We start from the raw sequence: 72,089 nt of genomic DNA, 5'->3' as shown, positions 1-72,089 counted from the left end.
CTGTAGATAACCATATTGGCATGTGAAAAGCTGTAATTTTTTTTTGTTAATTTTTTCATTTCTGAAGAATAAAAGCCATATTGGAAAAAAAAAATAGTACTAAAGTATTGAAATGTGTCACACAGAGTGCAACTTACCTACTGAGGCTTCCAAAATTGTTCGTAGGCTTTAAATGTGTATGGTTAAAAATGAAGTGCCTAGGAATCGAAATAGTAGTTCAATACTTTTTCATACTGTCTCTACATGATTACATCAATTCAACATTTTTTTTTACAAAATATTGACTTTGAAATGGGCCAAAAATGAGGTGACAGAGAAATATTTTCAGAAAAATTCGAAATTAAAGTTATCGTCTGTCGTTTTCTTTCTTTCTTTTTTCTTTTTTTTTTTTTTGTTGTTATTTTTTCAATGCGGTGATAGTTAAAAAATCTTTTAGCATTAGTTTTTGCTTGTTCACTTTGCAAATCTACGTATTATTTTAAAAATGACTCGTATTCGCAAAGTAACAACAAACACAATTCGAAAACGCATTAATTCTTTATTATATTCGAAGTAAAACAGTTCAAAATATTGCAAAAGTAGTTCATTGATCCCTAAGCACTGTGTAATATTTAATAAACGCTTTAAAGAAGAAAATCGGATCGAAAATAAGGTGAGAAATGGTTGACCAGCAAAGTTAACAATATGCGATTAGAGATTTATAATTAGAATACCTATGAAAAACCCACGTTTGAGAGCTGTGAAAGTTTCCGCAGAATAGAAGGAAAAATTTTCCTTCCAATTTCACATGCAACTGTTCACCGTGTTTTCAGAAAATGTTTACTTAGCGTGAAAGACAGAAAGTTTAGGATTTCCTTCGCAAAACCAATGATAAATTAACCCAAAACGTATAGAAATACACTGCAAATCTTAAAATACTTTTAAGTCGAACAATTGTCTTAGTAGCACACCTTTTTTTCGGGAAAGAAGGTGGGAGGTAATTTCTTAGAAAATTATAGAACACTTGTCGTCTTACAGCGCGATAACGATGGCCAATTGCAACCTTTCTCAGTGTTGGTCTGAAGCCTCATCCCCAAAAGACGCATATAGAATCTTCCGATACCACGTGTTGGGGGCGTGGCCAAGTCTCAACTAGTGAAAAACGGACAATAAAAATTGTCCACTACCCTGCAGAAAAAAAAATTATTTTAATGAAGGTCAAATTGATTCATGGAATGGATCACTTCTCCCGTTGATCAGATCCCATGCCTTAGTCATTCTCGGAGTTTTATTATTTTGTTTCTAGAAATACGTAGTTGATTTTTTCTTCTTTCTTTCTAGATCAAATTTTAAGTGACATGTGTTAAATTTATCGTATACTTGTATAGGGTCAATTAAAATAAGAAAACAAGCATCTCATGTAGATTAAGGCTGAAAAGTACTACAAACTGTTATATCTCGTTCCTTTTTTTAAATAAATATTTGATATAAAGTTTATTGAAATTACTTATAGGTTTTTTGTTACACACCGATAATTAAGTAGGCACATAAATTTTTAAAATTCTTCATTATTTTTGCTACAAAATTGACTTTGAAAACAGTAAGCTGTGAAACGTCATGTCACTTATAGTACTAAATTTTTTCACGTTCGCAGTTAAAGATTAAGTGTGTTTACAATGTTCAAATTTCAACAAATAGTTCTCACTTTTTAAAACAAACAAAAGAAAACATGCGACTGAAGGGCTTTGTCGATTCAATCAAACCTAAGTTTTGCTCAGGTAGTACTATTTCTCTTAAAAGCTATTTTTTTGGGGAAAATTAAATCTGACATAAAACGCCTAGATGAAAAACGATATAAGAGCCAATGTTAAGAATTTGGAGAAAACTAATACAAATGAAGAAGAAAACTCTCATCTGATTTGGAACAAGAGATGATATTAGCAGGGTCAAGGACACACATCTTTTTATCAGAGCCAGACTGAATGTTATTTTTCAGACGAAAAAAGAAACTTATGAAAAAAAAAATCACACCAAGGAATCATAGTGAAATTTAACTTCCACTGTACTGTCTTGTATTATATATTGAATCAACTTACAGTTATACTGATTTCTTGACCAGGCGTAGTTTCTCCAGATTGATCACCATATTTGATTTCAGAAGCGTCAAACTCATTCAGTTTCGTTGAAGAGAACTGTAAGGACGGTAATAAAAATATTTGTAAAACAACACACACACATACACTAGGGTTTCCGCTATGGTCGCATTTTTTCGCAAAATGCGAAAACACTATCTCAATAGCGAAAATGAAGTAAGGCATTTTCGCTTTTTTACGAAAAAGTGAAACACATAGTCAGTTAGAAAGATATGTAAATAATCCAATATTTTCTATATAAGTCAAAACAGAAGTAAATGTTTAGTATGCTTTTCATTAATTAAAAACATAACTAGTTCAAATAGTAATCTGAGTTGAAGAGTGAGCAATGCGTTGTACTAATTATAAAATAAGTTAATATATAATTTATTTTCATGGCTAAAACAATTGAAATGATGTACGATTGAATTTCAATTGTATTTATTCTATTTTATACTGTAATATGAATCAACTTACTGTTCGACCTGTCGATTGTTCTGACATAGCCTCGGCCGATTGATCGTCATCTTCTATTTCAGAAGCAAAATTATCATTCAGTCTCGAGGGAGTGGAAATTGAAGTAGAAAGAGACACCTGTAAAGCCAATATAATTATTATTAAAATAAATAAATAAATAATCACATAGAGGGGGTTAAAAAGGAGTATCCGGCCCATAAATGAATATAACGTCTAACATAGTCGAAGTTTAAACTGCAATTACAATTTATGTATAAGTCAAAACAGAAGTAAATGCTAAAGTATGCTTTTCATTAATTGAAAACATAACTAGTCCAAATGGTAATCTGAATCTGAGTTGAAGCGTGAGTTATGCGTACTAATTATAAAATAAGTTAATGCATAATCTATTTTCATAGATAAAACAATTGAAATGACGGACGATTTAAATACAATTTATTTATACTATTTTATAATGTAATGTAAATCAACTTACTGTTTGACCTGTCGATTGTCCTGACATAGCTTCGACCGATTGATCGTCATCTTCTATTTCAGAAGCAAAATTTTCATTCAGTCTCATGGGAGTGGAAATTGAAGTAGAAAGAGACATCTGTAAAGCCAATATTATAATTATTTTAAAAACTTCAAAAAAAAAAAAAAAAAAAAAAGAAAAAGAAAAGAAAGAAAGGAAGAAAGAAAGAAATCACATAGAGGGAAAAAAATAGAAATATTCAGCTGTGCAAAAATGAATATAGCGTTTAACATAGTTGAAATTTAAACTACAATTACAATTTTATATATAAGTCAAAACAGAAGTGTAAATGCTAAGTATGCTTTTCATTAATTAAAAACATAACTAGTCCAAATGGTGATCTGATTTAAAGCATGAGACACTATAAAATGTGGGAAATTTATAAATTGCAGTATTTGGAAATAATATTTTGGACATAAATATGTTTTGTTTTTTTATCCTTTCATTGAACAAGCATTTTTTTTCTTCAACAGCGATTTATCACAAAAATGCAATTTAAAGCAAAAAGTTCGGCTTAAGCACCAAATGAGAGAAGTGTACAATGCTATTTCAGAAACAATCAATTTGTATTAATTATAGAATAAGTCAATAGTCAATGCACAATTAATTTTCATAGCTAAAACAATTGAAATGATGGACGCTTTAATTTCAATTTACTGATACTATTTTATAATGTAATATGAATCAAATTAAACTTACAGTTTGACTTGTCGACGGTCCTGACATTCCCTTGGAAGATTGATCCACATTTCTGTCATCCAGTTTCTTGGAGTCCGATGCGGAAGCTGAAAAAAACTTCTGCAAAGCTTTTGATTGTTTTTCATCTTCTTTTAATTGTCGTAATTTCCTTTTACGATTAAATGCGCCTGATGTTTTTTTACTGGTAGACATCAATCAAATTTTAAATGCACAAAACTAATTTTGACAGGAAACTTATCCAAGCCCACTAAACACGAGTGATTCGGACAAAGACCAGGATTGCCAGTTCCTAAAAATATGTCCCCCTTAACTCACGACGGAAAAATCAAACTATCAGTGGGAAATAACCCTATTAAAATATTCTTCACATCTGGCCGCAACCTGTTACAATTCTGGCAGCTCATCTCTACCTTTTAAAAGTGTTAAAAGGTTTCTAATTCTTTGGTATACTTCAAAGGATGTGTGGTCTTTGTCACTCTAATAAGAGGCTCTTACCTCTTTCCCTCATGGGAGAAGCTTACAATGAGCAAATACTGCTAAAGGTAGCTATGTCCAGTTTTAAAATCCATATGACCCTGTTTACTTTGCGTTCCTTCCTATTGTCCCTCACTTCAAAGGATAGACTACACTGTCACTAACACAGGACTGTTATCGCTTCTCAGAAATTCCCACGTTAAGCTTTTCCAGATGTTTTCATTATTTTACTGGAAGCATTTCAACTGTGAGAAAAAGTGCTTTTTCTGAGCAGCGCAAAAGTCCTGGTAACCGGAGTTTGACCATAAAAAATTGTTGCAAAATCTGGAGTCCATTAACACTTACATTATATACACAACGTTATATGACATTTTAAGTTATTTTTTCTTGAAAATAAGGCGTCGCAATCGCAGTACGAAAATAAAACAATTGAACATATAATTACATTCCCTCTGAAATTAAAGGGAAAACTTTGCGGATATTGCGCCCCTTAGAGTTTCTCGGATGCGCCCCTCTTCACACAGGTTGAAAACCAGTGAAGGAGAAAATTATTTTTTCTAAATATTTCCACTTTTTTTTGTACCAAATTTCAAAGCATTCCTTATGAATATAGAGGGAAAACTTATAAATTGCAGATATTGCGCCCATTTGTAGGTTGGGGATGCGCCCCTACTACATACAGGTTGAGAACCGGCGAAGGAGACAAATAATCCCCCCCCTTTCCCCCTTTTTTTTTTTTTTTTTTTGTAAAAAATTGCAAACCATTCCCATTGAATTTAGGGGCAAACTCATAAGTTGCGGTTATTGCACCCATGTTGCGCCGCTTCATACAGGTTGGGAACCGGCGACGGAGAGAAACAAAACATTTTTCCAAATATTTTCTCATTCGTTTTGTAAAAAGTTTCAAAACATTTCCTTTGAATTTAGAGGAAAAACTTTGCAGATATTGCGCCTCTTTGAAGTCCTCGAATGCGCCCCATCACATCCATATTGAGAACCGGTGAAGGAGACAATTAATTTTTCCAGCATCTTTTTTTTTTTTTTTTTTTTGCTGCAAATTTTAAAACATTCCCTCTGAATTTAGAAGGAAAACTTTTAAGTTGTGAACATTGCGCCTCTTCGAAGGCCGCGGATGCGTCCCACTTCATACAGGTTGAGAATCGGTGAAGGAGACAAATAATTTTTTCAAATTTTCTTTTTTTTTTTGTAACAAATTTCGAAACATTCCCCCTGAATGCAGAGGAAGAACTTATAAATTGCAGATATTGCGCCCATTTGAAGGTTGGGGATGCACCCCTACAACATACAGGTTGAGAATCGGTGAACGAGACAAATAATTTTTTCAAATTTTCTTTTTTTTTTTTTTTGTAACAAATTTCGAAACATTCCCTCTGAATGTAGAGGGAGAACTTATAAATTGTGGACATTGCGCTCCTTAGAAGACCGTGGATGTGCCCCACTATATGCATGTTGAGAACCGTTAAAGGAGACATATTTTTTCAAAATATTTTTTTTTTTTTTTTTTGCTTCAAATTTGAAAACATTTCTCCTGAGTTCATAAAGAAAACCTATAGGTTGCAAATATTGCGTCCCTTAGAAGGCCTTGGATGCGCCCCTCTCCACACAGGTTGAAAACCAGTGAAGGAGAAAATTCTTTTTTCTAAATATTTCCATTTTTTTTTTTGTTCCAAATTTCAAAGCATTCCCTCTGAATTTAGAGGGGAAACTTATAAATTGCAGATATTGCGCCCCTTAGAATGTCGGGGATGAGCCTCCCCCCCCCCCCTCCATACAGGTTGAGAACCAGTGAAGGAGAAAATTGGTTTTCCTTTCTATTTTCTCTTTTATTTTATTTTTTGTAACAAATTTTAAAGCATTTCTTCTTAATTTAGAGGGAAAAAACTTATAAAATGCAGATGTTGCGCCCCTTTGAAGGTTTGGGATGCGCCCCCCACTACACACAGGTTGAGAGCCGGTGAAGGAGACAAATAATCCCCCCCTCCTTTTTTTTAAACAAATTACAAACTATTCCCACTGAATTTAGGGGGTAAACTCATTTGTTGCGGTTATTGCACCCAATAGAAGGCCGTGGATGAGCGCTGTTTCATACAGGTTGGGAACCGGCGACAGAGACAAAACATTTTTCCAAACATTTTCTCATTATTTTTGTAAAAATTTTCAAAACATTCCCTATGTATTTAGAGGGAAACTTTGCAGATATTGCGCCCCTTTGAAGTCCGCGAAGGCGCCCCACTACGTGCATGTTGAGAACCGGTGAAGGAGACAAATATCCCCCCCCCCTTTTTTTGCAGCTAATTTGAAAACATTCCCTCTGAATTTATAGGGAAAACTTATAGGTTGCAAAAATTGCGCCCCTAAGAAGGCTGCGGATGCGCCCCACTACATACTGTTTAAGAACCGGTGAAGGAGACAAATATTTTTTTTTTGTATCAAGATTCAAAACATTCCCTCTGAATTCAGAGAGAAAACTTATAAATAGCGGAAATTGCGCCCCTTAGAAGGCCGTGTATTCGCCCCACTGCATGCATGATGAGAACCGGTGTTAGTAGCGTAAAATCGAAAATAGAAAAACGATGTTAAACTAATCGAAAGCCAGGAGTTAGCAACCATTGATGTGATTGATGATTGAGGGCGCGTGTAATATTTTATTGCATACTTGGAGAGCAGAGCAGGTTAAAGCAAGCCAGAGCTTTTGTTTTGGTGGCGGTGGGGGGGGGGGAGTCCTCAGAAACTTGCCTTTTTGGTGACTGTGCGTAACCTCTTTTTTTTTTTTTTCTTTTTTTTTTTTTTTTTTTTTAGGCAGCGGCTCCCGGCGCCCGTCCCCACGGGCGCCCCTTCATTTGTCCAGGGGGGGGGGCAATTGCCCCGTTGCCCCCCCCTTGGATCCGCCCCTGACTCTGTTTAATACCCGGATATCTGACGCATCAAGCAGGGCATCCAGTAGGCTAGGTTTGGGGTCAAAATGTCGCCTGTCCTAAATGTCGCCGGTCCAAAATGTCGCTCGCCTGGCCAAAATGTTACTCGTTCAAAATGTCGCCAGTCCAGGAGCTCGCCGGTTCAAAATTCGCTCATTCAGTTGGTAAGAAAATTGTAAATGTGCAAAAATGCTGTTAAACATCAAATTTGCAAATAAATGGTGGCTGCCTTTAATAAATGTCTCCGTTAAAAATTGAACTGGATTAAATGAGTTTCTTGATAAATTCTAAAAAATTGCTTCCATTTTGATTCGAAACTCTCGGCTGTTTTTCAGTAAACAAATAGAATACGAGCAAACCAGGGCCGTAACCAGACTTTTGTTTCGGAGGGGGTTTTACGAAACACATTTTTTTGAAACACTTATATGATCTATCAAATTTGGTTTCATGTGTATTCTATTGATTTTTGTTGCAATAGATTATCTAATTGGAGGGTTGGGATGTTCTCCTACAAAACGCCATGTTGTTACATAATAAATGAATTTCTCAATAACTACCATAAACTACCATAAATACACAATGAGTTTGTACAATTTTCAGTCATACTTATTAAATTTCCCAAATAAAATTGAAATAATAATAATAACAACAATATTATTTTTGTCTCCAAAATACAAATAAATAAATAAATAAAATAAATAATGGAAAGCATTTCTTTGGATGAAAAATTTCGGAGGGGGTTTAAACCCTATAAACCACCCCCTTGCATACGGCCCTAGAAGAAACGCACTTTTCCTTTTTTAAGTTATCTTATTTCTTGTGACTCGCTATCTACCAACTGTAAAACGTTCTGACGGCGTTCAGTTCTGACGTTCGCTGAACTGTTTTGAACTTTTCTTCAAGAATATTGTGTGTACGTTTGTATGTGACCAATTTTCTTGTGGCCATTCTACCTCAAAATCTGTAGTAAGAATTCGAACGATACCCGCAAGTACCCATACATTATTTAGGGCTGAGTGGTTTTTTGCGTCAATTCGTTCATGATAGAGGAGCAACTGAATGTTTTCATCAACATGCGTGACTGACATTTCTGAAGAAATGATGAACGGAATCAAATAAAATATTAAGAAGCAGCAGCGGGAGAGATGTCTGGGCCAATAACTTTTCCAAGAAAGCTCCTGTAGTATTATTGGAAACATGACCAAAGCTAAGACAGAATTGCTGGCAATTACCATGAATCTAACGTTCTTGTAAAGCTACGGAATCCAGAGACTTATTCTCTCTTATTAGGAGCTTTATCAATCTCGACGGGCCGTAATCGAGCGATACATTTATTAAATACGCTCAGTTAGCCTTTATACTGGTAGCTTTAAGTATTTTTCACAACAGTGAGTAGCCTGCACTTGTGCAACTTGTAGCAATTCAGGAAACTTTTTGACAAAGATACTTGATTTTTCTCAAGACATGGGATAGAAACCTGTGAAATCCGAAATGTTCTGCGGAAATAAACAGTAACGCTTCGGAATATTTTACAGTGAGCTCCGCTAGCAATGGCAGAGTTGCGAACTTTGAGGGAAAATGACCAACTCTGACCCTTGGAATTTCAAACCTTTGACACTCCCAACTCTGACTCGGATGCTTTTACTCCAAACTCAGTCCGACTCTGACTTCGAGCCCTAAGCCTTTTTCTTGCTCTGCTAGGCGTTTTAAAGGGTTGTTGTCAGATTTCCAAATTTTGGAAAAAAAAAAAGCTCACTGCTAAAATTTTATTTAAGATTTCAAACAGAAATGATCCTAATCTCATATTTCTGTATTTTCATTTCACTCACATTATTATTGTTTTTTCTTCATCACGTTTGTTGTAATTGACAAAAACAAAGGGCACCCAACATTCAGTGCTTTTACCCTCCAATTGAAAATTCCTTATGCGCTGAAATCAATTACAAACACTTTATTTATTTAAAAACTCGAAAATCGCCCGTCATGGTATGACGGGTGAAAATTGTTTCTACGTTTGGACGAAGTCATTGCCTATTTGGTGATATTTTAATAGTTGACATTTTAACCTTAAATCTAGTGGATTAACCCTAATCTCGGTTAGGTAGCGTTCATTCTTGACCATTTTTTAGTTTCTTCATTATTCTAAAATGACACTATTACCAGTAAAACTGTTAAGTTGCCGGATCGAATTCAGCCTTGTCAAAATAAAGCCTTTCCCTGCATGTTAAACAGTACGAAAACATATAACCAAATTATCATGCCGTGGCGCGAGTTTATTTCGTTGTTAAAACATGCAGGTTACTCGTTCATCGTCTATTATTTATATAAGGATATGACGCAGTGGTGTTCCCATAGGGTATACGCCGTATACTCTCAAACATTTTTTAGAAATATAGCATATAAAGTCAAGCTTCAAAAATTTTAATATTATGACCTATTATGTACATGGTACATGATCGCATACACATATTGTGCATAACTAGGAGTATACCCTCAGAAAAATTGATGGGAACATCACTGGATATGAGTCGAAAATGGCAAGAGATGCAAATTTGAATTCGTTGTGATTTTTCCAGCTCTATATATGGTTTGGTAGTTAAAAAAAAATATATATATATATATATATATATATATATATATATATTGTGGCGTAATGGTAGTATGTGTGGCTGAGTGGAAAGCAAGTAGTTACCAGGGGTAAACTTAACATTGTTTATTTACACAGCTATTTACAAGATTCTGAAGTACACAATTGATTCGTGGTTAGATAGATTTCTGGAGAGTCAGAAAAACATGACTGACCTCTCCAAAGTTTTTGATCGTTCTCCTCGTTTTCCGAGTCGGCCGCGCCCCAGCCCCCGCAAAATTCATCTCCCCTTTTTCTTGGAAAATAAACGGGGATTCTCTCACTGCTTTCCCAAGGATGCAGCTGGTCCATGGATGCAGGTGGCCATCCTGGGAACGGAATGTTAAACTTGAGCCAAAACGGCCAAAGGTCAGCTTGGGGGCGGAACCTAGTGTTTTATGGATTTGAAAGAATTCGATGCAGCTGGCTTCAAAGCGTGGGAATGAGTAAAAAGTGTGGGAAACAGTAGCATTCGTTGATAGAAAGCGTACTATGCCACAACTCCTCCCCCCTTTAGAACTTTCAAATCCATTAAGAAATTAAACAATAATAATATATAATGCAAATTCATATCAAAATATCAAGTATTTCTTTCCTATAAGTTGGTTGTGATACAAAAATAAACAGCTTGTCTGGTCTTAACTCATATAAAATTTCAAAATTTTAGTTTAAATTAAACTTTCAAAACATTCAAGATGTATAGCATAATAACGTGACCAGTGCAGTTGCTTTAAAAATGCACAGTTAACACATTTTCAGATTTTTAGTAATGTCACTAAAAATAATTTTCAACCAATTTAAAAATTAAGAAACCTGAAAAATCATTAATCAATCATTTGTCAAATGATGAACAGATTCAATCACAAATGATAACATACTTAATACATTCAGTATACTTGTACATACACAAAACCAAAATTTTAAAAATTTTGCAACTACATTGAAACTTTAGTAAGTGGAACATTATTTTATGACTGTCATCAAAGTTTTCCATGCTAGGGAAACTCTTTAAGTCGAATTTTCTTTCTTTTTTTCTTTTTGCTCCTCAAAAAGTAAGAACAAAAATAAAGAAATCGGCGCCATCGCCTTGCATTAAAATTGATTCCAAAAAATACCTCTCGAATAATTGAAATTAGTTTCAAAAGGGCTTTCTTCTTATCAGTTGACTTCCCAGCTTTCTGACGTTTATGTCTAGCTCCGATCAACTTCTCCATTTGCTTAAGGCAACCAGACCAGAAAAAATTTTGACTCAAATTTTCCCCAGACTTTGTCATTCCCTCATCTGCAGAGGTACCCTCCTGACAAAGAGTAAGTATTTTACTTCTCAAACTTTCCGGGACAACCGTTAATTTTCTAGTGTTACCCATGTGATCCTCCTGAAACCAAAACAGTTTTCCATTTTCAAGACAATAATAGTCCTTTTCCTTTAGACCCGTATTTTTCCCCGTTAACTCAAAGAGGGGCTTAAGAGTGGGGCACTCCATCTGCGCTGACTTGAATTCCTCAGGACTTATCCTGGCTAACAATAATTCTGGCGCATTTCTATCGACTTCCGGAATTCATACATTTTCCAAAGTCGTTACGGGAAAAGTTGGAGTATTGTCCAAAGAAACCTTACACTTCTCAGAAGGATTTTTTCCTTTTGAACTTTGTTTTTCACGAGCCTGAGCACGCGTTGTTACAGCATCTAAAGCATCTCCGTTCGAGCAATAATTTTCAAAGCTGTCCCCTAACAAAAGCGCAGTTCTATTTCCTAATAAATATCTCCCTTGATCTAATTCGTCACTTATGACTGCCGCCTTAGTTTTCACTTTTCCAAATTTACCTTCTAAGTAAACACTGGCAAGGGGTAAACAAACTTTATTTTTGTCTAAAGGCGTTTGTAACCAAATATTTTCCCCGGTAAAATCGCTATGGTTTACATATTTTCTGCAAACCAAGTCAACAGAACTACCACTGTCCCGAAGAATACGAATGGGAAAAGAATTCACAGTTCCCTCAGTAATGAATGGAGCTAATAGCTCTTCTCCAGCGAGATTTTTCACGCAATTGACTACCTCTTCCGCCACGGGGAATCCACTATTCTTTTTATTCTTAGGACAAGTCGGCCACAAATGTGTCTCGCTGCTACACCCAAAGCACCGCAGGGGTCTTCGTCTCTCAAAACTGGTGTTTACCCTATCGGAAAGGGATCTGTTTAGGGGTTTATTGCTTTCGTTCTTTATTAGCTCCGTCTTTTCAGACAAATTTTTCCTGTCCTTCTTTTCTTCCGAATTGGGATTTTTGAATTTCCTCACTTCATCGTAGTTATCAAGCATGTCTGCTAACTTCGATGAGCTTTTTATTGTTGACCAGTCATCTAGGAAGTGTTCTTTTGCTTCCGATGGGGCTTTTTTTTTCATTTGATCCGTAATCATAAGGTCTTTTAAATTTTCAAAATCCTTAACCTCTAGACTGTCAATCCATTCATTTAGATAATTTCGAAGCTCAAAAATAAAGTCTTTCCATGTACTGTCGTCGCGTTTTTTGTGCTGAACGAATTTTTTTCGGAAGCTTTCGGCACTTAACTTAAATCGCTTTAAGAGCAAATTTTTAACAAAAGAATAATTTTCAGCGTCCTCATCTGATTCACGCGCTATTAGCTGGGCTATTTCTAAGGGCAATAATGGTATCAAATGTGATACCCAATCACTTTCCTCAATGCCCGCGCGTCTAACTTGCCGTTCAAACATGACTAAGTAGAGACAAATATCACTTTGGGAAGAATCAAATTTAGGTATTAAATTGTGAATACTGGATTGAATTACTCTAGTGGAAGAATTTGCTGTCCCCCCATTCGTGCTCGTGCGCATAGCAAGTTCAAAAGCACGTTGCTTATCCTTTTCCTCTCTCTCAATTCTATCCCTTTCATCTTTCTCTTTCTTATCCCTAGTCTGAACAATTTCCTCTAAAAGAGTCTGAGCTACATCTTCCTCATAATCAGTACATTCAGTAATTTGTTTAATCAAATCTAGCTTCCGTACTTTGGAAGTAAATTGTACCCCGAACTCTGTTGCGAGTTCTTCAAGGTCCACCTTCTTAACTTTTATCAAAAATGCCATGTTAAAGAAAAATGCAATTTACAATGAACAAAACTCTTTCAGTAATTTAAAAGAACACACACACAAGAGTGTTTAAGCGGCACAAAATTAAAGTTATATGAAAAGCATTAGATCAAACAACAAAAGCACAAAAAAATAAACAATTCAATCTGATGTAAATAAGCAAATGCACTGTTTCGAATTTTTACCAAGAAGCTATTCACAACCAACAATAAGAAAAAAAAACTTACGCTGACTGCACCCTGGCACTGCTTCAAAGTAATCCAATGCAATTTAAATGTTCACATCACATAGCACCCGCGAAAAAATGAGTCAATTTGTTCTAAATATCACATTTCTTGGACAGAACTAAATGCGCGGTTAAACACACAGTTCAGGAGCGGACGTTCCGACCAGAATCAGACCAAGTTGGCCTCACAATTTACAAATAAATTTGTTCACAAATTTCCCCGGAGAACAGGATGTCTCCTTAACGCATGTCACAGCGTCACACAGTCGACAGGACACAATCGGCTAGGGTAGCCGTAAGAACAACGCAACAGGCTAGGATCGCCACTGGAACGCTTCGCACATACACATCTGCCAGGTTGGCCAGAGAAAAATTTCGAATCTTTCGAAAAAAATATATCCCAGAGATCAGGATAATCGCGAGACGACTACGAAGTTCCGTTTTTCTCAACAGATCCGCAGGGCGATCGTTTCACTCACTTTCGACTTCTCATCAAGATCGGGGTCGATCTTTTCCATTCAACAGAAGAAACCAGCAGGAGGTCCTTCACGCCGGAGCAAGGAAGCAGGAGCGAAGTCATAAAAACTGACCATAAAATAAGATCGGGGGTCGATCTTTCTTTTTTCGCAGCTAGGCTGCAGCAACACAACTTCTCAAAGAAAGATTGCCTTTCTTCAAAACAGAGAAGGGAGGACGAAAAACTCTCATTTTCTATCTAACTTTCAATCTCCACCGCTGGCACCAAAATTTATATAGCTGTGGCGTAATGGTAGTATGTGTGGCTGAGTGGAAAGCAAGTAGTTACCAGGGGTAAACTTAACATTGTTTATTTACACAGCTATTTACAAGATTCTGAAGTACACAATTGATTCGTGGTTAGATAGATTTCTGGAGAGTCAGAAAAACATGACTGACCTCTCCAAAGTTTTTGATCGTTCTCCTCGTTTTCCGAGTCGGCCGCGCCCCAGCCCCCGCAAAATTCATCTCCCCTTTTTCTTGGAAAATAAACGGGGATTCTCTCACTCCTTTCCCAAGGATGCAGCTGGTCCATGGATGCAGGTGGCCATCCTGGGAACGGAATGTTAAACTTGAGCCAAAACGGCCAAAGGTCAGCTTGGGGGCGGAACCTAGTGTTTTATGGATTTGAAAGAATTCGATGCAGCTGGCTTCAAAGCGTGGGAATGAGTAAAAAGTGTGGGAAACAGTAGCATTCGTTGATAGAAAGCGTACTATGCCACAATATATATATATATATATATATATATATATATATATATATATATATATATATATATATATATATATATATATATATATATATATATATATGTATATATATTATCATTATTAATTACACACACACACATATATATATATATATATATATATATATATATCTGTGTGTGTGTGTGTGTAATTAATAATGATAATAATAAAAAATGAATAAATTGTTCTTGTAAAGAATCGATCTTTCGAGTAAAAAATTTTTATTACAAAAATTGTGAAAGAATGCTAATTCAGACTTTCTTTAACATTCCTTTTACGCTAATTTAAGGGGTCTAAGGACCTTAAACCTTCAAAATTTTCGACTTTCTGGAAAAAATATATGTTATGCGTAATTTAATTCTGAACAACTTGATACCTTATTTATTACCATACGCAAAACTCTTTTCAAATTATCGTAAAAATACGTAAACGTTCCCCTCAGAGATTTATGTTCTTTCCGCTTTCTTGTTTTGCGTACATGATATCTCAGAAAGTTTCTTATAAATTTCGGAAAAACTTTTCATTCATGTTTTTCTGGTTTATTTTTATGATCTGAACCTAAATTTTAACTGAAAATGAAAATTAATATTAAAATTTTGATATTAACTTATAAAATTTCAAAAAAAAAAAATTCGTAAATTTAGGTTCAGACAAACATGCACAGCAAAACCTGTGAAGTTGACCACCCTTGTAAGTTGACCACATGTCTAAGCTGACCACTGTTTTCAGGCACGCAATTAGCCCTAATCAATCAACCTCTGTAAGTTGACCACCTGCTTAAGTTGACCACTAAAGTAGTGCATCGCAAAGTGGTCAACTTACACAGGTTTCACTGTATTAAAAGTTTTACGTTATACATTTTTACGATAACTTGAAAGGTTTTTTGCGTATGGTAATAAATAAGGTTTCAAATTGTTCATTTGCGAATACAATACTTCCTTTTGTAAAAAGGAAGTATTGTATTCGCAAAAAAATTTTCACTCAAAAATCGACCTTAATTTCCATTTTGCTCACCCCCGAATGAATGTTGAGTTTTTTTTTTTCGACTCGACCACACGTGGATAAGTGCCTAAGAACGTATAGAGACGCGAAATATAAATTTTGACGATTCCCAAGTTAGCGACAACGAGTTTTCTCGTGACGTCTGTAAGTTCGTATGTATGTATGCGCGGATGTGTGTATGTGCGGATATGCGTATGTGCGTATGTATGTCGCATAACTTAAGAACGGTATGTCCTAGAAAGTTGAAATTTGGTACGTAGACTCCTAGTGGGATCTAGTTGTGTACCTCTCCTTTTGGTTGCATTCGGATGTTTCTAAAGGGGGCTTTTGTCCCTTTTTGGGGGGAAATCATTGTTAATTTCGATGTAAGCTCAAGTGGTGTTATTTGGCGGACACTTGGCGATATATCGCCTGTCTCTTGGTCGCCAAGTTTTGTCGCCAACTTGGCGACAAATTAGGTGATTTTTTTAAAAAATCCGTTTTAATTTGGCCATGGTTGGTGATATTTAGAGAGTAAACTATTGAATCACTTTTACATTGCCAGTAATGGGGAAATGACATTAAATTGGAGTAAAAGGAAGTCATGTGATACACACATCAGCTCGTTTGTATAAGGAAGTAAAAAGAATTCCGTTGCACCATTCTTTCGTATGTTTACGTTTGCAATGATATATACAGAAAAACGTATGTTTTTCTGAAAACCATTTAGTATTTTCTGGAAACTGTCTGACGTTTACGAATATAGACAGAAGAAAATGTTTGGAATTTTCCAAGGAACTTACTTTAAAAGGCAATTAATATTGTTTCACAACTTTTATGCTAATAAGCATCGACGTACATTTAAATTTTTCGTATCAATTGAGCTAACGAATTTTAGGGCGGCGACATTTTGTGCTGGCGACATTTTGTGCTGGCGACATTTTGGATCGGCGACATTTTGGACCGGCGATATTTTGGCCGCGACATTTTGAGCATATACCTATGGGAGCTGTTCACATGTGCCCCAGCATCTACCTTAGAACTTATTTTCAAAAAAAAAAAAAAAGAGAATTTTTAATTTAATTACAAAATTTAAACATTGGCATAAATTTACGGTAATAATCTTTTAATGGTTTGTAATAACTAAATGTAGCTTATTATTTAGTTTAAAACATGTTTTTACACGAAGAAGACAGTGATAAAAGTACATCAGCATCTGTTAAAACAAAGAAGCTGTCACCACAGGAACACAAACCTTGCTCTGAAAGTTTGGTAAAATAGTAGAGCTGGTACTGCTATTACGTGAGAATTTTTTGAGATTTTTTGCTTGACGTTATCCTAGTAAAACATACCATGATCACATGTGCCCCCTTTTCCCCCTATCTCTGCAATTGATGACTGGCATAACTTACTCGTCTGACGAATACATTCGAAATTACTCTTGAAATTAACTTTAACAAAACGGAAAGTGAGTGATCAGGGAAGTGGGAAAAATAAAAGTATGGTGCACATAAGTGCAAAAAAATGCGATTCATTTCACCACCTAATGATGAAAATATAATTTTGTAATCTTTCTGCCACTTTCGTTTAATGATATTCTTTTAGTTCGTTTTTTTTTTGAGACCAAATTTTTACATCAGTAGTTTGGTTTTAGCTTTGTATTATGGAAAAAGAAACGTAGGATTAAAATAAAAGTAGATATCTAATAAATTAAATTGGTAACTCCTAAATTAAAACTATTTATTACTCGTATTTTCAGCAAACACCGAAAATACCGGTATTTTACTTCAGCAAATACCGATTTACGAAATTGCAAATCAGTATGAAATAGCGGTACTCGGTATACTGGTATACGATATTTCAATCACTAGTCATGCATTATTTTCTATTCTGTATGAATTTCAAAATAGTGATGAAGTTCTAATTTTCATATTAAAATAGGACATTTGTTGACGTGACATCACTCTCCTAGGGCCCGCTGTGCCTGTCACGCAGTGATTAAACCAGATTAGGAACCCCGGATGTTGACGTGACAATCACATGCACACACACACACAAAATAGAGCTTAATACAGTTCAAAATTATGTTCAAATAAAATGCGAGGAAAACATGGAATTTAATGCAAGATTTTCTTTTTGAAATCTAAGTACTAATAAATTCTTCTGATGGGGAAAAATAATAATTAATCAAAGGAATTTTGAATGCAAAAGTTAGCATTAGGGGCCATTCATTAATTACGAAAGGATGATTTTGCAATTTTTAACCCCCCCCCTCCCATGTAAGGGAACGTAACATTTTTCAAACCCTTCCCCTCGGAGGCGGCGATTGGGACTAAAAGTTGGGCGGGGGGGGGGGGGCAAAAAGAAAAGACAACTAAAAGCCATTGAATTTTTAGCGACAGCAAAAAAGTGGGGGAGGGGGAGAACGAAATTTTGCTAAGGCTGGTTTCGAGAGCATATTAGTGGTAATTGATGTAAATCTAACAGCTTAACTCACTTGATTCTTAAGATTTTGATGAATTTTGTACACAATAACTTTCTCCGAAGAAACACTTAGACATGAGTTAGACTTACATTTTTTACCAAAAATGATTTTGAGATGTCAAAAAAACTTGGTAACAATTTTATTGAACGAGTATGGCTTGTTTAAGTAAAACAATTGATTTGCTAATCTCTAAACAGTGAATACATAAACTAAAAGTTAAAGGAAGCTGCGCTGTACCCACGGACGGTTGTACCTACGGAACGTTGGTCAGGAAATTCCGGATATTGTCGAGAGAGATTGGATGGGGGGTTCAACATGCGTGTCTCAGCCCTCTCCAGTACCTCAGGAGTTTTCAGCGCCATCAAATGAACCTGTAAGATTTTATCACATTTTTTCGGTTTCATTAGGATCTAACTACAAAACGGCACGACCTTGAGGGTCACGGATTCAGACAAAATCCTAGATATAGGTCAATTCCCACTAGGTATGAGCCCAGGTAAAGCGGTTTGACTACATAAGCCCTAATTCGGCTGCAACGGGGGTACAAAGTTTATAATTTGAACCCAGAATTGCAATGGAGATTCTCTTAGAATTACCATTTTTACTCCTTTCTTTGCTATTGTATTGCAGTATGATCCATTTGCATGCACTTACCTGTATAATTGAGTATAATTGAGTTCCTCAGACCTATTTATTAATTATTTTTTTTATATCCCATGGGTACAAAGGCCTCTATCCATGCGAGGAACGGGGTGTTGTACTCACAGACAAAAAAGATGATTTTAAAGAAAAAAATTCTGAAGTTGAAAGCTTTGAGATTTTTACCTGACAAATATTGCCAAATTAAATGATAAGTTGTAGATTCTGCCAAAAATTTTTACCGATCGGTTATTTTCCACAGGGACCATCAAAAATTGAAAAGTAAATTTTGTCCGTGGGTACAGCTTCCCCTACTGCTTGTGCTAAATAATGTTTTCTAAACAGATATACAAAATAAAACAAATAATTATGATATGAAAGTTTTGAAATGTCTGCTTTAAAAAAAAAATTCTAGTTTTGGTTCCTAATTTGGAAAATAAAAAAAATAAATTTCCCACAAAAAGTGAGGGGGCGGAAGTCCCCCTTGCGCCCCCCAAATCGCCGCCACTGCTTCCCCCTATTCTTCGTTAGATTCTGTTTTGTTTTTCGAAATAATTATTAAATGTTGTTAGAAAAGGATCAGTTACACCAGAGGTTCCCAACCGGTGGTTCGCGAACCCCCAGGGGTTCGCGAGGTGCAGGAAGGGGGTTCGCGAAAATTTCAGTGCAATGGCGGATTTTTCCTAGTTTTGGTAAAAAATTATAAAATATTCAATTTGCACACATAGTTACTAATTTTTTTTTTTAATTTGAAAACGCGCTAGACTCTTGTATTAAGCTCAAAAAAAAAAAAAAAAAAAAAAAAATCTTTCAGCGGTTTTATAATTTTGGTTAAAAAGAAATTTTCTCATTTTTTTTTTCGATAGACAACAAAAAGAGATATCCTTCCTTCTTTATTGCGAGGCGCCATGCAGAAACGTTGTATTAAGCTGTGGCGGGGATCACGATGACCTTAAAAAGGCGCCATCGCGTGGAGTCAATCAAACAATATACATAATATACATATGTCGAAAAAAATAAAGAATTCTCAAACAATGCATCATAGGGGTATTATTTCTAATCTGGTTGAAATATAACTCGGGAATTTCCGTCGAATTCAGTCATCGAATAGCAGACATGACAACAAAATACTCCAAACTTAAAATTTATTACTGGATTTTACCCATCTGTTCGTTTTCAAAAATATATAACATCAGCATGCTCATAGTTCTGGGGAAATAGTTGTTAACAGTCGTATTTAGAGATACTTTAGAGATGCTTGAAAGCAAGTGATTTTGTTTGCAATTGGTTTTGCTACGTGAACTTGCTACTCTGTTTGTGAAGTTATAATCGTGTTGTTAATTTTTATGATTTAATAACTTTCTGCTGTTATGGATCGATGGTTGAAAACTGGTAGTTTGGTTGAGCGACAAATGGACAAGCAGTCAATCGATCAACTCTCAACATCAACAGTAACTTTTGAATCAAACAGGATATTGAAATAGATAGCTGCAATGAACTGCCGCCTCCCCCGAAGAAAAGTGAACTAGGGGAGAAAAAAGGAAAAAAGCGAAAATATGACAGTGACTATTTACAAATGGGCTTTTATTTTACTGGAGAAGAGTCTGAACCTAGACCGCTTTGTCTTCTCTGCAACGAAGTTCTAGCGAACAGCAGTTTGAAACCGTCACTTCTGAGAAGACACCTCGAAACAAAGCATCCGACACACAAGGACAAACCTATCGAATATTTTAAAAGAAAATTGGAATATAATAAAAAGTGTAGCGTCTCTACGTTCCTGTTAGAATCCAACGAAGATAGTAAAATGGCTCTTGAAGCTTCATATCGAGTCAGTTATAGAATTGCAAGATCTGGACAGCCACATACAATTGCAGAAAATTTAATCGGACCGTGTGCTAAAGATATTGCTAAGTGTATGCTGGGAGAAAAGTCAGCAAAAAAAATTGACCTGGTTCCGCTATCAAACAACACAGTATCACGCAGAATTACTGATTTGGCAAGTAATGTGGAGAAAGAACTTGTGAATAGAATAAAAGAGAATAATTTTGCGATCCAGCTTGATGAGTCGACTGATGTAGCAAACGCTGCAATATTACTTGTCTATTTTAGGTATATTTTTAACGATACAATTAAAGAAGATGTACTATTTGCAAAACCTTTGAAAACCAACACAATTGGAGAAGCAATTTTCGAACTGGTCAACAGTTACTTTGAAGAAAATGGAATAGATTGGTCTTTGCGTGTGGGTGTGTGCACGGATGGTGCAAAATCAATGACAGGAAAATTTGTTGGCTTTGTGGTGCGAGTCAAGAAGATTAACGAGAAAATTGAATGGACTCATTGCTGCATTCATAGACAAGCATTAGCATGTAAGCGTATTCCCGCAGAATTATCCGCTACTTTGAATGATGCGGTAAAAATTGTAAATTTCATAAAATCACGTGCCACAAACTGCCGTCTATTTCACGCGCTTTGTGAGGAATTGAGAAGCCTTCATGTTACTTTACTTCTTCACACAGAAGTTAGATGGCTTTCCCGTGGCAAAATTTTGACACGCTTATTTGAATTGAAGTCAGAAGTCCAAGCATTTTTTGTTGATCATCCATTTCACTTGTCCACTTGCATATTCGATCCTCTTTGGATGCAAAGGCTTGCATATTTAGCTGACATCTTTTCAAAATTAAATGAATTAAATCTATCCTTGCAAGGTGCAGTTGTTAATATTTTCGTTGTATATGATAAAATTGAAGCTATGGTAAAAAAATTGAATGTCTGGATCCAATGCCTGGAAATGGGTGAGTTTTCTTGTTTCACTTCTCTTAGTAGTTTTTTATCAGAAAACTCAATGAAACTTGATGAAAGCGTTAAAAGAAATGTATGTGAACATCTGCAACATCTTGAACTAACTTTTGACGAGTATTTTCCTAATAGGCGTAACGTCCCTCTCTCAAACAACTGGATACGCAATCCTTTTGAAGGAAATCCATGGTTAGAGAACACCCTGACATTACCTGAAAAGGAAATGCTCATCGAGTTTTCCTGTGATAATTCATTGAAAACTAATTTTAAAGAGCTCTCGTTAATTGACTTCTGGCTCAGTGTAAGAAATGACTATACCGTTTTGTCCAAAAAAGCAATTCGAATTTTATTACCATTTTGTACAACATATCTGTTCGAGAAAGGATTTTCCTCCTATACTTATCTCAAAGATAAATACCGAAGCAGATTGAATGCAGAGCCTGATTTAAGACTCAAACTGTCAGACATTGAACCAAACTTTCAGTTTCTTTGTTCCGTCAAACAGCCACAAATATCGCATTAAGGATTTTTTCCCCCATTTAAAGTATGCTTAAAAAAATAGTTGGTTTATAAAACTTCTTGTTTATAATTTTTCTTGTGGATGTAGTTTTAACTTTTTATTAATGTCTGCACTTAATGATATTTTACAATTATATTTTTGTTTATTGCAATCAAATGCTGCAAAAAATGGAAAGCAAACATGCTGTTTTTTTATTGTTTCTTACATGTTACTAATTTCAACATCAGGGGGTTCGCGAGCTTTTTTGCCTGTTCCAAGGGGTTCGCAAAGAGAAAAAGGTTGGGAACCGCTGAGTTACACTAAAGCTCCCATTTTGACATAAATCAAAAGATTTTTGATTTTCAAATTAATTATATGATGCGATACTAATTAAAAATAAAACATGCCATACATAGTTCAATTCTCTTGTAAAATTTTATACTATTCATTATTTGTAAAACAAGTAAAAAGAGCTCTTCTAATACGTTTTTTACCTTCCAGAAGCAAAAATACGATCCCAGGAAAAACACTTGACCTCGCGATTTCTAACAGACAATATCGATTTGGAAAATATTACGTAAGATTGAGTTGAACCCCCTCCCCGAAAGTAAGGCTATGTAGAGATTTTCCTAACCCCCCTCCCTCTCGGGACCCTTACGTATAGCCCCTTAGAGAAAACTATTATTCTACGGGGAATAATTATGAAAAGCGAAGGAAAGAATTGAGCATTTTTAATTGACAAAATAATCACAATAATGGCGAAGTATGAATGCATAACTATTGTATTAACATGTGCAAAGTATTTCTTAGCCCATTCTTTTGTGATTATTATAATTAAAATGAAGTCTTACCATCAAAGTTCTTAAAATATCCATTGCGTTTTATATTTTTTAAATTCAATTTATTTCTGCTTCATACGATTCATGAATTTGGAAAATGTATGAGTGAATTAATTTAAATAATTCATTCATTTTTTGAATTTTTACTTCTTGTTCCATTTCCTTGGAATAAGCATTGCATACTTTTTCCATCTCTCACATTTTCTAATATTTTTTACTAAATTTATCAGTTCTGTTTCCTCACTACATTCCATGATATCTATGAAGCCGTCAAAATCAGTTTTCTTCTTGTTCAAAATTTCCACCATGGCATCAATAGCCTCGTAATCAGATAAGAATTGCATCATTTGTCGAATTAATTCTGTGGGTAAATCATCAGGGTCCAAAAGTTTGCCCGAAGATTCCAGAAGTGGATTTCCGTGTCCCAACACATTACGAATATTTATACCACTGAACAAATTAAATGTCTTTTTCCAAAGTTTTTTCAGCTTTTTTGTTTCCAATATGTTCATACAATCGAACAAAACCATTTCAAGCGAAGCTTGAAATTCGGAATCACTATGATACAAATGAACTAACTTCTCAAGAATAAGGGCCTTGGTTCTTTTACTCTTTGCTCTTTCGTACAGTATCTTGACATCTGGATTATCATCAATTAATAATTTTCTCAGAATAAGAATTCTACTTCTAAGAAATTTTAGTATATCTCCTGACATTTTTTGATTTTTCCCTTTGATCAGTTTTTTAAAAATCGTTTGACATTCCTCCGGTAACTGAAGTTTCCGACAAACCATATCGCACTTACTACTATCTATTTCCCCTTCATCTATTGCAACAGTAAGTTCAGTGTAGTAATCGGGCATTTTTTCAATGTAGTCAAAAGCATTACGGGGCTCGCTTTGAAAATCTTCCAGCAATTCCAATCTTTTGCTTTCAGTTAAATGCAGTTTCCCAATTTCCTTCTTGATAGTTTCAAAACTTAAATTATTAATGCCGCTTTTGAATAGAGCTTTGACACGATGGACATGCTTAAATTCTTCCGAGACATTTTGTTTTATTTTGGATTCTTCTTTCTCAGTCAAAAATGGATGCCCTTTTAAAAATAACTTAAGTTTTCTTATGTTCGTAAACATTTCTCCTTCACCATTTTGATGTTCTACATCTAAAGAGTTTCTCTGAGATGCACTTTCAATTCGATTTACAATATCCTCTACTTTAAAAAGCCAATCAGCGAATTCTTTGTTATCTGATGAAATATTCAAGTGAGTCTTATCATCATGAGATAGAGAACTTGTATTTTTTTCCTTCTTGAAATAATATGCTACATTTGAAACTGTATCTATAACGTTTTCTCCTTCCATCGGCCAAAACATGCTATGACACAATGAAACATAGTTTTGCTCTTTCTCTTGAATATTTGGCTTGATTTTGCTTCGATTTGGCTCTGCTTTTCCCTCTATGGGTGCATAAAAGAGTAATTGACCGTGTAGTAATATGTTTGAAATTTCTTCCTTATATACTGCAAGTTCTTTATCTGTAGCTAAATATTTCATAAAATATGAAACGGCTTCGTAATGCTGTGCCAATCCATTTTTGTCCTCGATACTGTTTTGGCAATTCTTTTCAAATTTCTCGAGTTCCTTTTTCATGGAGCTTAAAATATTTTTCAAAAGATAATGAAAATCGTGCCTGCTTTGCTCTTTTAAGGTATTCCGGTTCTTGTTAGAAAGGTTTTTTTCAAGTATAAGTTTTTCATGAATTGATTTCAAGCAAAATTGCCACTTGTTTTCAAAATGATGGCTATCTTCTACATCTTCATCTCCCTCTTTTTCCATCAATAAATAAGGCAATTTTATTGCCGAAAAATTTTCTGGAATGGGTCCTTTCCGAGATCTATCCACTGCTTCAAGGGATACGTCGAGTATAAATTGTTCAGATGCATATTTCTGTGCGGAAAATAAAGGTTCCAGAAGGTGATGCAATTTCAGTAGTTCTTGTTGTACGGAAAAGAATAGTTTCCTATTTCCCTCTGCATTCAATCGATACGATATTTCCGCGACCTGTATGTGAGACAAGCTGTCTCTAATCCTTTTCACACTTTGTACGAGTTCGATTGGTAAGCTATAGCGCATTGTGTTCTGAATTGAGTTGAACTCGGGACCAGCCTCTTTTACGCTTTCTCCCAAAACTTGGATAGCCCTCTCAATTACCAGGACGTACTTCATGAATTTATCTGGTGAAGAAAATATTGCTGTATTTAAGTAAGATTTCAACCGACGAATTAAGAACTCGTTATATATTTCAGGTAAATTCGTCAAAGTTTCAACTTCTGTTGATGGCAAATCTTCAACTACGTTAGAGTCGCAAATTTCTATGCATTCTAAAGTTTTCTTAAAAGTTTGGACGCTTTCATATAGTATTAGACGTTCTTGAAATAATACGAGTGGCAATCGATTCTAAGTCAGAGCTTTTAGTATAGATCTGTTGCAAAAGTTTAAAATATTTTACCATGTATATGTAGGAGAAAAATCGCGTTTCTATATTTCTATAGACATCTTGCGATGCCTTCAACCGTTCTTTCAAAGAAAATAAATGACTAAAGAACATGATAGCACAACAAAAGTCTAGCTATTCAGTAAAGTCTCCGTGTTTCACAAAGTTGTTGAAATAAGTCTCTTCGGAGGCCAAACTGTTCCAATGAAAAAAGTGCTCATAATTTTCCAATATGGACAAAATAATGCTTTTCCGTCTATCTGCTTCAAACAAATTATCCGGAACATCATAATAATTTATGTTCAAACTAAAGTTATGTATCAGTTTACATATTTCTTTTTGAAAACCATTAAAACGGCAAATTTCATCAATTCTGTCTTGCAGATTAGTCGTTTTTTCCAAATTCTGAGACTGCAACATACCTCGTAAAGAATTTAATTCATCTTTAATTGCAATTAAATTGTCTACTATAACTGAATTCGGTGATTGAATTGAAGAATCTGTATCAAACAAAAATATATCATACAAAAAAGCCGTATTCACAGCATGGTCATACAAGAAATACAACAGGTCCGAATGTTTCAAGCAGAGAGTATAGAAAAGGGCAGACAATTGTTGTTCGTCCCGTAAGCAGGGATTAGTGGAAAATCCAACTTCATATAATTTATACACTATGTAAGGTGATTTAAGGAGAGCTGGGATAATGTCTTCTCGGTGATTCTTAATTAGAAATATTAAAAAATGTTTATCTGACGAAAAGCGCATTTGATCCGATAAAAAGTTTAATTGGGAAGTGATGGTTCCTAGGTTAGCTCTGTTGAGCAATTCTCTTAAAGCTTGTGCTCGTTTAATTGAACCTATATTTTTATTTATTCCGAATGAGAACCGTTCTTGGCCGTTAGAAATGCCATGAAACATAATAATGAATTTTTCATAATCTTCCTGCTCAAACTGCGGAAAATAGTATGACTGCTTAAACTTGTCCGTTGCGTCGTATGACAGTAATAAGATATTACAAGATAAAGTTATTGCCACTGCTTCTATTTTTGTACTGTTCAAATGGCGTAAAGAAAGGGGTTTGCTTTCAAGAAACAACTGCACTCTTTGATTCAACAAGCTCAACATATATTTCAAGTGTTTATCACCTAAGCATATATATCTACTACGAAATGGATTATTGACAAACAACCACTTTTTTACGTTTACCTTGTTTTTGTATAATCCCAAAGCACTTAGACTGTTCTTAACTTCTGTGTGAATAAAAGAGTTAATGAGAGCTAATAAACTACACCACACAATGTCTTTATCCTTTGGAATAAATATTCTATACACTTCTTTGATCGCATGAGGTTTAAAAGGTTCAAACTGCACATTGATATTCCAAGATTGATGTCCGCTTGCATGACATTGCACTTTAGGAAAAACTGACGGTAAATTAGGCAACGCTTGAAGAAATGGTGGTGGTATACTCATCATAAATGTTAAAAATTTGCTGAGCTCTTTCATTTCACTTTCAGATCATTTTTTACTTCTACACACTGATGGGGGAAAACCCTTTTAGACATTTGCTTATGAATCTGCCTCAAATCTAATCTCATTTTTCAAGATAACTGAAGTCACTGTTTCGATATACTGATAAGTGTCTGCATCTCAAGTGTTATTTTCTTTAGAAACATTCCATAATAGCTTTAAAAAAAGACTCGCAGTTTTTTATTTTAAATTGTATCTCTTTTTATGAAAGATGATTTTAGAGCAAATAATCTGCGCATTATCATTTTCTAAAGTTAGAAGCTCTGGGTACGTTTTGTTTAAAATGAATAGGAAAAAAATAACACAATTAAATCAAATTATTTACGCCAGCATGAGGTCAAACACACACACACACACATTTATTGTTATTTCATTTTTCTCCTATACTTGTACTCCATCATAAAAGTAGTTCAATATTTTATACAAACAGTGCACACAGCTCAAACTTTTATAAAAAATCAATTTTTTTTTTCAAATCTCAAAAAAAAAATTAAAAAAAAAAAAAAAAAATATATATATATATATATATATATATTGTTTTTCGCAATCACAAATGTGTGCGTATTGGCGTGTTTGTGTGTAGAATATGGACTCAACCGCCCAGGAGGTTCGGATTCCGGTGGACAGTGCTGCTGGTAGAGAACCAACACCATTCATATCTTTTCAGGTAAATTTAGATTCTTTCAAAGTTTGCTAATTCAAAACATATGTGTCGGCAAAATTGCATTTCGTTTTCAATTACTTTTTTTTTGTTTGGGTGAATTCGTATTTCGTCTTAATCCACTTTTACAATAGCTATTACAGTGACAAATATTGTACCATTTAAAAGAATTTAATTTCTGTGTTTTTTTAATATCAGTATTTTCCGAATGAACATTGGAGAAAATATCCAAATGAATTTGTGAAATGAAAATTAATTTGTAGTCGTTTTATTACTTTTACTTACACATTTTAAAAGATGAATAAAGATGAATATTTTCAAAGCGGTGCTGGCACGTTTTCCGTTTCCAATTACATTATAGGTGTAAAATAGGGGTCTCCACCTATAAACAATACAAATTCAACATCGCATCAGACTTGGTGTGACATGAAAACTAAATTTGCATCTATAAAGCCTAATTATTAAGTATACGTGCAAAAATAAAATAAGTAACATTCGTCTTTTTGAAATTTAAACATTTTGGCTGAACGAGTTGCTTAAAGGTTTTTTAAAGGTTGCTTAAAGGTTTTTATGTGGGGAAGTATAGGGCACAATAAGAGTTTTCATTTCTTTAGTTACAACTTCTTTAATTTTCACCCAAAGGAAATTTCAGTTGCACAACAAAACTACGGATCTGTTCAGCTATCACTGTAATTTTTTCATAATATATTCTCGTTTTCATTAAATTAAAAAAAAAAAATTTCGAAAGATTCTCAAACTGTCCCACTGTGCCCCATGTGGGGGGTACAGTGGGACAAGGGAAGGCATGCATGGGGTACAGTAAGGCATTGAGAGAGGTCCAAAAAATCTGCTACATTATGTCCACATATTATTAATATTAAATTGAGGTATACACACTAAACATATGTAAGCAGCTTTAAACAACAAGACTTAAAAATAGATATAATGATGAAACACATGGGAGGGGTTCAAAAATTTTGTAAAATAACGTTTGATGCGTAGAAGTTAATAAAGTAACAAGAAAATGGGATGGTTAAATGTAAAAGGAAACTAAAACTTTATTCTAGCAGATGAAAACGTCGGAAATCTTCAAGAAATTTCAATTTATTTATTTCTCATTTGAACCGCCACAAGCAGTGTTGGGTTTTCCGGTTCAAGAAAACCGTTTCTTGAAAATTCTCGAAGCTCCGCGTACCGGTTCTTAAAATTTCTAACGAACCGTAAATCGGTATATAAACATTCAAACTGTTTGAAAAATCAAAGTTTTGCCATTAAACAAACAATAAAAAACCCCAAAATAAATATTATCAGTCCTAAAGATATCCTGAAAGCCAGAAATCTCCTCAAAACGTAGCTGCACGTTCTGCTGAAGTTAAGAGAAGCTTCAATCTATTGAATACAATTTGATCAGAGTAAAGATAGTCGAAAATATTTCTAACACAATCATAATTGACTTAGTTGTATTAATACTAAAAAATTGGGACCCGTTGCCTGAGCCGTGTCCAAGGCGAGGGTTTTGGGGGTTAAACCCCACCCATTAAAAACCAAAACGAAACAATGAATCATTAAATGATTTTCCAAATCGTATTTTAAGTTTAAATTAATTTTAGATTTAATACTCTTAATACAGTGTTCACCCTCTTTAATATTTTCACATCTTTAACATTTTCCTGAACTGTAGGATTCCCAAGCACCTTTGCTGCTAAATGTTTGAAAAAAATAATGTTGAAGGAATGGCTAAAGAGTCCGGCAATGCTAAGCATGCAGGGAAAAAATATTTAAAGAGTATTAGACAATGATGTAGCCAAAAAAAAAAAAAAAAAAAAACCGTAGAGACAGGGGAAATGGTTACTTTGCTTGCTGTTAGGTTTTTTATGATCAAAAAAGGAAATCTTTTTGGGTTTCGGGAAAGGATATGTCCTCAAATCCCTTCCTTTTGATACGCTTTTGATGTTGGATAAATTTGTCGTTTCACTTATGAGAAGAATATTTCTATGCGAAACAGCAATTGTTTGGTATAAAATTTCCATTTTCATTTATTCCTGCTTAATATTATTTGATGAAAAAAAGAAAAGAAAAAGATATTGGCATTGGGTGGCATAAAAGGAATATGGGTGACTTTTTTTTTTCACTTTTACAAAATGTGTACCAAAAAAATTTTAAAAATTAAAAAAAAAAGAAGTCTAACTATCGAGCTAAAATGAACTATTCAACACGTTATCAACTAATTAATGATTACGTACCCAAAGACTTAAACATATACATATATGACTTCAACCGTAAAATAATAGAGTTTCGGGAAAAATGGAAGAGGCATATTGAACGAATAGACGATTATACAGAGTATCAAACAGACTGATGAGCTACAGACTTGGAGGCCGCTGCGATTGAGGCAGACCAACGTTCCTGTAGATTGATCAGTGGAGCCGGAACAGGCATTAAGCCTAATTTATGGTGTATATGATGATGATGATTGATGAACTTCAATGTCAAAAAATTGCGGGGAGAGCATTTACGGGGGTGGGGGCCTCGATCATCTGTTCCACTAGATTCATCAGAGATCGTCTGAAATTGCGTTGTTTAGAATTTCAATTCAAAAAAAAAAAAAAAAAAAAAGAATCTGGGAAAGAATTCCGAGCATAATTCTCTCCCCCCCCCCGAGTCATCAAAGATGGAATATCATTGCTTTTTTTTAAAACTTTTGTTACGAAACATTTCGAAGGATTCACAAAACATTTGCACGGTGAGGCATAAAATGTCGGAAATACAATTTTGTGCTGATAAAAAAGGCGAGTTTATTTCACAAAAATTGTACTTGAAGAACTCTTATAAGATCAAACGCGTGCAAAAAAATTTTTTATTAAGTTATTTCATACTTATTCAAACCTGTTCAACTTTTTTTAGCATCTATTCGAAGTGAATGAATTAGTAATGACATAAATAGTTTACATATAAATAAAACACTAACGCTAGAGCATGTTTACATGAGTATAAAACCTATGAAATGTATTAATCAGTCTTAGTATTGAACTCCCTCTAATCTTAAAATAATTCTTGAGATCCACATGCAGCCATGCATTATACCGATAGCCAGGCTATCCCATCCAGTCTGGAATAGAGAATAACCGAGCTGGAAGCACATGTCATCTCATTGAAGCTGAGAGTGCCAACAAACTGGTGGATAAAGTAAATTTATCTCGTAAGTGAGAGTCCGCAGCCATGGTGCAGTTCAACTCGTTAATTGAAGGCAAAGCTTGGATATTAAGCAGTAAGTTACCACCCCAAAGCTAGGACTAAGGCAGAACTACATTCAATGTTCCGACAGTCCGGTTATACCATCCAGAGCAGGGTTGCCAGACGTCCCGGATTTCAAGGGACAGTCCCGTATTTTGAAAAATTATCCCGCGTCCCAGGGAACTTCCATACGGGACGGCTAAAGTCCCGTATTCTAACTTGTAACAATATTTTACAAAACGAGGCATTATTTTAAGGGAAAAAATTAAGTAAAGCAAAAAATGAAAAAAAAAGAGCAAAAGAAAATCATGTGGCAGCAAACGCAAAAATTATTTTCGTTTCAATTTGTTTTTTATTTTGTCATGAGCGGCAGACCAATGATTACTTCCTCTTTGCTCATTGACTAATGTTGGAAATATACCCCTGCGCATGCGTCGGCAATCGCAATAAAAACGATTTTTGTATTTGATACGGTTGAATTTCTCAGATTTTTCATGAAGAAATGTTCCGCGTCGGAAAGCATACCCTAAAAATACACCATATCCAGTAATTGCCCTCAACCTTAAAAAATATCCCCCCCCCCTTTTACTCTTAGAAGCCTGTCCCGTATTTACTGTTCTTACATCTGGCAACCCTGATCCAGAGACTACTGTTTCGTCCTTTTTACAGACTCATCTGTGTGGAAAAACCGAGCTGGAGGAAGATGTTACTTCATTGAAGCAGATTGCATGTATTTCTGGCTTAGGGGCGGTAAGTTACTTTTTAATACTTCAAATCCTATTCGATATTGAGGTTGTCCAAATTGTTTAAACAAATCCGTTTAAATTTCATTTTACTTATTTTTTTTTTTTGCCAACAAGATAGTAAATGGGTTAATTTTTTGGAATAAATACTTAGTAAAAGAAAAAGAACAACTTTCGAAAATAAGATAGGTTATTCTTGAATAATGCATTGAGATTTGATAAATTAGTACCCAAGATCATTTTAGATAATTTATTTCATCTATTCATTATATTCAAGAAAAGTGAAACGTAACTTATAAAATGTCAAACAATGTGGGTTTTACCGCTGAGCTTGAGAGCATGCAATTTGCAGCGGAAACGAAATCAAAATTTTCCCATCGTTTCTAAACAAACTATGAACGGCCTGTGAGTTCATTTATGCTAATTTCCGACAACAACCGGGAATTTCCAGACGACAACGGCTCTGGAAGAGATTCGCTTTGTTTCCATGAGTATATAATAAACCGACAAAAGCAATACATTTACGAAGAAAATTACTCCTGAAATATTTTAACTTTGCGTGAAGTCAATGATTGGTAGTAAGTTTTGCTGTTTTATGTTCTTTCGGAAAATAACTTTTGAAACGAATATTTGAAATAGGATGCTCAAAAAGTTTGGCTGAGGTTTAGCAGTATTTTTGTTTGAGTGTATCGCAGAGTGTATGATTTCTTACTAAATTTTAGGTAAATTTGATCTTTTTTTAAAACCTATTACATTTAAATATTGAGTTAAAATTAAAAATAACTTAGGAGGAGGAGTTCTGGGATAAGAGTACTTTCCCTCTGATTTGGGCAATTGTGTGCGCTTTTAATATTAAGAGCCAGTTTTTATAAGAGTGAGGTAGGTGAGATACATGCCATTTTTGATTTCGCTAAAAATTTTACAGTGGTTTCTTTGAATGATTTTAGAAGACACATATTTTTTCTTTTCTTCCAAAAATATTTTTGGGGCCTGTAAAAATTCCTAAAGTGGTGCCCGACGTAGAGGGTTTTCCAAATCAGCATTTTTTAAAATGAGATTATTTCTGTGTATTAAGCATCAGCTTAAAAAATCTTATGTTTACAATATGAGATTTAGTACCTAAATTGAAATGTATCGTAAATTTTGTGGTTGATCTTCAGTACAGCCTTTCAGGGGTCGCCAAACTTTGTCGAAAAAAAAACGAAAAAGTGCCATGTTTGAGGCCCTCTGGTGCCCTGCATTCACATTCAACCATGGATTTTGTACGTAATTTGTTTAAGAATATATATAAATTATTCGATACCCTCATCAGTTGCATGGCTCACCCTCTGAGCTTCCAAAAATGAGTTTTTGTATCGAAAAATGCTAAAAAGTGGTTACTGAACTCGCTTAAATCTTTTAGAATTATCCTTCTGACATTATTATATCATTGTGTGGCATTTTAAACTTCGGAAAAGTTTAAAATCAGTGAATTTTTTTCGTAAACTTCACTGCAATCGTTGATTTTAGAATGCTAATTCAGATTCCCCCCCCCCCGAAGCGATGGCGCACCCCTCAAGTGTGACGAAGTACCCATCCAGAATAAAAGCCCTCGAAAAAGAAAGAAATACCTCTTGAAAAAATTGCTTTAAAAGTTTCAATGACGCAATCTGCGCCATGGACACCCCCACCCCCCCGAACTGTGCACCCCAGTTGATTAGCATTTTTTTTCTATGAGAGTTTATTATTTAAAAAATATAGAGTGATTTCTGCGACTTTTGAGCATTTTTTTAAGTAATAGAAAGAATTTTTATTTAAAAAGAGGATTATTTCGTCCTTCCCCTTCCCCGAAAACCCGACGCGCAAAGTGCTGGGACTTTTTACCCCTTCTTGCTGGAAGGTTAAGAAGTAATTTGGACACGTTTTAACTTTTTTTTTGGATGTTTGGGTTTGGCCATTTTTTGGCCTAATTTTACTGCACGTGAAAGTGTCAAATTAGACAGTAATGAGAGCATTTGTCAAGGGTTATTGTGAATTTATGTGTTTAAAGCTTTGTAGTTCATCGATAACTAAAATTCGAATATCGACTATTTTATGTATCGATATTTTTTTTGTCGATGTCATATTTTTGATTTTAGTTGATGTATCCTTTTAATTCTGAAACCCATTTACACTATTTTTAATAATTTGAAATTCTGAATACTTTGCTCAAAATGTTTTTCTTCTATGTATGGGGAGCAGAATTTTTCTTTCATACATGTATAATCGTTTCTTTCTAAATGCCATGTTTAATGTGCTGCGCCGACATCTGAAGAAAATTCTGCTGCCGTATGTGTTAGTACGATTGTGTCATAAAACAGTTGCAAAGGCATTGAATACGCATGTTTCGGGACTAAAAGAAACCATTCAATCTGTGAAAAATTGTGAACCCATTCAACCAGCGCAAAAACTCGCTATAAGTCTCTTCTGGACACTCGTTCCTGAAGCTGACAACCTTTTGCACCAACAAAACGACCTCCTTGTAACCGAAGCAACAAGCCTGATACTCGTTCCCCCCTCCCCTCTGTGGAGGAGAACAGAAGATAACTAATTTTTTTATTCTTAAATTTTTCAGAAAAACATGACGGCGAACGTTGAACCTGTGATTTTCTGCGTCTTACTGTGCCTGACATTCTGCTGTTCACCTGGTTATTGTCAATTTGGCTTTGTCAAGCAAGCTGCCCAAGGAGCAGGGGATATGTGGAGAGCATATAGTGACATGAGGGAGGCCAACTGGAAAGGGGCCGACAAGTATTTCCATGCTAGAGGTAACTTTGATGCTGCACAGAGGGGCCCTGGCGGCAAATGGGTAGCAGGTATTATCAGGTAAGTAACTTAAGCAGTTTTGGTTAATTCATGTCTTAAAGATGTTGAATACAGTTGTGCCAACCATTTGCAATTGGGTGCGTAATTTATTCTCATTTAAGATATAGACATAGCTACCAAGATTATTTCTTCGTTTCGCAAGTAACGAGATCATATCTCACGTCTACCAACTTCTACGAATCGGCAGTGGAAGTCTTTGGAAGCAATAGCTGCTCGCTCAGGTAGCTCTTTGTACGAAGACTGAATCTTTAAGCTCTGCTCATATAACTAATTTGGGGACTTTAAGGTTTATTACCGACACAAAGGTTTATTACATATGCAGAGGGGGCTTATATTCAACCACCAAGTACCTTTACCTTCAAAAAGTGATTAAAAAGCAAAAGTCTCCCGCTTCCAGTGGCAAAGCACCAAAACTGATCTTTTTTTTTTTTTAAACTAAAAGCAACATCACCTTTCAACTATCTAGTTTTGGGTAAAAACGAAAGTTTTCCTGATTTCTGATTGTTTTCTCTGTTTTCCAAAAAAATGAAAATGAATAAATGAACATCAGCAAGAATAAATAAATAATGGAAAGTTCTGTTCCCTAAATACAAAACTTTAATCAAAAATAAAAGTTTGCAGCTCTTTCTTGAGGGTAAAAAAAAGCAGAATTTTCGTTTTTTTATGTTGCATATAAAAAAAATCTAACTAAAGCTTTGGAATGAAAATAAATTACTTTTAAATAAAAAAAAAACCGCCTTCAAAAAATATCCAGGAACTAAAAAGCAAAAAATAACTGATTACACTTACGTTCTATTTCCTACCCAAACATAGAAATGAAATTTATTTTGCAATTAAAGTACAAAAATCAACTCAACTAAACACCGAATTATAAAATAAACACCGATTTAAGTTACCATACCATGAATTATTTTAAATACCTAACTAATTATATACGATCTCTTAATTTTTAATAACCTTTTGAAGTCGGGGCCTCCTATAAACAACTACATAACGTAACTGACAACCCACCGAATCCTGAACTAAACACTAATTTAACTATACGCGAAATTAGTCTTTAAAGCTAAACCTATTCATTTACGTTAGGTAGTAGTTTATAGGAGGCCCCGACTTCAGAAGGTTATTAAAAATTAAGAGATCGTCCATAATTAGTTAGGTATTTAAAAAGATTCATCGTATAGTAATTTAAATCAGTGTTTATTTTATAATTCAGTGTTTAGTTTAGTTGATTTTTGTACTGGAATTGTAAAATAAATTTCATTTCTATGTTTGGGTAGGAAATAGAATGTAAGTTTAATCACAGTTATTTTTTGCTTTTTAGTTCCTCGGTATTTTTTTAAGGCGGTTTTTTTTTTTTATTTAAAAGTAATTTTTTTTTTTTTTTTTTGCTTTTTAGTGGTGTAAATAACACGGCGAGCGTCTCGGAGACTTCCTACGACTGTGAAGAAAGGCTTTTTCAAATGCGTAACTATGTACACAAAAAATTGTCTTCATCATTTGTTCAACTTTATCAAAGTTTGCTTTCCTAAAGCAAATGCACAAGTCACTTAAAAAAAAAAAAAAAAAAAAAACGAAATCGCTCTACCTTCAAATTTGTAAAATGGTACATTTTAGAATTAGAATTGTAAATTGTAATTTATGTTTCGCAATTAGTGTCATGTAACTCGTGATAAAAGTCGCATGTTTCTTCACATGGTCCCACTATAGATGAAGATTAAAAATTCCACTAGAATGAATTTTATGTTTGCTTGAGAATCCTTAATTCAAAATTTTCATTATCATTACTCTTAATAATATATATTTTTAGTACTTTATTTAACTATAGGTAAAGAAAGTATAAACCTTTGTTTTATGGCCTTTGTTTATCAATGGGTTTTATATTTAATCGTTTGTGAGGGATATTGCATGAAATTTATTGTTTTACCCTTAACTTTTCCCTAAAGAACAAATAGGGTAAATCAAAGATTTGGAACCTAAGTTAGGCCACCCCTAAACAAAACCACCACTAAACAAAAAAAAGCATAAAAACCAGTTCACTAAGTGAGACGATATACAAAGTTAATAAAGAACAAATCGATTTAAATGTGAGTATGATATTTGAAGAGTTCCTTCAATTTCGTCAAACCTGAACTTGATTAACATTAGACCGCCGAGGAACTATGCTGTTTCAAACAAAAAAAGACTTTTCCCTGTCGGTACAGGCAGGGGCGTGTACAGAAATTTTGGAGCTCATCACAAATGACTTTTACGGGCCGTACTCCATATTGTTTACCCCTATATTTCACCGTTAGTTACAAAAATATTGGGCTCCCTCCGGGCTCGGGCATGGGCCAACAGGTGTTCCTCCTCCCTCCCTGTGCACGCCCCTGGGTACAGGTGTCTTCGAGTATTTATGGAACATTGTACAAAGGAAAAACAAATCCGACGAGTTCAGAACCTCCTCCTTTTTTTTGAAGCCTGCTAATTAATATAATCTTAATTTCAAATTGAACTGACGACATCGTGAAATAGTAAATCTAGAATATTGGTCAAACTTCAGAAATCATACACAGTTATATTGTATATTATTAAAGAATATAAATTAAATCGTTGGGGGAGGGGTGTTCTGTATTCAATTCCCCCTCAATTGAACACTAAGTATATTTAAAAATTGGAATAGTAAATAAAGAACTTTATATTTAGTGCCTAAATGAAGTGATTTATTAATAAATAAAATATTAAGGTAATTGTTTCAACTATTAAAGTAGCAAAATATATTTAATTTACTGCTTTGCTACGCAGTAATAAATACATTAGTAATACCTGTAATAAAAAAAATACCATGCGGCGCAGCGTTGAGAAAATTAATCATCCATGTGCCGCGAGAATTAAATATCGTTTAAGAGAAAGCCAAAATCTTCGGTGTGAAAATACACCGATCACAGCAACACCACGTGACCATGACGTATGAAATTTAAAGTTTCTTGGATTTCTCCAGGACCCCTTATCAGATCCAGACCAAATTGCAATGGGACCATCTGGGAAGTATACCCTTCCAAAAAAAAAAAAAAAAAAAATTCAAACCGGTTCAGTGGTGTTGGAATAATTTGAAAACACCATATAAAAAGCCGCAATACGAGATCATAACCTCCTTTTTTGAAGTCGGTTAGTTAAAAATAAAATCCCAGCAATAAATATTTCACAATAAAATCATTTGTACTTTATTTTGATTCGGTCAACAACTTCAGTCGTACTTAGTCAATCAATTAGTAACTTTCGTCAATGCCATATGTCTTTGCGAAATAGCGTTTTGGTTTTCTTCGCCTTTTCCCATTTTTTTAAACCAAAAATTAAAAAACCATATTAAAGAATCTGCACATTATTTTCAATTTTTTAATGCAAAAATATTCAGCTTTTCTTTTTGCACCAAGTTATATATACATTTTCCCTATCTCAAACGTTACTGCCCAATTTTAAATTTTTTAATATCTTCTTCTTCTTCAAGGATTAGGCATATAGCCTGTTCCGGCTTCTTGGTCGCCCCACCGTTTCCTGTGCCTACCACGGTCTCGTTTGCCCCTTGGTCTGTAATAAAAGTCTCCCTCGTGCCATACGTCGAACATGGTTTTTCCAATCGTTGCGATATTTCGTGATTTTTTCATTTAGGCTGAATATCTGTAATTCCCTTCGAATGGATTCGTTCCTTATTTTGTCTAGGATAGTGCAGTTCTTCAGTGATCGCAAATACTTCATCTCTGCTGCTTGAATTCTACTAGTTTCTTGACTGTTCAAAGTTCATGTTTCAAAGCCGTATAGTAAGGTTGGCATTTTTTAAATATTTATTTAATTATTTCATTGTTTTTTTTCGACTCGTTTTTCCTCTTAGCGAAATCTTACGATGTATTAAGCTACCTTTCCTGTCTTTATTCATTTTTTGTAAAACATTTTTGTTGGAAAGTAGACTAAAAAAAAGCGAGTAGGTGCCAAAATAGGCATAAGAACTCATGTACCTGTATTTTTTATGAAGTTCTACTTTTGAGCTGCTGGAAAATAACTTAGATAAATGAAAACCAGCTACTTGATTTTCATACAAATATGAATAATAAGGTAAGTGCGCGAGATAAGGCCATCCTACGGTTCAGGACCTAATATCTTGTTCATATATGATTCAATAGGCTCCAATTTTTGTACATTCATCTAATAACTCATAAAAAATAAGAAAAAAATCATTGCATATGGTCAAATTCAAGTTTGAATTATGTTTGTGAACAGTTTTCCGAAAAAATTGGCAAATGTCCTTATCAGGAACATGGGTCCCTCATAAGGCCACATGAAAAAAAAAAAAAAAAACCGTCGAAAAGATGTATCAAACTTTAAGAAAATTGAAAAATTCTTAATGGTTAATGCAAAAACACATTGAATCACATTTGATAAACTCAAAAACGGTATCAAAAATTTCATATTTAGGGGAGACCGGGGTTAGTTGTTACAATTTTTTTCAATATTTTTTACGCTAAACTATTTCAAGTATTTACATGTTAGAAACTTCAAAATGCATCTAGATTGTTTAACATTCATAATATATATTTTTTAAAAATGATTAGAAGCCACTACTTCAAAGTATTTCAAGTCTTTTGAATATATGTACATTGTAACAACTTTCCCCACCATGGGACATGTTGTTACACTATATGGGGTTAGTTGTTACATGAGATACATTTTAGTAATAAAATGAATTTTACACATTTTGTTGTTTATTCTGTTACAATTTTAAAAATTCTTAACTACGTTAAAAATAAACTAACCCCGGTCTGCCCTACCTCAATGAAAGGAGAAAGATTAATTCACATTCTTGTCGTTATTTTTTGTTATTTGGACACTCTTGCGCATAATTCATGCGCATATGTGCAGTATATGCAGTACAGGATCATGTCCTATCTCCGATCCATCGGTGCCTTACTATGGAAACTGAAGTCCTAATACTACAAATCACTTGTTTGGCTACAGTGTACTTTTCTAGGGTTATCAAATCATAGGTAAAAATGACGGTATACAGCGACATTTTTTTCTTTTTGAATGCGATAACTGCATAAATTAAGCTTTCTAGAACAATTAACGACTTTTATATTAGTAAACTACAGTGAACCACGAAGGAGCAAAATTTACTGTAAAATAAGATCAGGCAATTTTGACAAGACTCTTCTGTAAAAACTGTAGATACATTTTTACTTGTTGATAACAAACTGCTTGTTGATACCGTTTTAGAATCAGTTAGGCTTTCTGATGACGATAAAATCACAATATAGCAAACTTTTACTGCCCTACATAGAAAATTGGGGGGACGGAGGGTTGGCCTTATTGGTCCACAAGGCCTTATTTGGCACACCCACCTTAAGAAAATTCTTTGCGAAATGTATTTGTTTTTTTTTTTTACTCATTCATCTGGGCTTTTTTCAAAAATTAAATTGTTTGTTATTTATTTTACAGTGATACCCGTGAAAGAATTCAAGGAGCAAACAAACCAGACTCTATAGCCGACCAAGCGGCAAATAGGTGGGGCAGGAACGGAGGAGACCCTAACAAGTACAGACCGAAAGATTTACCTTCCAAATACTAGTCTTCAAGCAAAGAAGAAATTATTTTCATGTACGATTTATGATTAAATGTTTTTATAAGTAAAATATAGTGTATCATATTCTGTGAAACGTTCCATTTGGTCATGATTGTGTAATTTAAGGAACATCGGTTTACAATAGGTTGTTCCTGGTTTTGCTTCTTCTCTTTTAATATTTCGAGCAAAACAATTGTCAAAATAATGAACAATTATTTGTTTCCCCAGCAACACCAATGAAAACAATTCTTGTAAAACTTGACCATCTCCCAAAATGCGCAATTATGAATAGTTAAAAAAAAAATGTTTTTCAGTTTTCTGCATGTCTGTTATTGTAAAAACATCTTTTGCATTCATTATTATTATCATTAGTAAGTTCTGAATTCAAGTTTTACTCGTTGCTGTAGTTTTGGTGTCTCCCCAGTTTCGTCGACACGAAATCCCCCCCCCCTCCTGTTTTTCAGTTTCAATCATGCCTTTTAAAATTATGAGGCGGGGGGGGGGGATATTTTAAATGACGGCGAAACTGAAGATAAATCGTAGTCCGTGCCGTCCCTATGTGCAAAGTCGTGTGATGCACGACAGCGCCAGAGTCAAAAAGGCGCTGAGCTCTACCGTTCAAAAACGCTCCAAATGGGAGAAAAAGAAACCCTAAATAAAAAAATAAAATTGAACTTTTCATTATATTTAACGGTGGCGAAGAAATTATACTGCTCATTGAAACAAGCATTTCGTCTCGCTGTCTACCTAAAAGGAAAATTAACTGTTTTGGTATGTCTAAAACCTACTATATTCAAAAGTGCAAAAATGTATTACACGGAAAGCAATGCATGCATTAGCATTTTTCTTCCTAATGTGGAGCCGTGAATGCTATTTCGATAGTATATGAGATGGAGCATACGAGGCGATTTTCTTGAATTTGCTGCTCCCCATTTCGGTTCTTGCGGTGAATATGTTGTATATTGAAATTTGTGCAATATGCCTTTTTGTGATTTTAAATTATTGTTCGTGGAAATTAGACTTCTTCATGCTTTACTTGTGAGTTCAAAACTTTCACGGGGTGACCCTGATTTCAGCCCTGCCCCCTCTCATTAAAAATCGTCTAAAATTTCGTTTTTAGAAACTAAGTTTTGAAAATTTTCCCGGAGAGCGTCCTTTAGCCCTCCTCGAGCATTATTAAAATCACCTAAAATTTTGTTTTTAGGACTTCAACTTGGAAACATTTACGAAAAAGAATTACCGAATCCCATCCCTTCTCCTAATGTCATCAAAGATGGTTTCCAATTGCATATTTTGATATTCAATTTGGAAAATTTTCTGAGGGAGAATGATTAAACATCACCCATTTCCCTACGGGATAAAAGGTGTACAACAGTTTTTTCGTCTTCCATTCCGAAAAATTTCCGTGCTAGAGTCACCGACCTCCCCCTCCCAGCCAGGGCCATATTTGGAGGTGTGGAGGCCCTGGGGCAACGAAGGAGTGGAGGCCCCTAATCAGGGTTCGAAAAGATCATCATACTTTCGAAAATATCCGATACTTTGATATATATGCAAATATTTTGATATTTATGTATATATCCGATATTTTCGACCCGTGACAGTTAGGATATTTCGTAAAAATATTATTGTGGGGGCCCCTTTGCTGTGGAGACCCAGGGGCAGTAGCCCCGCCTGCCCTCCCCTAAATCCGGCCCTGCTCCCAGCAAAAAGTGATCCCTGAATTTACGCTTTATGACAACAAATAGAGAAAAATTTGCTGTAGAGGGCTACCGATTTTTATTAAAGATCTTTCAAAATTTCGTTTTTAAGACTTTAATTTCGAGCGAGGGCTGAGAGAATCCCTGAACTCATCCTTTCTTTTAACATCATCAAATATGATCTCTGGACAAAACCACAATTACTTGCTTCCTCCCCCCTTTTTTTCTGTAACAATTTGTATTAAGTTAAAAAAAAAAAAAAAAAACCCTTTATATCGATTCTACATTTTAGAATTATAAGATTCAGATTTTATGGTGGAATATCCTCTACATTATTATACTTCAGTTTAGAAATAATATTAGAACTCTGTTGCCATAATTTGATAGGGATAAAAGTTTGATTAATAATCCATCAATTAGAAATTAGAGATATATTTTTGTGAGGCGTTTAACTATAAGATATCTAAAATGTTTCCTTTTTCGAAAAACTCATTAGCAAATCAAGGAGCAATTAAACTCGAAATAACTTCGAAACACGAAGAAAAAACATACACCGTATTCCAAAATTAAATATTTACGCATTGCTATTTAATAAATTAAACGCCGAACGTATACCCCCCCCCCTCTTTTTTTTTGTCTACCAAACCTCAGTCCAGGTGTTAACTATATTTTAATCGAACGCCACTGCGTAACGGCGCTCAAAAGACATTTGCACGACGACGCCCATCAGGCTTGGCGCGGGCCTGATCGTAGTTTTTACTTAAGCATTGCACTGAAGTTTAGCATTTCCAAACACATTGTTGTATTTTTTTTCCTCAATGATTTAAAACTAATTTTTTGACTGATAATCCTTTCTTCTTTTTTTTCTGAGCAGATATGTTTTCGTTTTTCTAAGTGATTTTAAATAAAGAACACTGGGTTTCAACGACTCACGTATGCCATTTTCTTGGAACGTTTTTCAAGCAAACTGCAAAAGAGAAATTTAAACAGATACCTACATTCTTTTTTCCCCGTTTTTAAACATAAGTTTTCTGTAGCTTTGAAAATATTTTTGATATTTATTGCAAGCTGAGATAGCTATGGATATATTAAGTATTCATATTAGTGAGCGGTGGTTTTCCTTAGAAAAAAAAAGATTCTGCTAAGAACACTTTTTTAATGTATGAGTAGGAATTAAAAATGTCGGGGGGGGGGGGGGGGGGGGGTCATATTTTCTGATATGTAAAATCCACCTCGGAAAATATGTCGATCATTAAAGCTGAAAAAACAGTAAGGCATCAAAAACGAAAACTTTCAGAATCACTTTATTTCGGCAATAGATGGCACCACTACTGTTTCTTAAAAAAAAAACTTTTACTCCATGGCTGAAACGAAATTGGACAGCGCTGTTATCAAATCAGTTCGAACGAACACTTTTAGCTGTCTCAGGGGTGCCCGCTTGGGCGGGGGGGGGGGGGGGGGTCATGGCGCAGACGGCGTCATTGAAATTTTTAGGGGGATGTTTTGAGGGTTAATTTTCCGTCTTGTGGGGGGGGGGGGCGGCTTGCTTTTAGAGAGGGGGGCACCCCTGGCTATCTGGAAGTAAGAAAGAAATATAAAACAATATCCAGCATCTAGCGACTAGCCCTTGGCATTCGTTTTAATTTTGACTTCTTGAATTCAAATAATGTGTTTCACAAGCAATCACGAATTGCAAAAGAACCCATTCGGTGGATTTTTAGTTTTTACAAAATGGCTCCTACTGCAATCATAATTGCGAAAAAGGAAAATTGAATTCAAGACGTGAAAATTCAAATGTGAATGGCAACGTGCTGGGCCCTGTTTTTGTCGAGAGCAACTGTAATCTACCTATCGTATTACCCCGCAAAATCCGGCATACCGCAAAATTCGGGGTCACCAGATTTTCAATAACACATGCCTGGTTCTTTCCGGCATGCCGGAAAAATCGAGGTTAGGAAAAAAAATAATATAAAAAAAAAAATACATATGTTCAGCTTAAAAATTCATACAAGTTCTATATATATCTTAATATTAATAAACAGTTTAATTTTGTAAAATTATTTTCTAACAATGTCATTTGATATTTTAGCAAGAAAAATATTGCTTAATAACGAATAATTTTATAAAAATTAAATTAAAACCTATGTAAGCAAACATTTAAGAAGCAAGTTATCGCCCCTACATCAGTGCTAAACAATTTACCATCGCTATCCAATAAATAAAAATTAAACTTATATTTCTAAAAGGAACCGAAAAGAATTTATTTAAAAAAATTATGAACAAATCGAAGTAACAATTATTGCTTCTGAATTGATTACTTTATAGGCACATAATTAAATCCATTAATAATGAACTACCATAAATAACAACCACATATTATATGCAATATACTTTTTTTTTTGAAAAAAGGTTACTTTCGGGATTTATTTATTTTTTTCCTTACAGTGGTTCGCTTTCTGATTGGGACTGAATGGGGAAATTCACTTTTGTTTTGTTGCAAAATAAACCTCGAATTATCCAACGTGCCGGAAAATTCGAATTTCCCGGCATGCTGATCAACCTCGCTTTTTTCCGGCTTGCCGGATAATGCGGGGTAATACGGTACTACCCCATGACGCAGGGGCTGATCCAGAAATTTTCTAAAGGGGGTCAAGTTTCAATGGCCAGCGTTATATCTTCTACTTAAAAAGATATCAGTTAAACAGGGGTACCCATCCCCCATGGCACCCCTCATATACTACGAAGCACCCCCGCCCCTCCCCCGAATGAGATCAAAACCCTTTCAAATTACACTCCTCTTCTAAATTTTTCAATGGCGGAACAGGCGCCACGGATCATATTCCCTCAAATACAAATTTGGCAAATAGACTTGTCTCGATACGACATGTGATTTGCGGTGGGAGGGTGGCCTCTTCAGAGATGATTGTTCTTTTGAAAGTTTACAAAAGTCTCAAAATAGCAATAGCTATAGCCAGTCAATTCTTTGAACTATGACGTTGAGCGGAAAAACCAGACAGAACAAAGCAAAAAAAAAAAAAAAAAAGGTTGACATTGATTCCATTAAAATGTCAGTAATCCAACGTTATTAAGCACAAAACTTGCAATTGATTGCAGACACGTGTTTCGGTGTTACAAGGAACACCTTTTTCAATGCAAAGAAGTGTGAGCTTTTGGATGAAAAGTCATCCGAGGAAAGCAACACGGTGGAACAGGAGGTAGTATAAATATCAAAAAATAGAAATTAAACAAAACAAAAAAGATAAAATGACACATGGAGACAAAATTTATTATATAATTCCATCAGGAAAAAACCGTTAAGTAATAAATTTTAAAAGAAAACCCATAAACAATCCTTAGTGATATTTACATGCATTACTTTGAGGTCAAGTTGTTTCAGAAACTACAGTTTCAATTCTATGTTCGCTATGTTGATGACTGTTTTGTTCTTATGAACCACGGTCAACTAAGCATTGATGATGCTTTATCCATTTTAAATTCTATTGATCCTCATATTCAATTCTCTTGTGAAAAAGAACAGAATAATTGCCTTCCATTTCTGGATGTTCTCGTTTCTCGAACTGAGTCCGGTTTTGAAACTACGGTTTATCGTAAACCTTTTGCTGTTTCCTTACCCCCACATAGATTATCGTCTCACCCTCCTAATCAAAAATATTCAGCTTTCAACACATATGTTTATCGTGCAATGAATATTTGTTCTTCACCTGAGCTTCTTAATGCGGAACTTAACTATATAAGAGCTGTGGCTGCTGATAGAGACTATCCGCCCACCTTAGTTGATTCCATTTATAAAAAACTTTGCAAAAAATCTCAAAATGTTGTTCTTAATAGAACTTTTAACACTAAGAATTTAGTTGTTCTGCCTTTCTTCCCTGGTATCAGTTTTCAGGTTGCTAAGATTCTGAAGCGATTCCAATTCCAAGTGGTATTTTCTCCTATTAATAAACTTTCTTTCTCTTCTCTTAAAGATTCTATTCACCCTCTTAATTGCTGTGGGATCTATAAAATTGTTTGCAATTGCGGACTCGGATACATCGGACAGACCCGCCGTTCTTTGAAATTTCGGTTAAAAGAACATCAAAGCTGAATAAATCCAGTATTGCTCAACACTGTTGGGAATCGAATCACTCTTTTGATTTTAACTCTTATCAAATTATCCAAAAATGCCCCAATTCGTTGGATCTTGATTTTTGGGAATCTTTTCACATCCTGAGGAACCGTTCTAATTTAGTTAACGATCTTACTGCAATTCCCTATTTTTCCTCTGTGTGGACTGCTTTGTTAAAATTGGTTTAGATTTTCTATTATTTTTATGTAAACGTCGTACATTTCTTACTTTTATTTTTTCACTTTTTGCTTTCTTATTTCGTTTTGTGATTAACTAATTCCAATATGTTTATCCTTCACTCTGTTTTTTCTGCATTTCTCCATTTGATACATTGCTTCCATACATAGTTTTTCCCGCTGGTAAATTTATTGCTAATTTATTCAGAGTGGTTTCATTTTTGGACTTTTTGCATTGTTTATGGGTTTTCTTTTAAAATTTATTACCTAACGGTTTTTTCCTGATGGAATTATATAATAAATTTTGTCTCCATGTGTCATTTTATCTTTTTTGTTTTGTTTAATTTCTATTTTTTGATATTTATACTACCTCCTGTTCCACCGTGTTGCTTTCCTCGGATGACTTTTCATCCAAAAGCTCACACTTCTTTGCATTGAAAAAGGTGTTCCTTGTAACACCGAAACACGTGTCTGCAATCAATTGCAAGTTTTGTGCTTAATAACGTTGGATTACTGACATTTTAATTTTTCAGCACAAAGGTATTTATTCTTTATTGATTCCATTGCTTTTTTTTTTTTTTTTTTTGACTAAAAATTTGAAGTTTAATAAAAATAATAATAAAATTTTTGTCACAGGGGTATCAGTTGACTTTTTGACCCTTCCCTGAATCCGTCCTTGCATGAGCCGCATGCGACCTACACTTAATGGGACAAATTAAAACACTTAATGGGACAAATTAAAACATTTAATGGGACAAATTTAACAAAAAGTTAAATTATACACTGATTTTACGTAGATAACACACCAAAGTACCGTTTAGCATCTAAATCGAATGAACATTGTTTTCCTAAAACACATTAAGTATGCAACGAAAATCCAGGATTTCGTTTGGGAGGAGCTGAGGTCAGAAACATTTTATATCGTCTTATACTGCCATGCTAAGCACAGAAGTCGTATCTGCACTTTCTAACAAAATTGAGTTATTGTCACCATGTGGTTCTTTGTAAGGTATTTTACCCAAGTACAATGTACTACGGTCATTTAAGGCTAAAATGGAGTCTTAAAATGCGAAAAATTGACCAAAAAATTTATTTATTTATTTATTTTTGAAATTAATCTTTGAACTGTGCGTTATTCATAGACAAAATAATTTTTCAATTCGGACCTTTTTTACAGCAGCCGTAAGCTGTTCTGTCAGCGTGATATTTTAAATTATGTAAACAAATGTTTTATTTAAATGCAAATCTATAGTAATATTATAAAGAGAGAGGACGGATTTTTGTGTGTTTATATGTTCGAGGTAATCTCCGGAGCCACTGCATCTATTAGAAAAATTCCTTCACTACATGAAAGGTGCTTTCTTACTGAGTGACATAGGCTATAATTCGAAAAAACCCCGATAAATAGTTCTTTTTTTTATTCCAATTTAGGCCCAAATTTCACATGTCCCGAATTTGGGAGTGAAAAATTACTTGCACATATTAATATTATATATCGCCGAAAAGGGTAGAATTTTCCGCGCTCTAAACAATTTGTTTCAATGCTCTAACTTAATTCCGGCGGCTAACTTAATTACTAACTTAAATCTATATCATCATTTCTTTTTTTTAAATCAGGCTTAAATTCTAATTTTATCGACTTTTTTCAGAAAAATTCGAAATTTTAACAAAAACTCTGTTTTCAACAGCTTTAGAACAAAATATTGTGGTTAATGAAATTTTGCTCCCCAAGTTTTCTTTTAATATGAAATATACATCAAGAAAAATAGAGAAAACCAAGTTAAAAAAAAAAACAGTGCTCATGGAGTGATTTTTGTTGTTCAAATATTTACGATTAAAAAATACAATATCCCCTATATTTTAAAAACTATTCCAAATATTTCAACAAAACTTTGCTTTTTTCTTCCCCTCATGAAGGTTTGTACCTCATAAAAATGTCCGAACTATATCTTCAAAATTTAAGAAAACAAAATGATTTTCATACACCATTGTAGCCTTAAGAAGAGGCAATATTAAAAAAAAAAAATCTGAAAAAGTGACATTTGAATCAAATGTATGGAGGCGTAAAACTTCAAAAAGCAGTTTCTCAGTTTGAGCTCAGTCGCAGATAGCTCTCATTTGCTTAGCACGGCAGAATAGTAGTGTTTCCAACTTTCACTGAAGTGAATGAAGGCATTTTTTAACAAGGCCGTTGCAACGTCACTCAATTGGGGTAGTTGACAGTCACTCAATATTTTTCAAACGTACATATATCAGGAGAGATAGTCCATTTTTTCCGAAGGCGGATCATTACTAGCATATGAGAACACAAATTAGGAGAATTGCGCTATTTAAACAGAGAAAGAATTAACCCTTTGAGCCTATGTGTCATAAATAAAATCTTAGCGGGGAAAAAGGTGTTCCGTGGGTCTTCCCCCGGAAAAATTTCGAAGTTGTAGTTCTGAAAATGCAAGGTGATGTTAAGAGAGGAGAGGTTCAGGGACTTTTAGGAAAAGTTCGAGTTTGGAGATATTTCCGCCGAAATTTCTCGAAAGTCCTATAAATAAAGGTTTAGGTGAACTTTAACGATGGAGAGCCTAGGAGATCGTGGGTTCGGCTCTGAATTTCGAAGTTAAGGTCCTAAAAACGCATCTGTAAGCCATCTTTGACACCGTTAGTAGAAGGGTTTGAGTTCAGACACTTTCTCCGGTAATTTTAAGAAATTGAAATTCCAAGAACGAAATTTCAGACAAACATTAATGCTGTGGAGGGAGAATGATTATGGGTGCTCCCCCAAAAAGATTTTCTAAATTAGTACACAAAACATAATAGTTTATGACTAGAGAAAATGTTCGAAGACTTCGAAGACCTCGGAATTGATTTGAAGATCCCATTGATTTTTCGGACTTATATTTGAGAAAATTTCCAGCTTTTAATCATCTAAAGTTTCTTAACCTCTGCCCACGTCCCCTTTTTGAAAACCTTAAACTGCTTCAAGTACGGTAGTCATAGCCAACATTGTGCTCTAAATTTCATCAATCTTCAGTTCTTTGTTTTTTTTTTTGAAAAGAATCTTCAGTGGGCTACTGCTTTGCTCACAGAATGGTGATGGAAGATAATGAATTTGTTGATATAGAAATATTTTAGAAAACCTTAGTGTATACTTTCAGAAAAAATCTGCATCATTTATTTTACTGTTTAAAATTATATCTGAATATCATATAGATTTATTGCCCTCTTATACCCGGCTACAGAACTTTTTTTTTATGTATACCTCTTTTTATAAGCTATAATATAATTAATCTGCCAGTTTTTTGTACTGTATACGAAAGTGCTTCTCAACTTGCTTAAAATAAAGATTCTGTTCTCAAGAAAGTGCATGACATATGGAGTAATTCATTCTTTATCTTGATAAACAGTTATGTAATAAAAATACTTTATGGAAAGAGACTGTTTTAGAGTTCTTTCAACAATTTGGGTTTTACCGCTTGACTGGCAGGCAATATTATTGTGGAGCCTAAAACGAAAGCAAATATCCTATCGCCTATCCAAAACCAAGTGTGAATGATCTCTCTGTCTGATGTCGAGTGAAGGAAAAAGTCATGCCGATTTCCGAGAAGAACTGGGAATTTCCAGACGATAACGGATCTGGGAAAGATTCTTTCTTTTCGCATCATGACTATATATTCGAACGAAGAAAGCCATACACTATCGCAAAAAATACAACAGGAACATCTTTACCCGGCACAAGGTCAACGTTTGGTAAGTTGTTTCATGTTCATATATGAAAACGAACACTTTTTTTTAAAAATTAGTCTTTCGCGATTTTCATTATTTTTAAAAATTTGATCGAAATTAATACGAAGTCCTAAATGTGTCAAGTTAATGGAAGTTATATGCTTTTTATAAATTAGTTCATAACGGCTGCTTTTTCATTTTGGTGGAAAAGGTTTATAGTTTTTTCGTGCCTTCTGTACTAGAAGGATATTAATTTATTTTTGAAGTGGCGTTAGAGGGGCAGTAGGTAGATGATTTTTTAATCGTCATTTTTTCATTTTGTCGTATTGTAGTTGGTAGTGACAGCAAATTTGCCTTAAATAACCTGCCCTCCTAACAAAGAACTGCATATCTCAACAAAGTTACCATTTGAACAATGATACATTTTTACTATTCTTTCGAACTCCAATCATAATTTTTGTGGCTTAAGATGAACATGGCTATATGGTTTATGCCAAATTCACGACAACTTTGTTCTCGAATATGTAAAATCGTGAATTGGTCGATTTTATGGTTAGAAATATTTTTTTTTGCACGAAATATTATTGAAAATAAAAAATATGATCAATTTCTTTTCCTCCAAAACCTAGGTTAAATTTTTTGTTTCATTCTATCACATTTCATAACTCGCAATAAAAATTATAGTTATTATCCATAAAAAAATAATTTTATGTTGATCGATATTAGAAATCCTCAATCGCTCGTCGGCGGTAAAGCACAATACAATCCCAAGAGAAACTTTGACCGGTCCTCAGCTTTTTAGCTGTCACTTTTATTTATTTATATATTTTTAATCCAAAAAACTATTAAATTTTCTCTTTAAAAATTGGCAGCACCTGAGAGTGCTCTCATTATTCATTTGTTACGTATTACTTTTCTTTCTTTCTTTTTTTATTGAATTGATTTTCGTTATTCCTTTTCTTAATAGTTTGATTTTCATTTAAAAGATAAGATAGAGAAAATAATTTAAAAGATTATGGATAATAACGCCAAAAATTCCGTTTTAATATTTTTGTAAGTAAATCATAGTGAAAAAAAAAATTAACTTATGAATAGTTCTAGAAACATTTTTCTTTGTAACAAAAAAAAAAAAAAAACTTTTACCGAAATTTATTTTACAAATTTTACCTGACCACTGTCGAAAAAGGTTAAGAAACGCTAGTCTGTGGAGAACTGAAAGTTAGTTCTTTATGAGTTTTTACTTGTGTAATAAATGTACTGAAACTACGAGAATTCTGTTCTTTCCATTGTGCCAAAATGTACCTCAATCAACAAAAATATAAATTGTAGATTGAATTAGAAATGGAAATTTTATACGTATGTTATAAGGATTCACTAATATGATGTTTTTCTTATTCTTATAATAATTCTTTTCACGCTGAGATTAGTGAAATTTTACGCACTCAAGACATCCGTATTAAAATAGTACACATTATGTCCGATACTTTTGAATTTTTAAATCAATTTTATTAATTTAATAATTACTACCACTTAATTACATTAAAATTGAATCTCCATATGATTGTGTATAATTCACACTGTTTTGCCCATAAGTAGTTTATGAAGTTTTTTTACCTATTCAAATTTGAAATTTTACACTTTTAAAAGAGAATTTTTTTTCCTGTAATTTACAATAATACAATTGTTTAATATTAGTACATTTACGCATAAAAAAAGCTAGAATTTAAATTGTAAATTAGGCATCTACTGTAGTTAGACATTAATTTATTGAAAATTAATACCTAATGGTTTGAGAGAACGAATTTGATTTCGTTCCGTATCAACTAATAGTTTTCTTTTTCAAAAAAAAAAATGGTCACATTTTATTTTCGGAAAAATACTTTGATTGTTTAAAAGATTTGTAATAAGTTCTAGCTTAAGCCAATATGTGTATTCAGCTGATGCTATAAAAGCAATGTTGTTATACATTGTAAAAAAAAAATTAAAAAAATCAGAAATTAGTGGACTGGGCAGCTATTTCTTTCTCTCATCTTTCCATTGCAGCAGAAACACTTCAATAAATTTTAAGTTAAAATGCCTTTCTTTCAGAAAGAATGGCGAACTTTGTATCCGTTTTCTTCTGTGTCCTGCTCTGCATGGGACTCTTCTGGTCTCCAGGTAATTGTCAATTCCGCTTCGCTAAAGAGGCTGCTCAAGGCGCGCGGGACATGTGGAGAGCCTACAAGGACATGAGACAGGCCAACTGGATTGGAGCCGACAAGTATTTCCATGCAAGAGGCAATTATGACGCTGCACGAAGGGGTCCAGGTGGCAAGTGGATTGCAGGAGTTATTAGGTAAGAAACGATAATAAACTGAGTATGAGAAACTAAAAAAAAAGACTAATATTTAAAAATTTTTTTTTTAAATTATTGTCTTATGCCAGCCATGGTGGCAATTGGGGGTGTGCTGCTTCACTTTTCCAACTGTACCGTAATTTGGTGTGAAGTCCGACTTCCACAGCACACACATGCCATAGGCACCCGTTTATAGGGTTTGCAACCATTCACAGCATAACAACACATTCACACAAAGGAAGGACAATGACATGAGAGAGAAAGCATATCGATGCCCGAACCGGGATCACTTCATCGCAGTCAGACTCCTCTAACAACTAGGCAAGGCGGGCGGCCATTTTTTTCTAAATTAAAAAAAAATAAATCAATTGAGTTCACTCGAATGGATTATTGTAGAAACTCACTCACGTGAGTCCCCTTTTTTTCCGTTTTTAATTTTCAGGTTCTGTGTGTAAGTTGATACAGTAGATCCTCGTTTATCCGGATAGAACTTGTAGCTTTAAAAAAAATATGTACACAGATAATTTTAGATCATGATAGCAAGATTGTAACTGTAGGCATGGACAGATACGAGGGGTTCTACAGGCAATTTTTCAACATTTAAATTCCAAAAGTGTTTTTTAGTCAATCTGTAAAGAATTTAAGGGCACTCTCAACCGGAAAATTTTCGGAATATTTCAAACCTGAGCTCTCAAACATGCGATTTTAAGCCATCTTTGGCAACGTTAAAGAAAGGAATGAGGTTCAAGCTCTTTCTTCTGCTAATTGTTCCAAACTGTAGTTCCAAAAATGCAATTTCAAATGATATTGGATTATGTTAGAGGAGAAGGTTCGGAAACTTAGTAATTTTTCCAAAATTGTAGCTCTGAAAACACAATTTCACCCCTACCTTGAAGGATTCCTGGATCCGTCCTTGACTGTAGGTACACTAAACATTCACCTTTTATTTTGATCTTTGAAGGGTAAAGCTTGCTTGATTGTGTTTATTCAACCATCATGTTTGAACCAGAACACAGTGAACCAGTACTGTTAAGAAATGTTGTGAAAAATTGTTTCGATATTTTTTAATGCCTTGCTGATTTTCTGTATAATTTTGTAACATTATATGTTTTCTTGACGCAATGAACGTTAAGTCTACTTACTTAAAGATTTGATTTGCGTATTACCCATTCTATCCGGATTTTCGAACGTCCGGGTTGCTTTTGGTTCCAGTTAAGCCGGATAAACGAGGGTCTACAGTATGATGCGATAAGAGTTTTTAGTTACAAAAACTGTCAAAAAGCAGGCTCAAAGCAAAAGTTATGTTATAAGTATGTCGGAAAATGCAGTGTGACTCGTGTTTCTACACCATATTCTGATGAACTCCAAATGTTTTTATCAGTCGAAGTTTTGTTCTTTTTTTTCTTCTAAACTTTTGATTTGCTGTTTAGTACTTATGTCTGAAATCTTTTAAGAAAACATTTATGATGTTAAGTGGAATCAAATGAAATGAACCGCGTTGTAAAACGAGATATATATTTTTTACATTTTTGGTTTCTTCAGTTTCTAAACTTCATTATTTCTCAAGGGTAAAAACACGGATTTTGGAATGACTACAACTGTTGACAAATTTATGAATTGGCAAACAAAAGTAATCAAAATGCTTATAGTTTGCGTCGAACTTCTGACTGAGCAAGTTATGTCCAAAATTTTGCATTAATTCCCAACTCTCTGGCAAGCTTTCTTGCCAAAGGTTAGATATTTTGGAGCAATAAAACAACACGAAGAGGAGAAATGTATGATTCTGCGAATGTGAAATTATTGGGGCAGAAGCAAGACAATTACAGATAACTTTCTTGCTAAGACCTAAATTTTAAAACAGAGAGGAAAAATTGCAAAACATGTTAACTTTCTGTGTCAAACCTCACGATAAAAAGTACGTTTGTTTACAAATCGCAGGTTATGGTACCAGTCGCGTTTCAGGAGTTTTGGAAGGATTATCAAAGCATCACTTTCGTTTTGAAAAGTCACAAGCAAGAGGAACAATAGAATTATCCAAAATCCTAGCCTATCGAAAAGAGAAACGTAATAAATAAAGGATTTTGAAACCATAATCGATATTAATAAGTATTAAAATTTATAAAATCAGAAACACAAATTAAATGAAAGAAAATAGGAGGAGGACGGCAGTATTTAAATTTCTGGTAGCTTATTCTTTTAGAGTAATATATTTTTCTTCAATCTCCCTCACTTCAGATGGTTGCTAAAATGTTATAATTTGAAAGCAATTTGACATAAATAGCTGAATGAATATTCAGTGAAATACCGTTACAAGGAGCTTCAAGAGACCGCATAATTTGTTCTTTGTAACTGTAATTTTGTTGTAAGGATATTTCAGCAATGTAATCGAATTTAAATTGGGACTGAAAATTTATTTCGTTGAAACGGATATTTCGTTGTAATGGCATTCGTTGTAACAGGATTTCACTGTATTGCCAATTTCTGAGGAAACAGCCAAGAAATTTCGTAGAAAAAATATTTTTTTTTGCTCTACTTGCTATCACGATTGACTTCCTCGGAATACCGACTCGATTACTAGCAGTTAAAACATAGTATTGGAAAAAAAAAACATACACACACACACACACACACATTAGTTTTTAGTGTGATTTCTATTTACATCGCACTTCGGGAAAAACATTTTCTAAATTGAAGTTATTTAATACTGGAATTATGTTATCATTCGTAAGATTTTTTCCTACATATACTTTATGCAAAATGATTATCTGGTCTACCTACTTAACGTTTATATTCTGCTTTTACTTTGTCCATTTACTACAGGCATTCTCATTGAGTGCAGGAAACATGCAACTTGTTTTTTCTTTCTAAAACAGAATTATTTCTTGTTTATTTCTTAGTAATACCCGTGAGAGATTTCAAGGAGCAAACAAACCTGATTCCAGAGCTGATCAAATAGCAAACAGGTGGGGAAGGAACGGAGGAGATCCGAACAGATACAGACCGAAAGGTTTACCATCCAAGTACTAGACTTCACGGAAAAGAAAACAATTGTCATGTACTTTTATACATTGCAAATAAATGCTTCTATTAGAAAAATATGCTCTTGATTGTCCGTTTATCTCAACCTAAACTTGATAAGTTTTGCTAACTTTTTATTTCCAAACTGCCAATAACAGGTAGTTTTGGGCCTGTGTTGTGTGCGCGCGTGTGTGTACTTCAAAATTCATCCGCTATTAGAAATTAAGAAAACTTGCAAATCCAAAAATATCAATTTTCAGGGACGGAGGGAAATTGTTAAATCTTAGGAGCCAGGATTTTTTTTTAGCCCAAGACGAATTATTACCCAGATTTAATGAGGAAATTCAATATCACACAACTTCTAAAAGTTTCTTGTTCTTAAAGAAATTATTAGCGAAAATATTTTCTTCTTTTTTTAATTCGCTTGGGATATTTGTCGAACCCTGTTAATATTGAAAATGGATATTAAACATGCTGTGGTCTACTTTTTTATGAACTCATTCACTACTCAATGTATTATTGCTTTTTAAATAAGCACTATTTATTTAATTTTCTTTATTTTTGGCATAAATGCAGGTAACTTATCCATTGTTATTGTTGTTCTAAATTCCGATTTTAAATAGTGTGTTATTTAAATAGTTGTTCGGATTTTAAATAGCGGATTTTTCGGTCCAGAAGAGTACTGAATATCCGAGTCTCAATTTACCGAACTGTCTAATTATTTAAACGTTCAATCTCTCTTTCTTTTACGATTGAAATATTGTACAATCTGACGGTACATGGAAATATTGTACAATCTTACGATTGTACAATATTTCAATGCATATTTAAATCCCAGAGATCCCCCGTACCTGTCATCATGGAGACTCACCAGAAAGAATTTAATGTATATGAGAATATTTAATGTATATGCCATGACTTGGGAGAAGGGGGGAAATTAAGGGGAAAACAAAAGAATTCATTGTCGATAAAAAGTGAAGAAAAATTGTACACGTACACTAGTTTTAAAAAATCCATCAAAATTCAAAAAATCCGTCAAATTTGGTTGCGTCACTACCAAATTTGACTAAAAGAAACTTTTTGCACTAGAAACTTGTATTTCTGTTCATTAATTCCTAATAAGAAGCATCCCTGACATTTGTTTTTCCAATTATCCGAGCATTTGCTTCTCCGAACTTGGGACGGTTCCGACAGTTTGACAGTTTTGTATAACCTCTGTATTCTACTGTAGTTGTATTTCATCAGAGTTTGGTAAGAAATTTGATCCCTCCTCTGAAATTATTTGCTATGTTTATTTTTTAGATGACAGGTAAATATTAAGCTGACGATTTTATAATGCGGTTTTTTTTCAAGCAGCAAAATTAATCTAATGTATTTATAAACAATTTTCATTCAACAGATTTAAGAACAGAAATATAGCTAGAGTTTTTTCCCCCAAGGTGGGATAATCCTCCTTGACTTGACACATTTCATATGTATAAAATTTTTGAAGAGTGAACTATACGGAGACAATGAAGACCAAATGAGGCGGTGAAAAGTAAAGGAATGCAAGTGACAAAATTAATAATTTAGAGATAACAAGTGTAGATGGTAGGAGGACATGTCCTCTGGTTTTGAAGTAGAAGAGTATACTAAAGGCCATAGTAGAGGTGCTGATCGACAACATGATTTAGAGAAAAATTTCAATGGAAGCCTAGGATCTGATCTTTAATCGGCGATAAAGGTGTTTTATTTAAAACTTTATAAAATTCCACTTACATCCCTTTGCTTCTCACTGCCTCATGTAGTAGTGATAAATTCCATGGGAAATAAGGAAGATAGCAGGGAAGGACGTAATATGCAATGCTTTGAATTTTCATATTTAGATTGTTTGATATTTTGCATTCAAAAAATAAAAAAATAATAGTATATATACATTATGGTTGACCATAATATTCTCTACTACAATGATCTAAACTCTCGCCAGAGGTGCTCACAAGGGGGGATTAATGCGCAAGTTGCGCCATCAAAATTAAAGGGGGGAGGGCATTTTTAATTTAATTAATTTCTTTATTTAAATTTATTCATTTTTTTCAAATGTATTTATTGATTTATTTTTACTTTTAATTATTTATTTTATTTCATTCTCTTTACATTTTGTTTCATTCATTTATTTAATTTTTGGTTCTGTGTGTGTATGTCATTATCATAGCACAAAACTTTCTAATGAAGTAATAATAGCAATAATTAAAAACAAATGAATAAATAAATAAACAAAATAAAAATAAAATAATAAAAGAGGAGAGCTAAAAATGGAAAGAGGGTTGAGAAAAGAAAGGGGGGTGGGAGTTTGCGCCATTGAAGTTGTTGTGTGTGGGGGGGGGGGCACGTCGCGTCGCCAAAACATACATAACGATTTTTGCACATGTTTGTAAAAGAAAGGGTTCGTATTTCTTTTTTTAAGCAGTAGATGGCACCACTAAAGTATAACGAGCTCTAATATTTATCTCTGGAAGACATGTGAATCGATAGTGTGTATGTATATGGTGAAACAGAAATTATTAAGAAAAGTAAAAATCATTCAGCATCCATCCTCTAGTATTCATTTGAATTTTGACGTCTTGAATTAATGTCATGTTTTTTTTGCAGTCACGAATTGCTTTTGGGCCCTATTCGTTGATTTTCTTGTTTCTACCAATGCAATGGGAATGGAAATAGAGAAAAAATTCGCACCCCTGTCATGTCATGGCTGGCGATTTTTCTAAATTAGAGAAAAGATGCATGTTCACTCACCCACACACACACACACACACACACAAAAAAAAAAAAAAAAAAAAAAAGGAAAGGAAAAAAGAAAAGATATGGTAACTAATATGGGGTAACAAAGACATGGTTAGTAGAAGCAATTTGCACTCATACAATAAAGATAATATTTACTGCGTACACCGTTGTGGTATATTTTTTTTCTCATTAATCTTAAATGATGTTAATTAGTAATCTGGAAATTTTTTCTTTGATTGAAATTTTACTAAGAATCTGCTTGAGTTAAGCCTTAAAAGAAGAAAAGAAAGAAAAAAAAAGAATGATATGAACAAACATCAGATGATTTGTAACCATGACGACGAAAATTAGTCTCTCGAAATAAATGTTTAAAACGACGAGCTAGATTTGCTCTTGTCGCCATGGCATTCTGAAAAATAAAAGGACCATCAACTTTGGCCAAGTGAGGTTAATAAGCAGTTCGTTATTGCTTAATATTAATAAAATGAAGTAACGCATGAAATTTCCATAATTAGAATCTGTAACATAATGCTAATGAACTATTTTCAGCATTTTTTAGTTTCATACAAGTACATACGGGAGTATTCGAAAAAAAAAAAAAAAAAACATCCAGCACCCAGCTCTTGGCATTCATTTGAACTTTGACGTCTTAAACTCAAATTATGTTTTTCCACAATCTAGAATTGCGATTTAAAAAAAAAATGTTAGCTTCAAAAGAAAAAAAAAACATCATTGGAATACGAAACATCTCATAACTTTATGAAGAAATATTGACTTTTTTGTTATAAAGTATTTTTAATTTAGGTTTAAAAGTTACATTTTAGCTATAATTATACTTAAAATCAGTCAGAATAGTAGATCAGCTGCATTAAACATTTTTTCTTACGACCAGTGTGTTCTAATTTTTTAAACTAGTAACGAAGTCATGATGTTTTTGTGAAATAAGTTTTGAATCTTTGCATTATTTCTCTTACTGATCAGAAAATCGCCCGTCTAGGTATGACGTGTGAAAATTGCTTCTACATTTGAACGAAGCAATTGCCTGTATGGTGATGGTTTGATCGTTGAAATTGTAACCCTAACTCCACTGGATTAACCCTAACTCCAGTAGATAGCGTTCATTGTTGACCATTTTTTTGTTTCTTCATTCCCCTGAAATGACACAGCTTCACCGGTAAAACAGTTAAGTTACCGGATGCAGTTCAGTCTTGTCAAAATCAAGTATTTCACTGCACGTCAAACATTACCAAAAAATACTATCAAATTATCATGCCCTGGCACGAGTCTAGGAGTGAGGAGGTTCCATATACTGTTAAAAATTCAGAAAACTTTTGTAGTAAATATTACTGTAAAATGGAATGTTTACAGTACAGAAATACTTTACAGTAAATCGTTAAGAAAAAAATAAGCGATTGCAGCGCCAATTGATGCACCATGTGACTTGAGGTGCAAAGAACATAACACCGTATTTCCTCTCACTCGATGTGTCCCAACTCGCATGGTGGGCAGCAAAGCCACCTGCCAATCCGAAGGCTCCAAGAGCGAATCTGTTACTCGTATTTTTCGTTTTTTAACTCTCGTTTATTCTGCTGTAAAAGTTTACAGTAAAATAGAATTTTACAGTAAAAGTTACTGGCAACATGGATGCCAGTAACTTTTACCTATTTCAGGATTTCTTAAAACAGTGTAGATTGAAAAATAAACAAATAAATGAAAAATATTCAGTGCTGTGAATGATAACTACTATATAATGACGTAAATGTGTAATATTTCGATGCATAAGGCCTATGTGGATAAAGAAAACATGAATGAACTTACTGTTTACAAAAATAGTTGGTTATGATAGTCTGTTGACTGAATCTTCCTGCAGTAACAAATCATTTGCCATTGTCAAGAATATTCATTTGCCACTTAGAGATTCCTTTATCTCGAAGTTTTGATTGGATCCTAAACTCTCGAGAAGACTGTAGGAACTTCCCATAGCTCAAACTACCAATAACTTGGGACTTCGAGTTATCGAGTGTTGACTACAATTCTGAAGTTACTGTTTGTAAAAAAAGCTATTTATGAAGTTGTTGAAAGCACTTTTCCTCTTTTGCAAAAAGGATGGAAGTCTTGTGATGTTCCAAAGTGCAAAAAGGAAATTTTTCGCATCTAAAAAATTCTATTTTTCAGCTTTGAAGTTGCACTACCTACACCCAGACCTGACGAGAGGCCATGTCTGCCTAGTCGGAAACTAGGGGCTCTCCCTTAAGTGGGTCGGCCCGGAATCGGAGTAGCATCAACTTGACTATATTAATGGGGGGGGGGGGGGCAAATGACAAGGGTTCCGCATTGGCTCTCGTCGGCTCTGCCACTACCTTTATTAAAATAATCAATTTTAAGCCCCATTTCTGATGTAGCTCAATGTTGCCGTATGTGGCAGGATATCTGAAAACTATGGCAAGAATTCACATTAAATGGATTTTATAATTATTATTTATCAATTTTGGTGAACTAGCGATGCGCCGCTCATGAACAGGAAAAAAAAAAAAAAATTTTTTTTTTTTGGAATTTTGACATCTGTAATTCAAATTATGTTTTTCGCAATCACGAGTATGTGTGTGTTTGTTTCTGTGTGTAGGCATGAATGTGTTTGTATGTGTGTGTTTGTGTCTGTGTGCAGGCATGAATGTGTGTTTGTGTCTGTGAGCAGGCATGAATGTGTGCGTAGGTGTATGTTTGTGTGTGTGTGTATGTATGTAGGCTATGGACGCAACCTTGAGACGGTTTTCGTTAGAGAAGTAGCATCGTTAGGCGGTCGACCGACGGTGGTGCTTCAGAGGGAGGCGGGGGGGGGGAAATAAAATAATAGGACAGCGACACAGTCAAATGAGAACAATAAGCAATGTGATTGCTCAAAAAAAAAAAAAAAAAAAGAAAAAAAGACTCCTTAAAATGAATAGCACTGTTCGATTTCCTAAAAAATGAATGGCCGCTCTTTTAAACGGTGAATCGTTTTGAACATTGCACTGGAAGTACATTCGTTTCAGTAAATTCATTCGTTCATTTTTATTTATATTAGTCTTTAAGTTATACTACACAAGTAAACATATAATTTTGTTTCTCTTCTCTACTTCATGTATAATAAAGAATTCGGCATCATTTGCTCTTCTGCTTCTTTTCGCCATCTTGTTTACGCCAGTAAGTTGATAAATTAGGTTTTATTATTTTTATAGTCTACTTTCCGGGTTTTTAAAATATTTATAATTTAATTAATTTATAATTCAAAACCACTCATGTTTGAGGACAGGGACGTGCACAGGGAGGGAAAAGGGACACCTGTTGGCCGAACTTGAAGGGGCCCCGATATTTTTTAAATGATGGGTGAAATATGTGTTGGGACGCAGGGGGTAAACAATTTAGAGGAGGTCCGAAAAAGTCTTTTGTGACGGGCTCCGAAATTTCTGTGCACGCCCCTGTTTGAGGATATTTCGATGAACTTTTGAAAAATTTAAATTACTTTTTTCAATGAACAAAGTTGTTCAAATGAACGAATTCAATGAACGGGTAAAATAAATAAACGATCCTATGATGAACGGATCATTAAAAAGAACGACATTGCCCTTGCCTACCATATACTAGCTTCGCAGTGTTTCTTCCCTTACATACCAACAAATACAATAAAACTATTAAAATGTGAGTGCAGCAGTTAAAAATAGAGAAGTAGTGGGGCTCAAAACTACGCTGAATGACTGCAATAGAAGAAAACTAATCTCCGTCTCACCCCTTCATCTTTGTAGGTAATGTGTATCAACAAACTAATGAATGTTTATTAGCGAATTTCAAATGCATGAACTAACATGGTCGTGTATGTGCAGTTATTTTGATTACAAGGAAAGTTCATTTGAAAATTCAACTAACCTCTTTTACTTGTCAGCATTTAAAAAATGTTTACAGGTGGGGCCCAATGTTAGTAAATAATAGACATAACTCATTTAACGAATTATCACTACCCATTATGACCCTCAAGGTCTAAGATGATTGCTCCACATAATCTATTTTATACAGTGGCAATTATGCGATGATCAAATTGTTTTGTGGCTTTGAATAATAATCACTTGGCGCTCTTTCGAGCTGTTGAAGCAAGTTGTGGGTTATTCTAATTGCAAAGGTATCAATCAAAACGAGATTAAAAATGTAACATCCATTTCAAACGCTATTTTATATTCTGAAATGGTACGCAAATAGCCATGAGCTTGTTTCTGGGCGAGACAAGATATAAAATTATTCATTGATTTGGGAAAAATGTATTTTTGACGCACCTTTGCAACAGGCCGGAAAAAGGTAAACATTTAAAATTGTTCGTAAACTTCAGAGAAAATACAGTTTTCTAAGAGATTCAGCAATTGATTATTTAAAATTGTTTTTCGACTTTGGAGAAAATACATTTTTGCCTTATAGCGTATGTAGTAGTAATAGTGTATTTTGACAAATAAATACACCGTCCGTCAAAAGCGTCATAATGTAATTATAACTGTGCGTCGAAATTTTATTTAACATCCCACTTCCTGTCATTTGAGACTGGGGCGTGGGAGCGTCCTAATAGGAGGTCACTGTCACCAATCGAAAAATTCCTTACTTGGCAAATTTTGCCTGACGACTCGGTGGATTTGTAGACTACAGCAATATTAATTTTTTAAAAGACGTATAGTCCTTCTTTTGATTAGATATAGGTATGTTTACAATATGCGTGCTCTTGTTTTATCGCTCCTGTAAAATTCGAATTTCATTCGATAGATATAGAGAGTATCCTCCTTCCGTTTAATTTCAGTTCGGGTTTCTCTGATTTGACGTGAGATTTTTTTGAAAGTATAAAAACATCTATTTTTCACGAGTAATCTAATGGAATCCTACTTAAATATAATTTAGAATTCCACCCGGAAGACCGCCTGAAAAAAATCGATTCAACATATTGCTCCCGAACTCTTCACGTGACTAACGCCTTTTTCAAACTAGAATGCATGAGAAAATAGAATAAAGAAAAGTAGGAAAGGCGTTGGAAAAAGAAAGCGATGGCTAACAAAAGCGCAAATAGTTTTAGGTCACGTGCAAGATAATGAGTCTAAATTTACAGATAAAAAGCTTTTCGTTGGATCCGAAACTCAAATATTGCCAGTAGTGTCTAGAAAAGTTTATTCTCTTGTTTAAGTTTCTTTCTTTCACTTATTTACCAAGAACTAAAAGTTATGTTTGTGTTTTCAAAGTAGAAAAATTTATAGGACTGCGGAGTTGAAGTAAAAATGACTGACCCCGGTTCCAATTCCGACTCTTTAGAACCTTCGACTCCGACTCCGACTCTGTCTCGCAAGCATTGGCAGAGTTGCGGACTTGAGGGAAAATGACCGACTTCGACTCCGACTCTTGAAACTTTAAAACTTCGACTCCAGACTCCGACTCCTTTACTTCAAAACCAGTCCGATTCCGGGTCAGCAGCAGGCTTCGGCTTCTAGAATTTCCAGCAGTGAATGAAGAGGAGACTTTCAAAAAAAGTTGAATCACATGTTTTAAAATTTTCAGAATAAACAAAAAACTTTATTCAATATTCAGTAGAAAAAAAAAATAGCAAATGAAACGTTTTTTAGCATATTTGATTTTAAAATTATAAGATTTCTGGCGAATGCAGAAATAATTATTGGAGGGGGCCCCGATATTAAAAAGCGCATCTCCAAGCTTCCCATACAGTGTTTATTAGCAAAGTTTTATAGACTTTATTTTTAAATATTTTTTCAGGATCCCTTAAGGAAAATTAATCTATTTTTAATTATATAAATATTAGCTTCCTGGATCGAAATAACTCTTCTAGGTAAGTCTACACTTTTTTAAAATGCTAATTATTGACTCCATGGAGGAATCGTGATATTACGTTCCCTTGAATTCGAAACCAGTGAGTTAACAGTTTTCTGCCACTCTGGCCTCCAACTCCATCAGTATTACTTCTTCTAACAAAAATGCTATGATTCAAGTATGCTTTGTGTTTTGTGTTCTTTTTAAATATCTGTAAAAAAATCTATGTCACAGAGAAGTCACTGAAAATGATTAATAAAATAGTTAAATTTATTTATCTTTTTGGCCCCCTGCCCCGCCCCCTAAAACCCACTGCTGGATTTCTAAAAAAATCCTGCTTACATTTTCACATTAATTTATTTCATTAACTTGATTTGTTGAAATATTTCGCTTTTGGTCGACTAGTTAGATTTTGTTTTATTTGATTGGTCTTTCAATCTGTTAAATCATTTTTGAACAGTAGAAGTAGTACTATTTATAACTATTAACCGTTATAATAAACTAAAATAAAAAATAAAACAAACTAAATTTTCACTCTATATGTAAGTAGTAAAAACAACCGTTGCTATGGCAATCTGAAAAATCAGAGCAACATCAACTTTACTCAAGTCAGGATAATAAGAAAAAAAAAAAAACAGTCTCTCTCTACTAGCTTACTTCTTATAAATGGCAAATGTAGTCAAGTCTTTAAATGTATGAAAACCATATGGTGACAGAATTCAACCTTATCTATGGAATGATTTCAAAGTATTTTTGTCATCAGCAAACTTTTTTTGAAGGATTATTTTGAATAGTTTTTATTTCTAATGAAAAATTGATATTTATGACTTATTTCCTTTCCATGTCAGTTCCCCAATTTTTAGCACTGGTAATGCAAATACCCGTGCCTTTGAAAAAATTGACGTAATTAAAAACTAACAATTTTCCGAAACCTTCATTAATTCTCCATTAACCGTTTTCGTTACTTACAGATCTCCATTAAAAATTCTAACTTGTCATTTTCATGATTTACTTTACAAGATACAATTGTTTCATTATTTCTTTTGTCATGCAAAGATAATAAATTTTTATGAATTCTTCAAACGTGTTATTTTCTACTTCATGTATTTATCCAATCACTCAAATGATGATACCCTGATCACGTGACGGGTGGAGAGCGAGTCACTCATTACCCTGCTTCTCTGTGACTTCTTCTATGCAGGAAGTAGCCCATGTCAAAGATCATAGGTATCTCTAATTGTGTTCAACCTCCAACTGTTCTGGACGCCTCAGTGTTACGGTTGCGAGTAAAAAGAAAATGGAAAGCATTTTCAAAATTTATTCAAGTTTCTCTTTCTTTATTGCGTGGGAGTTACATTCTTTAAATCGTTGGATGATGATGTCTGGGAAGGAGTAAGGGTGCACGGAAAAGGTGGAGAAGCAATTTCTGAAGAAGATAATAATCAAGACACTTCAGTACTTATATTATTGGAGGCATTCAAAACTTTAGATTAAAAGACGATTTAGATAAAATTGTTTATTTCTTTTTACAGCATATGAGTTTTGGGGAAGGGGAGCCATTTATTGGTTGGGATAGGTACATCTGTTTATTAAAACGTACCAAGATTGGTCATTCTTTTATGAAATTTAAAGGAGCAGTAATCATTGAATAAAAATATACTTTTCCAAAAATGAATCCTATTTTGCATTTGTTTGAATGATAAAGGCTATTTCTAAGATTTGAAAACTCAAAATGAAGAAAAATGAAACTTCACATTAAAGCTTTTTTAACTGGATTTTCAGGACTTTTATATTACGTTTTTTCCTAAAAGTTTTTGCAGCCTCTTATTTATTTTTTTATGACTTTGTAAAGCAATGAAGAAAAAATATAAACAACAAAACTAATTTTGTTACTTGCAGAGTTTTAACAACTTTTAACGATGAATATTTTTCTCAGATTTACACCGATGCAAAAAATGTAAGGTGTTTTAGTTGTCTGATTAAAGCATTTGTATTTATTTTCTCTTCTCTTTCACTTAGTGGAGTGTAACATTATCGCTATGAAATAGAATTTTTTTAAGCATTTATTTCAATAGTACATTTCAATAATTTTCAAGAGCACGTAATTGCATTTATTGTGTATAATGTAGCGTAATTATCTGTATAAGATCCTCCACACAAAGAATTTTTGATGTTGCTTACATGATAAATTTTCTGAGGATATTTCGAACCATTTTTCGAAATCTCAACTGGTTGCATTCTTTCGCTTTCTGTCACATTTGTGCAGGGGCACCTTAAACTTCAACTTTGGAACTTGAAAATTCTCAATTTTCTTGATACTCCGAGTTTTATCGAATGATAAAATACGAGCATGTATATACCTATTTGAGAAGAGACGGTGACAAAAAAAAAAGTAATTTGAAAATGCAATGCTGTCGTCAAATTTGCCAAATTGTCAGACAAAAATTGCTGAACAAAAGGATTTTGGGGATGTCTCAGTGACCTTCACGTCGGGGTGCCCCTGCATTTGTGTTTTGAAAAGATGAAGTACAATTTCTCAAATGCTGAAGGGGAAAAAAAGCGAAACGCCTATTTTGTGGAAATCATGGAATGCAGTATGATTTATGAAATGATTAAAATAAATTGTTTATTATGAAGCTCTCAGAAAGTGCCTCTTAAGGAACAAATAACATTAAGACTTTCTTCCTCGTCACTTTGTTATAACTCAACTAATCCACATAAACGCTTTGTCTTCAATTTTTATCCAAGCGCAAAGTAACAAATACTAAAATCAATGGCTTGACATTAAAAAAAAATCTCGTTGCCAGGCACAAAAAAGAAATAATGAAGGAAGTATCAACCGCATGCCTCTTGGCAGCCATTTCCAATCTCTATTTCAGGAAGTCAAGTGAAGAGGTAATCGAATGTAGCAAACACACCAAAGGATTATGTCAAATTTCAATCGTTAGGCTGCGGGTATCCGAGCACAAACAAAAAGTAATTCTTACTGCCGTTGTTATCTCCTGCTAACAGTTTCCTCAGTTTTTTCTGCTTTTAGCTTTGCTTTGTGGCCATTTTGTTTCGTTTATTGTGTTCGGAAGTGTTTTTGATACCGTCTCCACTCGTTTCCGGGTGCGTGAGCTTAAATAACAATGGAAAATTTTGTGATTATGAATATGATAAAATTACACCCACATGCTGAAAACTTTTAAAGCTAAAATACTAAAATGGAACACTTTTGTCTATTAATGTTACAACGCAGTAACTGTGACCGTGGAGAATTTTTAGTCACAGAAAGACTTTCTTTACCAGTGCTTTCTAACAATCATTATGCTCTGATTTCTATTTTTGATTTCATTTTATTCGGTTTTTTTTCGTTAGTGTTCCTTATATATAACCCCTTTTTTTCTTATTTACTCTCTTCCATTTTTATTTGAGGCAGTGAGAAGCAAAGGGATGCAAGTGGACTATTTTAAGTTTCGAGTAAAACACGTTTAAAGATCAGATCCTAGGTAGGCTTTAATTGAAATTTTTTTCTAAATAATACTATACAGCAGCACATACCAGGACTACTAGTACAATCTCTTGCCACAAGACAGATGACAGGTTCACCTATCATTTGTACTGGTTATCTCCAAATTTTTAATTTTGGCACTTGCATCCCTTTGCTTCTCACTACCTCATTTGTACTGTTATTTTAATTCTCATTCCTCTATCGTTCCAATGGTCAAAATAGTGTTCTAGTTCATTATGCGTGTTTCAGTTCGCATGTTCATTCATAATATCAATGTTTTTCAAAAGTTCAAAACATTTAAAAGCTGTTATTCTGAACATTTGTATTAATTTCATATCGATTTTTCTCCTGATCATTATTTTTTTTTCACAATTTTTAATCGACAATTAAAAAAAAATACAACTCTAATAAACCATAGAGGTCGCTGCAGCCACTGTCTAATTATGAAAAAGGTAAAATAAACGCACGCTGTAATGTATAAATTGCTTCTAAGCTTAGTAAATGACTGAAATTTTCGTTCGTATGTATAATTGTTTACTCTTCAATCTTTTGAAATTTTTTTAAAAAGTCTTTCGGTTATTCTAACCCATGTAGAAATAAATGAGAACTCAAAAAGTATTACGAAATTAAGAAATTAATGCAAAGCACACAGTAAGTTGTTCTGAAGCAGCCATTTTCACGATGTTGAATTCGATGTTCATAATTTTTTGGTTCACATTTTCATTTTAGTGTTGTTTTCTAGACATTGGTACTTATTATGTCCAGTTTCGGGACATTTCCGGCATTTGATGGAATTTCAGTTGGAAAATTTGCTATTATTTCGGAAACTGTGACTTTATAAATCAACTTAAAAGTTTTTAAAAACAAGTTCAAATTTTAGGTAATAGATGGCGGTACAATCAGTTTTAAATTCACAAAGATTGTAAGGGGAATGTGCAACAAAGTATAATGGGAAAATATTTTACACAGTTTGCAGTGTCACGTATGTGGAAATATTTTAATTATGTTTACTAAACATGCAGTTGATTCTAGTTTAAAAAAAAAAAGTTACCTCTAAATATCAAGATTTTTTCAACACAAGCCATTTACAAAACTTAACACTCAAATTTTAATGTTTTGCAGTTTACAAATATATTTTTTGCTATTTATTTTTGAAAAAGTTCTTGTTATTGACCTTTCGAATTATTTATTTAATATTAGGTATTTTTTGAATCTAAATGTTTTGCCCAATTTGTCAAGTGCATGCGAACTATAAAAGTGTGAGTAAAGTGAAAGAGTTGATCTCATTTATTTATTAGTTCATTTATTAAATGATTTACGTATTCCATTAAATTAATTCATTTACACTCATTCATTTACTTAATCAGTCACTTATTTTCATATTTATTCACTAATTTATTCAATCATTCATTTAATCGTTAATAAATGAGTACTTAATTATTTTATTTATTCACTCATCTATTTTTTAGATAATTCTTTATTTGTTCATTTATTCGTTGTTTTTCATTCATTTGAAGATAAGTAATTTTAATTATTGAGAAGAAATTATTCATTAGAAAAATATTTTATTTGAAGATATATATTTACTGCCAAGAATGAAAAATAACATTTCAATAAAAGCTTTATGATAAAATATATTGTTCTTTTTTGATGTTTTACTCAGTATATGCTTTAGTCAACAAGTAGTTTCCGATTTTTGCTGTAGTTATTTTTTGCTCTAAGACGGTAAAGCAAGTTTTACGAAGAATTTCGACATTAGAAACGCACAATTATGCAAGCAATGGGGTTGTTTCCTTCAGTCAGAAGTACAACTTTTAGTCATTGAAATGGATAGAATGAGCAAAAAATATATATATATATATATATATATATATATATATATATATATATATATATATATATATATATATATATATATATATATATATATATATATATATATATATATATATACATACATACATACATACATATAAAACAAGAGATACAATTTAAGACAATTTTAAAATAGAAATTCAAAGAAATTGAAAAAAACAACGACATTAAAAAATACAAAAGTGTACCGTAATGCCAGCGCAAAGCTGCTAGAAACAAAAACAGTACAAAGATATTCACACAAACAGTCAAAATACAAATGAAAAAGCAAATGAAAAAAGCGAGTACATCAAAATGGAAAATGAAAAAGGTGAAACCAGGACCAACACTTTCTCAAGGGGGGGGGGGGATTGGTCCTAAAGTTCACAAGACCCTTTCTGTCTAGCAAGAGGGAAGGTCCCAATAGCTTGCTACCCTCCCCGAGAGCCTTAGAAGAGAAAGGAATCAGAGAACATACCTTAAAATAAAAGAGCAGAAGAAAGTTCCGGAGTGCATCCAAACGGAATGAGCACATTGAAACTAAAATTGATCTGCACGTGCCAGGCAAAGATGCAGTTAGGACACGGCAGCAGCGGGACATGGAATTGAAAAAACCTGGAGTATAGTAAAGCTGAGGAGAGAGAAAACAAAAATTGGATCGGAAATTACATCAGAAATATTCAGGATAGCTCCTGGCAGACCTTCATAGCTTCGGTGACCTTACTGCAATAATACAATTGCGCTATACTTCACTCTGCTAGACAATTCCCTACTTTTCTAATGTAGCTTAAATAAAAAGATTGAGGGACTTTATTATAGTCTAAAGTGCTTTTCATTAAATTAAGATTTTTAGAAACAAAATCATTTCTGTTGCAGATAGTTTTAGTTCTGTTAATTTCATTAATCAAGGTATTACGAAAAACTTTAATAGAAATATTTGAATCCCATGAAATCAAACGATTAACATGGAATTGAAAGGACATTCGTTTATCAAAAGGATCAATATGCACAGAATTATTCGAAAGAGAGATGTTAAGATCCAATAAATCAAACTGATTGATATTATTATTGGTGTGGATAAATTCTAATTCGGGAGGATAAATACTTTTGGAATCATTAAAAAAGTTGTGATAATTGAAAATAATGAAGTCATCGACGTATCTGAAAGCCCTAGGAATGGATAAGGTGAAGTTTTTTTCAAAGTGGTGTAAGTACAGGTTGGCTAATACTGAAGAGAACTTAGATCCCTGAGGAATACCGTTGACCTGCAAAAAGCAATGTTCACCATTGTAAATGTAGTTGTTAAACAAACAGTAATTAATTAAATCGGACCATCCATTTTCATTAATGTCCAGCGTGTTGCTAAAGTCATAAAAGTATGACGAGAACTTCTTTTAAACTAGAAATAGAAATACTTGTAAATAGGTAAACTTTCTTCTGCTGTTTTATCTTAAGGTATGTTCTCTGATTCCTTTCTCTTCTAAGGCTCTCGGGGAGGGTAGCAAACTATTGGGACCTTCCCTCTTGCTAGACAGAAAGGGCCTTGTGAACTTTAGGACCAATCCCCCCCCCCCTTGAGAAAGTGTTGGTCCTGGTTTCACCTTTTTCATTTTCCATTTTGACTGTTTGTGTGAATATATATATATATATATATATATATATATATATATATATATATATATATATATATATATATATATATATATATATATATATATATATATATTTATATAAGGGTGGTCCTTATTTATATGGGAAAAAAAAATTTCGGAATTCAACAAGTGACGCCCCCTAGTTTTGTGACACTATTATAGTGTCACAACGGTAACATGTGCAAAACTTGAACTCGATCGGTCAATAATAACACGTGCTTCTAAGCCGTTGAACTTTAACACTTTTGATAATTTTCTCACAAATCTTCAAAATATTACTTCAGACTCAGTACATCGTTTCTCCTACGTTTGCAAAATATTTTTACAGTGAGGTAGCACTAAAATTAATCTTTATAACTACTTTATATCATCTAAAGATTTTCCGTTGAATAAGAATGAAATAATGCTTTAGAAACTTTCCTTAATCGTACGCTTTTCTCAATGTATCTCGTTAGTGTGTATTTTTTCCGTTAGTCTTGGACGATCTGTAAAATAAATTGTTTTTGTGACTCATATTCGGTAAATTAGTTGCGAAATTCTTCGATTAATATTGTGCTACTCTTTCAGTTGTATCATTCACAATTTTCAGTATTTTAACGATCTTTCTTCCCTTTAAAGAGTTTCTTTCATTTTGCCGTAAAGCAGGATCAAATAGAAAAAAAATCTTTTAGTATTTGTAGCTTATCAAACAGTTTTATTGGCTCGTAATTGATTCTATGAAGAGGAAGATTTTTACCAAGAAATTATTCCAAATCATCTACAGTTATCTGAAATTTGTTAAACTGTCATCAGACACGTCTTCATTATCACAAGCATTTTTTGAATTAGTGTTTTTCTATAATCAAAGTTAATTCCTTCATCCAATACGGACAAAGCTACTAGTTTATCCCCTAAATACCATAAGTGATTCATAAATTTTCCAATCACTGCTTCTGCTGCATGTTTGTCGTCATTTTGTACGCTGCTAGTTTTTCAGACATATTATATTATTCAAAGGAGCCTCGATTGGGTTGCTGCGAAAAACCATATCTTCATACAGTGTTTAATTGTAAAACAGCATTGAAGGGGTTTCTTTTCATGTAAGGACAATTTAAATTGTTTCCTAAACATAAAAATTTTCAAACAAAAATTCCTTTTGCCACCTATGTGGCTCAGGGATAAGCTCCAGGTTGCCGAAAACATATCCCTGTAGGAGGAATTTCACTAGGAAATATTATTACAAGTTATGAGAATTATCTGTAATCTTTCTCAATTCCGCTTTTTACGAGCAATAAATAATATGTTATCAACTTCGGCTTTTAGAATTTAAGTGGTATGTGTACTTGATTGAAATGTTATAAGTTCTGAATGATGGAGATCTTTACACAAAATTTTGAAGCGCTTAAATAATGGAATATCTGATCTAGAACTAAGAAAGGCAAGTTCCTCCACAGTACGACTTCAAGTGCATGATGATGGCAATCCTAATGTAATATATCACCGTTCAGTTTTTGCTCTAAAAAATTGCATGCACAACTCATTGGTATTGCAAGTCGCTGAATCAAACACTACAGCTAGAACAGTTAGTAATAAAGAGCTATCATATAAGATATTATAAGCAATTGAAGAAATATCTAAGGAATTCGGCATAGCTGTTCAATAGTAGGACCTGAAACTATCACGGTA

General features: G+C 33.9%; 3 protein-coding genes across 6 annotated transcripts; 2 read left to right on the top strand and 1 right to left on the bottom strand.

Moving 5' to 3' along the window:
* Window positions 1-22,685: 22,685 nt before the first annotated feature.
* Window positions 22,686-25,933, bottom strand: LOC129220626 (uncharacterized). Its single transcript, XM_054855056.1, has 2 exons — window positions 25,591-25,933; window positions 22,686-24,908 (listed from the first exon to the last, which is right to left on the bottom strand). The coding sequence occupies exons 1-2, from the start codon at window positions 25,931-25,933 to the stop codon at window positions 22,819-22,821; spliced, it is 2,433 nt and encodes an 810-aa protein (XP_054711031.1). The 3' UTR covers window positions 22,686-22,818.
* Window positions 25,934-31,244: 5,311 nt separating this feature from the next.
* LOC129221629 (serum amyloid A-5 protein-like) lies at window positions 31,245-39,805 on the top strand. 3 transcript variants are annotated; one of them, XM_054856153.1, is made up of 3 exons: window positions 31,245-31,343; window positions 33,930-34,180; window positions 39,647-39,805. In XM_054856153.1, the coding sequence occupies exons 2-3, from the start codon at window positions 33,936-33,938 to the stop codon at window positions 39,774-39,776; spliced, it is 375 nt and encodes a 124-aa protein (XP_054712128.1). In that variant the 5' UTR covers window positions 31,245-31,343; window positions 33,930-33,935; the 3' UTR covers window positions 39,777-39,805. The 3 variants fall into 3 exon arrangements, with proteins under 3 accessions (XP_054712128.1, XP_054712127.1, XP_054712129.1); XM_054856152.1 differs by lacking the exon at window positions 31,245-31,343 and adding an exon at window positions 31,845-31,914; XM_054856154.1 differs by lacking the exon at window positions 31,245-31,343 and adding an exon at window positions 31,920-32,058.
* A 9,574-nt stretch (window positions 39,806-49,379) lies between these two features.
* Window positions 49,380-54,908, top strand: LOC129220383 (serum amyloid A-5 protein-like). Of its 2 annotated transcripts, none has more exons than XM_054854794.1 (3): window positions 49,380-49,510; window positions 51,575-51,821; window positions 54,719-54,908. In XM_054854794.1, exons 2-3 carry the CDS (start codon window positions 51,580-51,582, stop codon window positions 54,846-54,848), a joined length of 372 nt encoding a protein of 123 aa, XP_054710769.1. In that variant the 5' UTR covers window positions 49,380-49,510; window positions 51,575-51,579; the 3' UTR covers window positions 54,849-54,908. The 2 variants fall into 2 exon arrangements, with proteins under 2 accessions (XP_054710769.1, XP_054710770.1); XM_054854795.1 differs by having other exon boundaries at window positions 49,462-49,510; window positions 51,579-51,821.
* Window positions 54,909-72,089: the final 17,181 nt, after the last annotated feature.

Source organism: Uloborus diversus, chromosome 4 (assembly GCF_026930045.1).
Source record: "Uloborus diversus isolate 005 chromosome 4, Udiv.v.3.1, whole genome shotgun sequence".
Taxonomy (NCBI): domain Eukaryota; kingdom Metazoa; phylum Arthropoda; class Arachnida; order Araneae; family Uloboridae; genus Uloborus; species Uloborus diversus.
The sequence above is the reverse complement of the archived record's forward strand: the minus strand, read 5'-3'. Positions and strand labels throughout refer to the sequence as shown.

Coding starts and splice junctions, on each gene's coding strand:
- LOC129220383 (XM_054854794.1), top strand. CDS start 51,580: ATGGCGAACTTTGTATCCGTTTTCTTCTGTGTCCTGCTCTGCATGGGA. Junction 51,822..54,718: donor TGGATTGCAGGAGTTATTAG/GTAAGAAACGAT, acceptor TTTATTTCTTAG/TAATACCCGTGAGAGATTTC.
- LOC129221629 (XM_054856153.1), top strand. CDS start 33,936: ATGACGGCGAACGTTGAACCTGTGATTTTCTGCGTCTTACTGTGCCTG. Junction 34,181..39,646: donor TGGGTAGCAGGTATTATCAG/GTAAGTAACTTA, acceptor TTTATTTTACAG/TGATACCCGTGAAAGAATTC.
- LOC129220626 (XM_054855056.1), bottom strand. CDS start 25,933: ATGCGCTTTTCGTCAGATAAACATTTTTTAATATTTCTAATTAAGAAT. Junction 24,909..25,590: donor TGAATTAAATTCTTTACGAG/GTATGTTGCAGT, acceptor TTTCTTCACCAG/ATAAATTCATGAAGTACGTC.